We start from the raw sequence: 72,089 nt of genomic DNA, 5'->3' as shown, positions 1-72,089 counted from the left end.
TATTATCTCCTCTTAGTGATTTTTTAACGTGCATTTGTAGGTTCCACTTAGCCACTTTATTAAAAAGGGGGACCTTTCTATGACATTAAAACCAGTTGCAATATGTTGATACCAAAAATTATTTTATGCTGCAACACAACCAAACTACTATATGTAGTTTTTACTTATTTTTCATATGTTTTATTACACATAGGTTCTAGTCTGACAAAACACTTGGGTGCAATTAGAAACCCATGAAATCTAACTTCATAATCATTATAAATTAGTGGCTTTGGCTTGAAGAAAAACAAAATTTTGATCTACAAACATTAGCTACTATAAGATAGCATATTATGAGTAAGAGTCTTTCTTTAGAGGAAGAGATTTCTATGCTAAATCAGTTCATAGTGAGAAAAACTAAATAGCCTTCTTGGCCTATTGGTTTTTCATTGAGATTTGATTGAATCTCTTCATGAGTTTGAACCTATTGTCTTGTGCATTCCTTTGCTTTGATATTGTTTATTTTGTATTTGTTTTTATCAACTTGATAAGAGGCATTCACTTTGTATCTATGTATAGATTGAAATATTTATTGTATTTGAGGTGTTTAAGAAAACAACACCAATGTAGGTTTTTTGTTGGCACATGTAAGCCAACTGTTCAACTTTGGTTGGCACATTGAAGTTTAAGCTGTTTAGATATTGCAAACACATTGAAGCCTTACTAGTTGTAAGGTTTTACTAGCACACAAAAGCCTAATTGGTTTTAATGAAACTCTTAAGAAGTTTCTTGAGAAGAGGGCACAGGCCGAGGTTTGACTAAACCTCTATAAAAATCCCTATATTCTTTATTTTCTTGTAATCTTTTGTTTTACTTGTTTAATTTCATTTATTTCATTGCTTTGTTATCCATGGCATTTGTATAACACACACAACCTTTCATTAATCTTGCATTTATCATCTTAAGAAGACTTTAATTGGGGGAAATAGTTTTAAAACCCAATTCACCCCCTCTTGACATAGGCTAATTAGGCAACAATATCTATTCATCATATTACACAAAAATAAGTGCAATAAACAAGAATTACTTTTATTAGTGATGAAAATGGAATTCAAAAATTAAAGCAAACTTGAAACAAAATTGCTTTTTTTTGTCTAAATGGTGAGTTAGTGGTCTAACCATTTTGACCAAATGGGTCAATCAATGATGTCATAATTCAATAAAAAGTTTAAAAATGAAAATACAAATATAAACATGAAATTTATAGAAAATTTGGGTGCATCTCTAATAATGGACTAAAAAATTTAAAATTTAAAATTGACTAAGAGATGAAACCAAGTTTTCATCAAGGTGGTAGGTCAGGATTCAATCGTTTAGGTTAAATGGGTTAATCCATGATGTTAGAAATAGATAATAAAATTAAAAATAGATAAAAATATAAAATTTTGTAGAAAATGCAGAGTCTGTAAAAATCGTTTTGCACTTACCTCTAATATTATATATTCATCATACTAAGCAAAAGAGTGTGATAAACATGAATTGTTTTTATTAATGGTGGAAATGAAAATACAAAATTTAAAATCAACCCAATGATGAAACAATTTTCGTCCCAATTTTAAGCCAATAGTTTGATCATTTAAGTCAAATGGGTCAATATATGATGCCATAATTAAATTAAAATTAAAAAATATATAACAATACAAAAAGTATTATAAAATGTAGATGTTTATAGACGTGGCAAATAATTCCTCCAAAGTTTGGTCCATCATGGCATATACACCCCTTCTGTTAGAATCTATAGGCGGCTTCAGATCTTTATCATATAATGTGGATATTTGCCTTGACTTCTCATCTGGATCACAATGAAAAAAAAAAATCTAATCACTTTACTTTCTTCTCTCTCATTTTTCATGTGCATTTTCATATTCCTAATTAATACTAGCAAATGTCCATATGGCATATGACAATTTTAGATGATGATGATGATGATAATAGTAAATAATGTGTCCAAATGTTTTTTACAAATTTTTTGTATTTTTTGTATACGTTGAATTGTTAGCCCACCACCAAATCAAAAGATTTTCTTTCTTGGATCGATTTTAAATTCCATATTTCATTTACGTTATCAGTAGAAACAATTCTTGTTTATCCCACTTAATTTTCTTTAAGATGACTATATAAAACAATAGAGATGTGTCCGAATTTTTCTACAATGTTTTTTTCTTTTGTATTTATAATTATTGACCCATTAGACTTAGATGGTTTAATTACTTGTGCTCATATGACTAAAAGTGTTGGATATTACATCTAACAGGGGTTGATGTAGAAATTATTACATCTAAAGTAAATGATCAATGATTTAACATAATTCAGAGAGGTTTTCAACATTATATTAAAATCAATATTATTTTAAATTATTACTTTTTGAACAAGTTGTGTAGCAAAGGAAATTGAATCAGTAACAAAATAGGGGTTGATGTAGAAATTAAGAAAGGAAATTGAAGAATTGCAATAGTTTCCACTAAAATAAAGACACTTGCTAGGTCCTGTACATGATGGAAAACTAACTCCTTTGTACCTTGACCACTCTATGTAGGGTTGGTTGACAAAGAATATGGCATGAATCAATAACAAAATAGGGTTCAATGTTGTGAAAATGAACCATGTATAAAGCTAACTTCTGTTCCTAGTCTTAATCAAACTTTACTTTACTAACATTTTCCTTGTTTGGAACTATGATGTGAATAATTTACACATGTATTTGAGAACAATTATAGCTATCCTTTTGGGAATCTGATCCACTACAAACAAAACGTGAAACAATATAGCTACACATCCTAATCATGGACATAAATCATCAGTGTTCTGGTACATTTACTGATTTACGGCAGAAGTTGTCACCTGTCAAACGTAGACAGCCAAATCTGTTTTTTTCCAAATTGTGCCATCCACAGCACTGCAATAATATAAGTGTTGGATACATGGTTGTATGGACTATGGATTAACTTGTCATGTGGATGAGGGAGCCTATTACAACCTGTCAGGATCCAAATCTTTTTAATAAAAAATACCTTTAAATACCTCATAAAAATCAAATTTTCAATATATATATATATATATATATAAATCCCTGTGTATTTAAGTACTGATACATAGAAGCGTATCGATATTTTGAATCATTACAGCATAGATTGTATAATGTAAATAACCACATTTTGTGTTTCGGGTTAGATTTTTTTTTTAAATGCTAAATGATTTCATTCCAATTAGGAGTGAAAGTTGGGCAGGCTGGGATGGGTTTGAGCTCAGTTCAGGTCCAATCCTAGGAATTAGGCCAAAGGTCCAAGTCTGGCCCAAGCCAAAGGGTCAGAGCTTAAGGGCTTAGTTCTGGGCTAAGCTCAGTTCCGAGGCTATGCCCAGCCTGTAGAGAAATTTGATGCATTTGAGTTGGGCTTAGGCCTAGGCCAAGCTTAGGTTAGTTAATCATTCCATACTAAAATTTGATATAAATGTATGCATGCATGCAGTTACGCATTCTTTACCTAATATGTATATATGCATGTTTGATTACAAATGTGTCTATATAGAATATAGTTGAGCTGGACATAGATTGGGATAAAGTTGGGCCGAGCTTGGGTTGAGTTCGGGATACTTAAGAGCTAAGCCCAAGCCCACCCTAAGAACCAAAAATCCAAACCTGACCCACGTAAAATTGTGGGCTGGGTTGGTTTGCGCACAGGTTGGGCCTACCCAAGCGCACCCTTAGTTTCAATATTAGAGTAACTATCTCAAATAGCTCTGCTTATTAAAGGAAAACTATAATCAAATCATTTTATTTCATGTGGCATCCAAAGTTTTAAATAGAGTAGAATAAATAGCAAAATTTGTAATAAATTACAAAGATCCCCCTTCTACCATGGGGTCAATGACTAAGACCCCCCCCCCCCGAACTTTGGCCATGAGACAAAGACCCCCTCTCTATTAACTCGGCTAATGGAAGGTGTTATTTTACCAAAATAGCTTGCACATAAGCAAAATACTATTTTCACAATGACAAAAATGGGCATCCTACCCATATTGACTGTTTTTGAATTCTTTTGAGATTTTACTTGAACCCTCCTGAAACCCAGTCCAGAATGCTACTGAAATCCATTCTAGCTCCGTCCAAGAATCGATCTCTACTAGAGTTCAAACCAATATCACACCGGAACATAGAAGAACTAAGCATAATATCAAACCATTATTAGAGAAGAATAACTGTCTCCATCGCCGGAGAAAAAGGCATAGTTTTCGCTACCGTCGAAGAAGAAGAATTATTTTTGTTGGTGCCAGGGAAGAAGGATTGTTTTTCGCCATTGTCGAAGAAGGTAACCTATTGCATAGTAGTACAAGAAGAGGTAAGAGTTTCGTTTTTGCATGTTTTCAAGTCTGTTATATACCTCGTTTTTGTATAGGTGAATATTCTCTGTTAGTATTATATTGTCTGAAGTGGGTGTTTTATCTTGAAATAATATTCTTGAGGTTTGTGCTCAGGTCTTTAATATAGTTATTAAATGTATTTGATTTCTGTATTAACACTTTTTACGATGTTTGATATTGGTATAATTTTCTTTTGTTATTCCTAGAAAACATTTTTATCGTGTTTTATCTTAGTATAATATTGATCAGTTCTTTGTTTAACACTATTTTACTGTGTTTGGTCTTAGTCAATTAACGTTTAGGTTAACACCTTTTTAATGCGTTTTATCTTAATAATCTGTATAGAGGGATATGTGCCCATATATGTTTGTTAGATTTGATTTGAGTTTTTACAAGTTTGGATCTGCTCCTCATAGAGAGTGCCTCACACTAATCAAACAATATGTCCTAGCCATATATGGGCAACATCTCCGGTACTTGTATTTATTATTCATGGGAAGATGTTCTCAATACAGGGTGGGATATGACTGTGAGGTCGGTGTGATGCACATTCTGTAAGGAGTAGATCCCAATTTATTTCTTACCACTTGTTTATTGTTAGCTTTGGGTATTTATAGTTATTTATGGTCATATATTTAATATATTAATGTTAGTAAAAGCATTTGCTTTAGGGGTTTAACATTTGTTTACTCTTAGCTTGGAATATTTAACAGTCATTCAGGCTGCATTTGGAAATGATGCAAATAACTGTTAATGCAAATATGTAGAGTGTAAAACGGTTCATATGAATTGCAAAATTGGGTTAGTTTTGCATTGACAAGTTTATCTTTTTTTATCAAACAGACTTTTAGCTATAATGGATGCAAACATGAATGTCAATAAAGCATATGCTTTTTTTTTTATCAAAAGCCCACTTGAATGCAAATTTACTTATTTTTTATTTATGTACTTTTACATCATATTATCAATGTAAATATGTATTGGTCTTTCATTTGTCAATGCATAAATGTAATGTTGCCAAACACAGGCAAAAGTGAACCAAAGTGCAAATTTACCCTAAACCGGGATTTACACTCTATTTGCATCATTTCCAAATGCAGCCTTATTGTTAAATTGCAAGTATATTAATGTTAGGTCAAGGAATTCAATATTGTTTTGTTGTTAGAACTTAAAAGTCAACGGTGGTGGATCCCAACATATACCTAAATGAATTTATCTCTAATTTGTTACCCACTTTGTCTCCTTGTCTATGTGAGCATGAGAGGGGGCTAAAGGAAAGTGTTTACAAATGAAGGGGGCTACAAAATAAAAAGAAAAAGGGGATTGTTTTGAAAATTATCAATATTACAAGGGGTTAACTAAAAAAGGGGGAAACCAATACATGAGTGTGGGGGAGAATGTTTCAGCCCCTAATATGTTACAAAGTCTAGGTTCAATAAAATTGAAATTGAAAACCATTTAACATAATTTGTTGGTCAAATGATGGAGGATTTTGCATATATGTGCTAATTTCTTTCTTAGTTTATTGAAGTGTGAATCAACATGGAATTTGATATGATTTTAGCATTGATGCTTGTGCATGGTTTTTCCCCCAAATGTCAAGTAATAGGTACAGTATTAGCATACATCATGGTGGTTACTTTTTAAATATACAACCAATGATATACAGTGGTGGTGATGTGTTTGTAAACCATAATGTTGATGGTGACCTTATGTCATTCATTGAGATACAGTTATTGATGAAAGATCTTAGTTACAATTAATCGATGAAGTATATTATAGGAAGCCCAATGTAGACTTGGATGATGGGTTGGTAGGGTTGAAAATTGATAGGGATACCCTAGAGATGTGCAAGGTCCATGAGAAGTATAGACACATTGATATATATGTTGTAGGGTGTAAGATGGATAATGTAGGGTTGTCATAGGCAATACTATCACATGTTGAAATTTGTTCATCTAGTGTTGACCCACCATCATTAGGTTTAGTTGATCATGTGGATGAACTTGATTTTGAGGTATAGGTTGATTTTGAATTTGAGTATGAGTATAAAGTAGATTATGAGAATAATAGAGAGGGTGATCCTGATTATGAGTTAGAATGTGAGGTGGAAGAAGAATTAGAAGGCTAAGTATAATGTTGGTGAGTGTTTTGAGGAAGAGGTTAAGGGTGGCAATGTCACTATGGATGAAGTTCTTGTTGACAAAGTTGATGATGTTGTTGGGTTAGACATACTATCTGATTATGAGCAACCAGAGGAGTTAGAACGTTTACACGGTTCTAATGAGGAAAGAGGACTTCAATTTGAGGTTTTTGTTGAAAGGCTATTTTTACCAAGAAGAATAAGAAAAAGAAGAATGACGTGAGAGCCAAAAAAAAATCATTGTTGGTGGTGCCCAACATTGCTATTTATATGTTAGGGTGAACAAGACAATAAAAAAGAGGAAAAGATGAAAATGCCCTTCTACGACATATAGTACAGATTTCATCACTCTCCCTCAAGTTGGGGCGTAGATGTCAATCATCCCCAACTTGTCACAAAGATCATAATATGGTAAAGAGTATAATCCTTTAGTAAGAACATCTGCAATTTGTTCATCAGACCTAATGCAGGGAGTGCACACTTATCCCTTCTCAATTTTCTCTCTAATGAAATGTTTTTCCACTTCAATATGCTTGATTCTATCATGAAAAACTGGATTGGCTGCAATGTTGATGGTAGTTTGTTATCACAATAGAGTGACATAGGATCATCAAAAGGAAATTATAATTCACTCAATAGGTTCTTGATCATCAGTAACTCTTCAACAACATGTGACATAGCCCTATATTTAGCCTCTGCACTTGACCTGGCCGCCACACTCTGTTTTTTGCTTCTCCAAGCCACAAGGTTTCCACCAACAAAGGTACAATATCCATAGGTGGATTTCTGTCATCCATTGAGTCGGCCCAATCTACATCTATATACACCTCTACTCTCATGTGTCCATGTTTCTTAAAGAGTAAACCTATCCCTGAAAAATTCTTCAGGTACCTAAGAACTCTGTATGCTGCCTCTAGGTGTGCCTCCTTGGGTGCATGCATGAACTGACTGGGGACACCCACAGTATATGCTATATCGGGCCTGGTCATTGATAGGTAGAGAAGCTTACCTAACAGCCTTTGGTACTGCCTTGGATCTTTCAAGAATTCACCATTGCAATCCCCAAGTTTGTGACTTACATCTATAGGTGTGTGGTTTAGCTCCTAGCTTCCCTTTATCCTTTAGGAGATCTAGGGTGTACTTCCTTTGGGAAATGAAGATGCCTTGCTGAGAGCGAACAACCCCAATACCAAGGAAGTAACGCAAGTGTCCCAGGTCCTTCTTTACCTCAAATTGTGTAGTAAGAAATTTTTTAACCTCTGAATCTCTGAGACCCAATCTCCAATGATGACAATATCATCTACATAGACAATCAAGGCTGTTGTTTTTCCTTGTTCCCACTTTACAAAAAGTGTGTGATCAAATTGGCATTACTTAAAACCCATCTGTTGAACTACTTGATGAAACTTACTAAACCAAGCTCTTGGAGATTACTTTAGACCATACAAAGATTTCTTCAATTTGTAGACTTTCTATTGACTTCCCTTAGCACAAAAATCAGGGGTTGAATCATGTACACTTCCTCTTCCAAATCACCATTCAGAAAGACATTCTTTATATCAAATTAGTAAAGCTCCCATTCAAGATTTGCAACTAAAGACATGAGAACCAAGATAGATTTCATTTTTGCAACCAGAGCAAAATTCTCGGCATAATCAACTTCAAGCACCTGTGTGAAACCTTTCGCAACTAGTCGAACCTTGTACCTTTCTACATATCCATATGCCTTATGTTTTATAGGAAAGACCTATTTGCACACTACAGGTTCCTTTCCCTTAGGAAGATCTACCAGTTCCCACGCTCCATTCTTGTGTAGAGCATTGATCTCTTCTTTCATTGCATTTGTCCACTCAGGAACAAGTAAGGCCTCCGCAACACAATTGGAAAGGGGAATACTATTAAAGGAAGATAGAAAAGCACGAAAGGAAAATAAGACATTCTCATAAGATAAAAAAAAAAGAGATATAGGGTGGTGTGTGGTGCATGATTTGACACCCTTTCTTTTTGCAATAGGGAGGTTCAGATCACAACTTGATGTGTCAATATTAATAGGTTCAGGAACATCAACTGGAACAATAGTACATGGGTGGGGTGAAGGATCCAGCCCCTGATATTCTAATGGCATAGGTGGCATGATTTCTAGTGGCTTTGTGGCTATTGAACTCTGTTGGCCTTGATTTTTATAGCCCATTCTCTGAAAGACACAAAATGAAGGAAGCCCAGGAATAGAGGGCAACAAAACTTGAGTTTGACTCTGTTTCACCTCAACTCTACTCTCCCCCTAAGGAGAAACAGGGAAATAGGGAACATCTTCAAAGAAAGAGACATCCATAGGGACATAGTACTTTTTAGACACAGGGTCAAAACAACGATAGCCTTTCTGAGCAAGGGGATAACCAAGAAAAATACACATAATAGCTATGGGATCAAGCTTATCATGAATAGGAGAGAGATCAAGAACAAAACACTTACATCCAAAGACCCGCATAGGGATAGGAAATAAAGGAGCTTTAGGAAAAAGGAGATAATGAGGGGACCTATATTCCAATACCCGAGATGGTGTTCTATTTATGACATAGGCAACATAGTTAGAACAGCATCCACCCAAAATCATTTAGGAACATTCATTTGTAACATTAATCCTCGAGTAACTTCAAGAAGATGTTGATTTTTTCTTTTTGTAACCCCATTTTGTTGTGGGGTTCTGGCACAAGAGCTCCTGTGTTGAGAGCCGAAAGAGGCAAAGAAATCTGTGAGGTCTCCATGGAAATATTCCTTGGCATTATCTTATTAGAAGATTTGGATCTCATATTAAAATTGGGTGTAAAGCATGCATTAGAAGTCTTTTACAATTTTAGGAACTTCCTCCCATGAGTGCAAAGGATAAATCCAAGTGTAATGAGAGAAGTCATCAACAAATGAAATAAAATACTTGTAACCATTCTCGATTGGAATATTAACAGGTCCCCACACATCTGAATACACAATTTGAAAATGAAATTATGATCTTTTATTACATAAAGGGAATGAGGTTCTACAATGTTTATTCAGTGGGCACACTTGACACTAAAAATCACTAACAAACAAAGACTTAAACTACTCTCGAAACAAAAACTTCAAAGACTTAAAAGAGACATGGCCCAAACTGTGGTGCCACAGAATAATCTGACTCTTATTCAACGAACTCAAAGACTTTGAAACTATAAGACCAATTTTGTTCTCTAAGACGTAGAGACCATCCACCATGTCCCCTCTACCAATCGTCCTCCCAATAGCCAAATCCTGAAAAACACAAGAATGTGGAAGAAATGTTACTAAGCAATCGAAAGCATGAGTAATACTACTAATGGATAACAAATTAATAGGTAATTTTGGAACATGTAGGATATTAAATAAGGAGATGCCAAAAGGCAAAGATATAGATCCTTAACCAGCAATGGAGGAGAATGATCCATCTGCTAGCCTCATTTTATCTCTACCAAAGAGAAGATAATATGTTTAAAACAATGTTGACTTACCAGTCATGTGGTTGGATGCACCGGAATCATTGATCCATGGGGATTCTGAGTTATTAGTAGACACATGGAAAACTGAGGCAGAATTACTTGAGGAGGAGGCAAAAGAAGTAGAAGGTGTGGGTCCAGAATCAACATTGTGGAGAGCCCTAACATATTGCTCTAGGTGGTCACGAAAGGAATTGATAATATCTTCCTTTGAGTCAGAACAAGGGGGGAAGCCCTGAGAAGTACTCTGATGTTCATGAGATGCTAAGTGAGCCAAAGTAAACTTCTTCTGATATGGCTTCTTGCTTGGATCTTGTGCTGATTTCTTTTACCCAATTCCTATGCCCATTTCGGTTTCCCATTCAATTCCCAGTAGGTTTCACGAGTGTGCCTAGGTTTATGGCAATGGGTACACCACATTTTGTCTTTATCATCTATCTATTTTGGTTTTCCCCTTTTCTCGGTTTCCCGGTGTTGCCCCTTACAACAAGGGCAATGGTCTCCCCCTTAGGAGGATTCATGGCAGACTTCCTACTCTCTTCAAACTAAAAAAGTGCATAAACCTCTTAGACAAATGGAAAATCCTTGCTACCCAAAATCTGAGCACAAATAAGCCCATACACAGGAATCAAACCCACAAGGAAAGCGAACACCCTTTGTTGTGAAATGAACTTTTTATATGCTTTAGAATCATTTTTGCTTTCCCACTCAATGTTTTGGTAATAGTCAAGTTCTTAACAAACTGAAGTGAGGGCAGAATAATATGTTGATAGGTTCCTTTCGCCCGGTTTACATGTCGAAGATTCCACTTGTAGCTGGTAAATTCTAGCATAATGTCTCTGCTCTAAGTAAATTGCTTGTGCTTGGTCCCATATTTCTTTTGCTATCTTGACCCACATAAAATTTTGTTTGACAGATGGTAGCATGAATGTCAAAAGCCAGGACATAATTTTGCAATTTTCTTGGTCCCACTTATCGTATTCTGCAGGACCAGCCCTAGGTTCTTTTATTTTCCCATTAATATATCATACATTACCCCTGGCCATGATATACAGCCACATCTCCTTAGACCAGGCAGGTAATTCCTACCATCCAACAAGGTGATAGTCATTGGGAAATTCATGGAGTCATGACCATTGCTCATTCCACTGCAATTCATGGTGGTTCTCGAAGTTGCAGACTCTTCAACATTCATGGTTTCAGTCTATACGCACCACAAGAGAAGACACAGCCCTCACTCTAAGTAAATAACAATCAAATAACCAACTTTTGTTGCGATACTAGTCACCTGAACACTCTCACAGGTGTAACAGATCCTCCAAGGCTAATATTAGCCACAAACATCAGTAAACAACTGTTGTACCAGTCAGCCGAACCAGGTCACTCATGACCTATAGATTTCTTCACAAAGAAAAAAGGGTTTTTTGGATCATCCGTCCCACAAAGGGATTAAACCCACCTTATATCATTTAGTCAAGGCAAAAGAACCTTAACATGTTCTTGGTATCAGCACCAAGAAAAAGGAAGAGAATGATGAATTCATTGATAAGGATAAGGAACTTCTTTAAGACCTAAAGTCTTAAGATTTCACGAGGCTGCCAAATAGCAAATATCAACATTTTTATGTACCTAAGCCTTCCTCAATGTTGTCCTAGGAATGTCATTGACTCACCACACAGTCATATTAGGGAGTTCGCCTTGGTCAGGACAAAGTCCGTTTGAATAGCTTTTACAGCCTTGCATTGGAAATATCTCTATACTTGTGTACTTTATTTCATGGGAAGATATTCCTGATACAAGGTTGCAAGAGGTTGTTGGCACAATATGAGTAGGGGCTTGCCCTGACCCAAGCCAATCTCCATATTAGGTTTGGGGTTGTACTAGGCCTGATTAAATGATGGCCAGCCCTAGGTATCTCAATCCTACCTATGCTAGGCCAAACCCAAACATAGAGCTACACTCTACCACAAAGCATTAGACCACACATCAGGAACATCTTCAATATACAAGTAGGAAGATGTTCCCGATGCACGACTATGTTGTCTTGTGGGTAGGGTGTGGGCAGCATCTTGTGGGTAGCAGATCCGAGCATGTAAGTTGATAACCTTCAGAATATGGAGGCACAGGATCAAATCTGCATAACTGCATGTTATCTGGAAAAAAAAAAAAAAAAAAAAAAAACTCCAATGCAAATTTCTAATTTACACTGCAAAGTTATAAACATTCAAAAGAACCACAGCCCACACTCTATGCACCAACGCCCGCCCAAGCCTACGTATTCTGACCCTGGGCTGATCGGCCATTCTCCCAAAAAAAAAAAAAAAGAAAGTCTCTACATCTAGTACCAAAACTGCTTCTAACTAGCTAGCTAGATTTATCGCCATGCATCTCAAATATTTTCATTAGTCATATGTTGTCATTGATGGGGTTGTAGTGTTGTACCATGGAGACAGCAATCATATTTGAATTGTGCAGCTACAATATTGTTGAAAACCATGGACTCTTCCCTTCTTTTTGAGATATTTCCTCGTCATCATCTCAAATAAGATCATATTCCTTAATCATCATCATCATTGTCATCATCATCATCATCATCCAGCGCATCCCAACTATATGGGTCAGCTACATGAAGCCTTGTTTCACCATATGGTTCTGTTTAAACAGGATCATCATCATCATCACCTCTATTCTTTGGTGAATTAAATGTTTTTTAAGTTTTTTGTCTAATTTGTATTGGCCTATATAACCAAATCTAAGGGGTACATTGGGTGAGACAGTGAGAGTAGATAGATTTTAGAAAGAACAGAACAGAATTAAAATATTATTGTTGGAAAATCATGTCCAATTAACCTATCCTTCTAAGATATAAAATTTGATAGATAGATAGATTTCTATGATAAGAAAGAATATATAAACTTAAATGGATATATTATATATATGTGAGTAATATGAATTATCAAGAATACAAGGTAGAAAAAATACAGGATGCATAATTTTCAATATATGTTTTTATGATACTTAAGTACAATTATATTCAAAATATGCATATTTTAGTAGATTATACATGCTTTTAGATACATAAGTACAATTATATTCCCGTATGCCATATACATATTTACTATGGTTTAGACTTGTTAGTAATGATTGATCATTATGTCATGGTGCCTCCTGTAGCCTAAAGGTGTCAATGGACCCAACCAGTCCAAAATCAATTTGGATGGATCAACAAGACATTGTATTCGACCAATCTAGTCCAAAATATTCATTAGATTGGATTGGATCTGGTCCGCCCATAATAAATTTATATTGGATTAGGTTGAATTAAACTAATATCTAATCCATTGATATAAGATAAGAATATAGGTGCCAATGGACCAGATTTGGGTTGAAACCAATTTGAACATATTGGATGGTCCAGACATTGAATTGGACTGATCCAAAATATTCATTGGATTGGATTGGACCTGATCCATTTGTAATGGACTCACATTGGGCTGGATCGAATTGGACCAAATCCAGTCCAATTGACACCCCTACGTGTAGCCTAGCTAGTACCTCTTCCACTTTGCAGATCCTCTATTATCTAAATGTTCTCTAAATGAACACCATTTTGTTGCAGATATAAATAATTGAATAGAAATACTAATCATATATTCTAGACAAAAGAGTTCCCTAAACATTCCAAATTATACAAATTTGAGCAAATTTAGGCTGCATTTGGCATTCCTTATTTTAAGGATTTATCTCTTTTTTGTTGTTAAAAACTCTGTGTTTATAAAAAAAAGGAGATAAGCCCTTATAATAAGGAATGCCAAATGCAGCCTTAATTTTTTTTTCCTTTTTTTCTGTAAAGCAAATAAACATTATCATTAACTGACACCAAAAAAGGAAGGATAGATCAACAGAGAAACTCCAAAGGACTGTCGGACCAACTTTGAGTCTAAATATTTAGCTATCTGGGCAGTCACATGGGCCGCCCAGTTCTACCTCTTACTTAAACATGTAGGTTTCATTCATTTTTCAGTAAGTTATTGTCCAGTAGTGCATTTATGCGAGTTAAGTGTTTTTCGGGTAATATTTTTTTAGATAAATTCATTAACCCGTGCTTTTTTAATCATGAAAAATTATTTAGATAAGTTACATAATTTATCAATTGTTACCCATATATTCTATACTTATAAGGGGCAACTTTATAATCGGTTCCCGGTTTTTCTGGTCTGACCGTCCAGTCTGATCTGGTTTTGAAAATACTGTTCTCTAGTAAAAAACACTGGAGCCATACCAGCTCGTAGCTTCTCTTCAAAAACCCTTGCAAACAAGAAATACGCCACCTTTATTGACTGTGAATTTGAATGTGGTAGCAAAGCAACTAACAAGGTGGAAACCTTGGATCCAAAATGGAATCATTTCCTATTTCCTAACATAGGAAGGAAAACTCAAACCAGCTACATTATGAAATCCATGATGCACACATTAGGGTTTGGATTTCCTTCTCACATAATGCTCCTCACACCCACCTCACAGCATGTTACAGCCGCACATCAGAAACATCTTCTGTACTTGTGTATTTTCGTTCATGGAGATTGGAGAGATGTTCCTCCCAATGCATGACTGCAAGTGCTGCAAAGTGTGTGATGAGCATTCTGTGAGGATGAAATCCAGATTCCACACCGTATTTTCTACGATGCGGACAGCAATCTTGTCACCTTCGTTATTCCAACAGACTTCAAATATGTGTTCATTAGTTGCATTGTATGTGTTCATCACCATCCAATAGCATAAATATTTGGCATGCTCCCTCAAATCATTGCACATATTTGTCCTGCTTCATGCTCCATATTTAATATTTTTGCAGTAGAATCATCAGAGCAAAGAAGGCAACAATGAACTAATTGGATCCCATTTGATAGCGCATTAACTTCACCTTGATGCCAAGAAAAAGGTTTTAATAGTCCAGCTCTCTAGACTCTAATCTTGCAAACGTAAATCATGTTATCTCTTGAGCACGTAGCAAAGCTATTGTTATTGCTCCAATCAACATCATGGACTGAAGCAGAATGAAATTCGAATAGTTGTTTCCGTTTCCCTGTTTTCAAATCCCAAACAATGGAAGTATTGTCTGCACTTCCACTAAGAACTCAATCACCCTTTTTGTTCCACTTCAGAGAGAAGATGGGTCCCTTCTGTTTGTTTAGTGTTCTTTAGTTCTTTATCTCTATTCCATATTCTTGTTTTCCCATGATAAGAACCAGTTGCAAGGGATATCCCCACCCCAATCCAATCAAGTGCGATGACACCATTGGGTTACCCATTGGCTCTACACTTCTTCAAAACTAAACAAGAGCGAACAAGTGAGTGAACCCAACAGATCACAGATGAGCTTATGGTAACACAAAGCTTTCTCTTTTTATTTTATTTTTATTTTGTAACATAAAGCTTTCTTCGATGGTTTTTGAACAGATTTAATGGGGACGAAAGAACCAGTCCATTCCAAGAGAACTCAATGATGTCTTCAATTCTTCCTGATCCAGTAAAATAATCAAGGAAAAATTGTGTGGATTATTATTAATAGTATCAATGCTAATGCTGCAATGCACATTTAGATTAAGAAATATGATTGACCATTTGATGATCCCACCCACCAAAGATGCTCATCATGAGGCCAACAGCTCTATTGGATACCCTCCAAATTCGCAATGGGTGATTAACGCAGTAACCAGAAAGGACTGAAGTATCCATAATCTAATACCTTGAACAGAAATGGTATCAAAAAGTCTCATCCCCCATTTTAGGCCCCCTTCGTTTACCGGTAAATAAGGGAGGGGGGAATTGGTGAATGGGTATTTCTTTTTCATTGACCACCTTTCCAACATTCTTTTTGCATCAAGAGCCCCACAGTAAAAGAGAGTCTCACTTACCCAAATAAAACTTACCCTCTCCCAAGTGCATAAATTACTTTCCCACACGCGAGGAGAATACTATAAACATGATAGGATAAGTTTGTCTATTTTGACATTAACTTTTTATGCATATAATTATATTTCTTACCTGAATCAAAAGAACATAGATGAATAAACTTAACCGATAACATAACATTTACCTGGGTAAGTTACAAAACTCTAAACAAATAAGACCTTTTAACTATGGCATAATGTATTGGGCATGAATTGCACCGTGAAATCAGTGGAACAAAGAATAATGAAAATTGAGCCACTGAAATACATCACATTTGAATCTTCAATGTTCTTAAAACTTTAATGGTAAATACACCTTGTGAAACTTAAAACTACACCTTATAAAACATAAATCAATGAAAACTAAATAATCATGTGAGGCCTTTTAACATAATTAAACTTTGATTTAATGTACAACAAATATTCAAAATGCACCATGGATGGACCATTTTAATTGATTTTCCCACTTTTTTTTCTTTTCTTTTTTCCAATTTGTAAATAATACTATTACCACCTAATTTAACAGTAATGTAAACACATCTAATGAACTTGGAACTACAATTTGGGGAATGATAATGCAGATAATATCTACACACGCGTTTCCAACACTCGTGAGTATTATGAGGACCCCAAATGACTTACTAATTACTGTACTTTTCAGTACATAATGACAATATTCTACATCAACAGCTTAAGTACATTAAGCAATAACTAGTGAATATGTTTTGTGACGTCTTCCCTCTCTCATCACTTTAAATTTTGATACTCCGCCCTTTCGTCTCACCTATATATTAATAAAAAGGGAAAAAAAAACTTCAAGGAAACAAGTCATCAAGGCTGAAGCCCTCCATGTACCATGCATATAAAAAGCTTTAACAATTATCTATGCAAATGAAAATGACTGGTTTTTCCCCTCAACATTTATCACTTGCATTGCATATAAAATGCTTCAACTGTTTCCAATGTGATAATCAACATTTTATTGCGTTTTGCTATCCTCTTCCTCTACCTCATATTCCTCATCATCGTCATCATCGTCATCCTTATCAATGTCCTCATCACCAAACAAGCTGCTTCTTGAAAACATGCCCAGTTCACCCTTTCCATCATCCTCACTCATCAAGTCAAGGCCAAATTTAACATCCCTGTGCTTTACTAAGAGCCAGCGTAGTAGCCTATCTTCCTTGTTCAGGTAATGCAACTCTTTATTGAAGTTGGGAGTTACCATCATTGTCATCTGCATCAGCTGACCCTGTTTGTAGCAAAACCGAAATGGTGTTTATTATACAATTAGAAACAACTCTTGATTTTTTTCTTCAGTCTAATTGGAAAAAAGGATTATCAAGCTTCCAAATCCATGAGATTGTGCAACTCCAACATGAGTGCATCTTTGTTACTTTGTATCATGTCAAAATCATAATTCCAACACAGCGTTATCAATGAAATAAAAGCAGAAAACAAGATGAGGCATATGTTCTCCAAAAGATTATAATAAATAATGATTTGCATAAGGTAAAAATAATATCACTTTCTTCTTCTAAGTCCAGTCATCATTATCTAAGCCTTGTCCCAACTATATAGGGTCAGTTACACGAATCCTGTTTTGTCATTATGTTCTCTTTAGTGAACATATCCATTGTTGAATTAGGAGCACTTAAAATCATTTCTTACTACTTCAACCCATGTCCTTTTTTTTTTTTTGATCAATAACAAAACTTTCATTAATCAAACAGAATAGTTAATTATACAAAGGGGGAGATAAACTCTCTCCCCAGCAGAGGCATGAACCCCCACAATGAGAAAACCAGAATCACAATTGAGCCCAAAATATAGATTCCCTGTCCACCCCTAGCTTAGCTAACCCATCAGCAAACAAATTAGCAGATCTCTTCGCCCAACTGAACTTTAATTCCATGTCCTTAACCAGCCATCTGAATTTTATTCTTTCGTTGTTGTAGTTCCATAATCCAGCCTTGTCTTCTTGCAGCCACCCTACCACCACCTCTGAATCCCCTTCAATTGCAAGCCTTCTAATGTTCATATCCTTTGCTCTTTGGGCACCTTCCAAGACTGCAAAGATCTCAGCCCTGAGAGTCATCACTCCTGATTGGGCCTGAGAACAGAGCTAAAACAGTCCCATTCTCTTCCCTAAATACACCCCCTATGCCTGACTGCCCAGGATTCCCTCTACTGCTACCATCAAAGTTCAACTTTATAAATCCATTGGGGGGAGGGGTCCAAGACAGGCTTAGACCCATTTTGACCTGGGCACTGCTAGCAATCTCTCTCCAATGGTCCAATTCCTTAGCAGATCATCCACAGTAAAATCTGTGAATAGGTCCGATGATTTCCGCCACTGAACTACCCTGATGTGAATCAGCTCTATCAAATTTTCAACACTTCTCCCTCTTTCAGAGAAAAGTCTTGAATTCCTTTCTTCCCAAACACATATCCTTTTCAGTCTGCCCCTATCCCTTCTAGCTCCTTCAACTTGCAAAGGATCATTCCTTCTAGCCCCTTAGGCCCTATTCCTTCTAAGTCCAGTAGTCATCGTTTTTTTCTTTTTCTTTTTTATTTTGATCAGCAGTCCAGTCAGTCATCATTATCATAAATCATCCTATTTCCTATACGGGACTGCCTAAGAAGTGCATTTCTTTTGCAAGATGTATTTTATTTTCTAAAAGTAATTCTGTTAGGCTTCCAGACCACCCTTTTCCATAGTTATATCAGGAGCTTAATTTCCTGACAAGGTGACATTAATATCTCAGTACGAGATGCTTTTGGATTTTAGGCTACATTTGGTTGCAGTGCAATTTTATTTGCACTAATACAAATGCATGAGAGTGCAAATTTAAAAAAAAAAAAAAAAAGGAAAATTCTCATTTAATTCTGTTTCAGGTTTTACTTTATTCTGCTTCATGTCTTAATTTACTTCATTTATATTGCAATCAAACAAAATAAGCTAAAATTTGAAACAGAAATAGATCAAAACTTACATTCAAATCATTTGCACTTCTATGATTTTGCATCAGTGCAAATTTATTTGCATTGCAACCATACACAGCATTAGGAAGATATGTTGAACTGCAGATATTTCTTAGATCTAGAATGTAAGTCACCGAGTGTTATGTCGTAATCCATATAAAAAGACTAATGTATTTTACCCGGTGGAAGTGGGTTATAGGTGGAGCATTTAGATAGAGATTTTTATTGTCATTTTCACTTGTCTTCATTTAAAGCATTTCTCCTTGTGCTATTAGAAATAGAAAGAACTACTTCGATACACAAACATGCATTTCGAGAGAACACATGCATTCCTTTCTTCCCAAGCTGTCCAACACACACAACTTAATTCTGACTCACGTAGCCCTCTCCTAAATCCCAAGTCCCAATCAAACCCAAACATAGAAATAGAGGAAACAAGGAAAGAAGTAATAGGCTCATCCCTACAGCTGGAAATGGCAAAAAGAGAAGAGGGAATTGCTCCTTCAAAGGAGAACTACCCAACCAAACATGTCCCCAAAATTTGACAAGATTTCCGGAGCAAGGGTTATACCTGACAAATGACAAGAAGGATGGTAAAATTGCATGGATGGATTTCTAGGGAGAGGAACTAGTAGTCCTAGCCAAAATCTGAGAATCCCAGCCATCGGCCGCAAGTCCATAATGGTTTAAAATGCCCCTAATTTCCCTAATATTTCCACGACATGTTTCCATTTCCATGAGTAGCGACCTGAAATTTTACTGAAATCAACATATTCTCCTATGAACACTACCAGCACTATGTGGAATACAAGAGGTAGTTTCCATGACATACATATTCCCTAGTAAACACAACCAGTATGGACTACAAGAAATAGTATTATAACAATGTTATATACCGCCTAACTTACATTATTACCACTTTGAGCTAGCTAAATATTCATTTCAAGCATGAAGTTAAATATTAGTTTTTCTTTGTGTAATAAATTATTTGGTTCACCTATTACAACCATTTACATTTTCTTTGAGCTTAAATTTTGTTTTAACTCATTTTATCATGAAGCTTTGAATCAAGGTTTATAGGGCAACTTCTTTACATATTATTTTCTCTATAACCTTAGTTTTTTTATGGGAAACGATAACTTTCATTAATTCTTTAGAAAACTTAGTACAAACTGTCACCTTCAAAAACAAGGTGACCCCTCATCAAAATTACAAACAGAGCCAAAAAAAGGTTCTCCCTACTAACTCCTTGCTTTGCTAAAGTATCAGCCATTGCATTGGCTGATCTCCTAGTCCATAGGAGAATATGTTGAGCCCTCATCAAAATTACAAACAGGCCCAAAAAAAGGTTGAGCCATTTCACATCTCAAAACCTAAGCACCTTCAACAATCTTCCTCTCTTCCATATTTATACCCAAAATATAGCCTTTATCAAAATTGATTTTCAAATTAAACATCCTCTTAAAAACTTGTACCAACATTTTCATATTCCTTACCCATCCAAGATTTCCACCTTCACATAACAAAATAGCATTAATAGCAAATTGCAAGTGGGTAATTGGCACCACATTCCTACTTACACTCCAACTCCTCACCAATTTCTATCATTAGCCCTAGTCACAAGTCTCCCAAACACATTAGGAATCAATACAAAAAGAAAGTGGATTCTCTTGTCTTAAACCTTTTAGCACTAGAAAGTGACCCACCACCGATCCAATAAATAAAATTGAATAATAGTAAGTCCTAATGCACCCTAAGATCCATTTACACCATTTGCCACCAAAGCCAAAATTTCTCATTGCCTCAAGCAAGAAACCCCAATCCACCAAATCATAAGCTTTTTTTTTTTTATAATTACCAAATAATAAGCCTTTTCCAGATCAAGTTTGCAAATAAAGCCCTTCTTTCTAGCCCTCATCTCCTCAACACTTTCATTGGCAATTAAGATTTGGTCAATGATTTGTCTGACTGTCCTTTACAAAGCCCCTTGGAAAGGTGAAATTATGGAAGGGAGTACCACTCTAATCCTTCGGGAAAGAACCTTGGCAATGATTTTGAATAAACTATTAACCAAGCTAATCGGCCTAAAGTCCTTTGGGTGTAAAGCAGCAGCTTTTCTAAAAATCAATGCAATAAATGTTGAGTTCAGCCCCGGGTTAATCACCTCCCTTTCATATAACTCTTCAAATACCTTCCATAGATCATCTTTCAATACTTCCCAGCAATCCTAATAGAAAGCCATAGTGAAACCACCAGGGGAGAAAGGGATTGTTTCAGCCCTGTTCTCAGGCCCAATTGGAGTGGGTGATTCTCTCAAAGCCGAGATCTATGCAGTTATGGAAGGAGTCCAGAGAGCTAAGGAGATGAATATAAGAAAACTTATAAATTGAAGGGGACTTGGAGGTGGTAGTAGGGTGGTTGAATAAAGACAACAGTGGGTTTGTGGAATTACAGCAATGAGAGGAGAAAATTTAGGTGGCTGGTTCAAGAGATGGAAGTCAAGATCAGTTGGGCGAAAAGATAGAAGATAAGAAGGTTTATCTTCTCCTCAATTCAAGGGGTGGAGAGGGATTCTATGCTGTGGGCTCAGTTGTAACTCTTTTTTTCTTGGGGAATCAAGCCTCAGCTAGAAGATAAGAAAGTTTATCTTCCCCTTTGTAATTATTTTTCTGATTAATTAATGAAATGTGTTATTGATAAAAAAAAAAAAAAACATCCAGTCTAGGATCTTTAGATCTGATAATCTAGACCATTGCCTCCTTAATTTCACTTACCAAACCTTCTTTCAATCCAAGCCCTAGAATCCTCTGATAATCTAGACCACTCCAGACCCTCAATTCAAACTTTCTCATTCAATGGTCTCCTGAAAATATATTTAAAATAATCCATAAAAACTCAGTCAATCTTATTCTATTGAGAGAGAGTTTTACCATCCGCCACTACTTCGGAAAAAAAAAAGTTTTTCCTTCTTCTCCCATATACATGGAAAAATTTGGTATTCCTATCTCCTTCCTTCAACCACGTAACTTGAGATTTCTACCTCCAACTAATCTCCTCTTTATGTAAAATATCCTCCAATTGTTTTCTCAGAGACCATAGCTCTTCTTTACCTCTTTCTTCAAAAGCACCCATAGGTTCTTTCAAATCTAGATTCTCAATTTTGCTATAACCTCTTGCTTTTTCTCTTCCAATCTTCCAAAATATTGGATGTTCCATTCTTTAATTTTGAATTTAAGCTTCTTCAGTTTCCAATGGAACTTCTTTTTTTTTTTTTTTTGATAAATGTCCAATGCAACTTCATAACTTCCTAATATACCCTTGGATTGATACCATCCCACCATTCCTTTACCTTCTCTACAAATCCACTACTGCAAAGCCACATATTCTCAAATCTAAATGGAGCTGACCCTCTTCCACCCTCACTTTCTTTAAATATTGTACTAGCCAATGATCTGAAGTGACTCTTTGTAAGGCTTTGGATACTAAGCTCCCCCAATGTTCCTCCCAATCCATAGTAAACAAAAATCTATCCAATTTGGAAAAGATTAGGTTAGCCTGCAAGTTTGACTAGGTAAATTTATTTATTGTATGCTGAGAGCAATTTCTTGAGATCGAACCTATCAATGAATTGATTAAATTTCCTCATGCTCATGCTTATTCTCTGCCTTAGATTATTTGATTCATCTATGAATCTGATGACATTAAAGTCTCCTCCCAAACACCAAGGACCATCCCAAAGACTCCTAATATCTTCCAATTCCACCCAAAGTTCATTTCTTTCCCTATATCTATTAGGGACAAATATTAGTCAAGACCCACTTAAAATTATCTTCTACCTGTCAAAATTTAATTGACTATAAAATTGCCACAAGTTCTTCAACTCTAATCAAAGAATCATTGTCTCAAATGGTCATAATACCTCCTGAGGCACCCCAATCTGGGGGACACTGCCCAACTAAGGCCTCTAGATCTCCAAATGCCTTTAGCCCACCTATTATGAAATTGGCCAATTTAGATTCTTCAATTAAAATTACATCTGGCTTTTCTCTCCTAAAGACCTCTTTAATAAAATTGAACTTTGATGGAAGCAGCATGGGTAATCCAGGATTATCCGAAGTGGGGGGTGCGTTGAGAAATGAGAAGGGAGAGATTTTGTTGCTCTACTCAGGTCCCTTGGGAATTGGGAACTCCATCAGGGCAGAACTTAGCTGTTGTACAAGGGGTGCAATTTGCAAACCAACTGGGGGTACAACACCTAATAATCAAGGGGGATTCCAAAGTGGTGGTGGGTTGGTTGAAAAATTCTGAAGAGGCTATGTGGCGATACAAGAATGAAATGAAGAAATTTAGTTGGTTGACAAGGAATATGTTGGTCACTGTATAGTGGGTGGGGAGATCAGCAAATACTTTGTCAGATGTGTTAGCTAAGCAAGGGGTAAATAGGGAAGAATTATTTTGGGCTCAGTTGTGATTCTTGTTTTTCTTTCCTAGTTTATTTGTAAGATTCAAGGAGGGGCTGCAGCTCGTGCCTCTCGTTGGGATGATGTATGAACTCACTCTAAAGTTACTTTTGAATCAAGAAACTTATTATTATTCATCAAAAAAAAAATAATGGCTCTTTTCCTAGCCCTCCCCAAACCTCTAACACTCCAACTTACAATCTTCACATCACCACCTCTATTCATTTAACCCCCTTTTTCTCCTTCACCTACTTATTCCCCCTAACCCTTCCCCTTTTCTCACTAAACTTCTTATCCCCTTCTTCATCTCTCTTTAATCTTTCAACCTCACTCATCTTCCTTTTCCTAACTTTCCCTTCAGCCTACACCCTAGTTTATTTATAAAGCCAGCCACTGAACCACTTGTTTCATCACCAAATTCTTCCTGTCTTGAAACATTAGGGACACCTCCCAAGTTATCTTCAGGGGCCAGTAGCTTTTCCTTCCCCCTTCTCATTTCAAAATCTCTTCCATTTCCCAACTCTTTCCTCTTGAGATCCTCCAAAATGTTTTCAATCATCTCCTAAACTCTTCTTGCCCTTTCTTCCTCTTCAGTATTTCCAGTCCTAACATCTCCACCTTCTTCATCCCCTACATTCTTAACCTTAGCTTGCAGCATGATGGCCTCCCGTGGACCTGTAGGACAAGGGTTTTTTTTTTTTTTTTTGAGAAAAAGTTAACCAGATTTCATTAAATAGAACAAAGAGTACATGAGCAGATGAAATGAACAAAGGAAAGAGAACTTAAACAGCAGAAACGCAAAATTACAAGGGGGGAAGCCTGTTGCTGTATAAATTTTCTAAGTTTGCTCCAGTTTTAGCTAATCCATCTGCAATATGATTCAACTCCCTCAGTATCCACAACAGATTTACCCTATAGGACAAGGTTTAGATGAGGGAAAGATGTTAGTATCCAAAACAGAATTGACAATGATGCTTGACTCTGTCAAGGGGCAAGGAATAGTTAGATTAGGAAAACTCGGAGCCTCTCCATGAACATTGCTAATCACCCCACACAGAGCTACAGCCCGGAAACCTCCCATAGATACATAACTCCTCTGACCACTTCCACTGTTTGTTGCTCACCCCTCCCTAGAATCTCCCTGCTTGGCCTCAAGTAATCCTCCACTACCTCCTTATGAACACCCTGCTTTGCATTAGACTTTGGTTCGAACGTCCCTTTGTTAGAGTTTAGGCTTTCCACTCCATCAGCCTTTTTGTACTCCACTTTGTTTACAACTCTACCAGTTGTCATCAAACAAAGACAGCAATACTTTCTTCACCTCTTCCTCAACAAAATGCCAGTTTGTGTTTAGGTGACTGTTTTGTTCATCGGCTACAGCTTCCTCCTTCCCCATGTTACCAACCAAAGACTCTATCTCAAAGTTTGAGTCTTGATCATCAAACAGGCCACAATCCACCCAACCATCATCTGCCTCATCAATGTCTTCTAAATGGATTCTTGCATACCTGGGATTTGGACAGTCCATCACTATTTCATCTGGACTCTTCTAATCTACCTTTGGCCTTGGAACCCATTACAAAGCCGAGTTCAATTGTGTACTTGCCGCTTCTCTAACAAGCACATCAAATGGGGATGATGATAGACCCAACATACGTCCCTAGTCGGAGGCACGTTAATTCTCTTCACATTGCTACTAGGGATGGCAATTTCTTCCCTAGCCAGTGGGGCGGGTTTTTTTGCTTAAATGGCAGGTTTTGGGGCGGGTATGGGCTTCGGGATTCTACAACCCATACGGGTACGAGCAGGGTACAGTATTAGGCTAAGTGCGACCGTCCCTGATTCGCATATTGTTGGAAAGCATATTAACTTTATGTACTAGGTGTTGAATTTAATAATGTTTAGAATTTTATGTGAAGGATAATTGCTAGTTTATGTGTTTTTTACATGTCTTAATCAAATAATTAGAAATATTGATGTTTATTTGTGTTACTTTACATATATATTGCTTATATATGACAAGAAATAATAGGAAATTAGGTGCGGGTTTTAAACCCAACTCGCCCCTACCCTTGAATGCAGGGAGGGTTTTGCACTTTCATGTGCAGGGAGGGTTTGGATTCTCAAAATCCAACCCGCTACGGGTTTTGAGGTGGGAACAGGTTGGGAGGTTTTGGGAGGCGGGTAGGGTCTAGAATTTACAAAATCCTCCCCGAACCTGCCCTGTTGCCATCCCTAATTGCTACTCGCATATGATTCGATGGGTCTTAACTCGTCATAATTAGGTAGCGAGTTGCTAACACGATCAGCTTCCCTACAATTTGGTTCAGCACATCCCGCTGAGTTCATCACACCTTTACTTCACCTTGGACTACACATCTGATCAGAATTGATTCCAAAACTTTCAATCTCCGCATAAGAGGGACTACCAACACCCCTCCTCTTTAATTCAACATTATTTATAAATTTTTCCTTCCCCATTATCTTCTCATTTTGACCCCCAGCTGCCAATTGTTCATCTTCCCGAAACATCCCCTCTTTTTCTCTTTCCTCTCTATCCTTCTTCCATATAGGTAAACACCCACCACGCCTTCACCTTCTTCAACTTCACACCTCTCTTTCCAAAACAATACTTCACATTGTATTGCTAACCAAACCTTACTCCGGACCCCACCATGGAGAACTCCAATTGAGCAAGGAACAGCTTCTAGTTTCACTCTAGCCACTTCAACCACCACTGCTCGAAGATCTGTTGTATCAGTCGCCAGTAGAACTCCCACAGCTTTAACAATTTTGTCCAAAATTTCCAACCGCCACAGGTTAAATGGGAGACCAAGGAGTTTGATTTTAAATGCTCCATCTTCCAGCTCTCTGCTATTACATGATGGAGACCAATTTTTGATAAAGTCCAACTCAAAGTCAGTGTCAACAGATGTCAAGTTCACCACTTTCTCCCCAACATCAAGAATGGCCCTCATTTTATCAAATGGAAGATTGTGCACACCTGTCGAAACTTTCAAGAACAATCTCTGTCAACTTTTAAAATTAATTTTTTTCTCCCAATCTCCTCTTTCATCTTCCAAGAACAATCTCTGTGCCTTTTTCAGGCTCATCACCTCAACAATTTGGTTAGGCACCGCTCTTGAACTATCAACTGGATCTTCCTTATCTTCTCTTTCACTCAGATCCTCTGTTACTTTATCACTAGTTGTATTGCTTGCACGCTTTCGAACTCATTCACCTTACCAGACTTGGCCTCTTTCTTCATCAAGAACTTATGCAACTTCTCTGAAACTGGCTTCCACCCCCTACCCTGCTTACCTTCAGGGAAACAGACTGATTGCTTTTTTTTTTTTTTTGATAATAGAAAATTAATTCATTAATCAAAGGATAGAACTGTTACAAATAAGCCCAGAGAAAGGCTCAAGGTGCAGCCTCATCCTTATGAATTACAATCAGAACTACATGAAAATACAAGTAGCCACTAGAAGAGAGATTACACACAATTACAAAGCTGCCCAGAACAGAGAATCCCTATTAACCCCTTGTTTTGCAAGAGAATCAGCCATCTCACTAGCCGATTGCTTTTTGTTGTTGCCAAAATATGAACCATCCCTTTTGATTATACTTCAATTCTGCTTGGTACTTCCTTCTTGGCATCTCTAGCCCACACTTCCATCCAGCATTCTTAATGGAATAGAGTGCTCCATCCACAAATCCTTTAAGCCACAGAGTAGCTTCACCCAACAAGAACACAGTTGCTCTTCCCTCTTCCCTAATCTTCAATGACAATTACCCTCTGCTTTTCCCTTCCTCCATGGCTAACTTCTTTGCTTCTATCACCAAGTCCTCATGCCACCTTGTCACTGGAATGAAGATTTCTTCTCCCCCCTCTCTCACCATCTTTCCTCATCTACTGTTCTAAGTTCAGGCGATTATTTTAAATTTCTTTAAACAGGATTAAATGCCAACCTGAAGACAGAAGCTCCCATGGTACTAAAAGCCTCCTTTGCCTGTTGGCCTCACTCAGATGTGTTTTATATGTTACTTTTGATTTTATCTTTGTACTTTAACTTTGAATATATTTTATATGTTATATTTATGTATTTTAATTTGATCTAATAGGCTTTTTAAAACATTTATTTAAAATTTAAGTATGCAATTTTAATTAATACTATTTTTTAATATACTCTTGATTTATTTTGAATGTTTTTAGATTTTGCAATTTTTTTGCATTTTTTGAATTTAAAAAAAAAATTGTGCTTTGCTTCAAAATGCATGTGCCACACCTTGCACCTTGTGCCTCAGGCACAAAAAGCCGTTTGTGCTTTTTTGCACCTTGCACTTTTAAAACACTGATAGAATGTCTTTTTCGCACACACAAAAATAATCAGCTTGGCTTTGAACACCAACTATCGAATTGCCTACATAAACCTCTGAAACTATCCTCTCTAATTGCTCAAGCCCATAGATTTTCTTCCTTAGCTTACATGCTTTTCCTTCTTGACCTGGAAGTCTAAAACAAAGAAGGATTTTGAAAGAAATCTAACTGCCAAGTGCAATATACAACTACATTTTCACTTACAAACAGCATGAGGAAATATATAAGTCAGAAGAAATTGAAGAGGATCAGAACTAATAAAGATAGGAACAGAATTGCCTTGATCAGAAATTTAGAAAAGTACAGTTATCCAAGAACATTATCAATTCTGATCTATTTCCTCTTTAAATACACCTGAAGCCCTTTTTTCAAAGAAGTTGCAAACACATCGCTGTTTCTATAGAAATTTACAAAAATAACTCTTTATGTCACGTATAAGGACTCCAAATAAAAGAACTCTAGAACCTGAATTCTCTAATGTCCTTGTGAATAGCAAGCCATGAAGAGATCAGCCCAATCAGCATCCTCTCTTCACTTATTAAAATAAATATCCTCTCTTGCCATATGATCCAAACATTCGCTAAGGGAGAGGGAGACAACTTACATAAGACCTTCCCACTCTTAGCTCTGTCATGTGTCGACCTTCTATAGCTTCCTGGAGTGTTTGCAGCAAGATCCAATTAACCCCAAAATTGTCTATAACAAAAGATCAAACCTGTTTTCTGAAACTGCAATGCAGGAATAGGTGACTATTAGTATCATTTAGCTTTTTATAATAGCGTAAAACAAAGGGTCCTGAACTGTCATTCCTCTGTCCATGAGTTTGTCTTTTAGAGAGGACTTGCTGAATTCGTACCTGTTTGCTTGGGAAGCTGGGGCTCTCTGCTCTCAGAATATGATAATCTTTTAGGAAAAGATTTAAGGGCCATTTAGTAACAGCTAAGTGGCTGAACTGAATGATTTAACGTTTTGTCTTTTAGTAGATAAAATAATTTAATAATAAAATATTTGAGGGCATAATAATCAACCTAACTTCAACTTCAATAATCTCTTCATTTTTTTTTTGAGAAAACGTTAAATTTATTCGAAATCAGAAAGGTACATGAGGAGATGTACACAGAAATCAGACACTCAAAAAGTTACATAGGCAGAAAATTATCACTGAATAAGTAATCCCTGTAAGTGCCAGATTTAGCTAGACTGTCAGCTTCAGAGTTTAGCTCCCTCGGAACCCAGCCCATGTGAGCATTCAAGGAGGAGAGGATGTCTCTCACTTCAGCCAAGTAGTGAGCTAAGGCCCAAGGCCCACTGTCAGGATTAGTGAGCCAATTATGGTGTTGGCTGAATCTCCTTTAATGGTAAGATTTAATAAACCCAGGTCTCTTGCAATCCTGATGCCGGTTAATGCTGCCATGACTCAGCCTTTATTGAGGAAGCTATCCCAATTGACCCACTAAAAGCCCAACTGATACCACCATCTCTTCTTCGAATTACGCCTCCAATACCCACTGCACCTGAGTTTCCGAAAGCACTCCCATCAAAGTACAAAGTTGTCTCCCCTTCCTCGGCAAATCTGAAACCGCGGGAAGAGTTGAGTGTATGTGATTAGAGTGAAGAAAATTTATGGAATTTCTTTGGAGGTCAGAAAATGTGACCCCTCTGAAATAATTTGAGCTGGAAGTCCACAGGAAGCATCTGTAATAGAATAGAGAAATAAGCACCTCACAGTTTTTTGTTCTGTCGGTAAACACCCGATTATTTCTCTCTTCCCAAATGCTCCAAAATATAGCATGTGCAGCAGATTGCCTAACCATTGTCCTAAGCATTCAACCACATGTTCTGGGAAAACCCAACTGTATTCAAATAATGTTATGAAATTTTCCAAAACTTACTAGTTTCCTCACAGTGAAGCAAGATGCGGTTGGCAGATTCCCTGGCTTTAAGGCAGAAACAACAGACATGAGGGAATAGATAAGACCTTCCATGATTCTTTTTCTGAAGGAGATCATATGTGTTGATTTTCTTTAAGCTGCCCTCCCACACAAAAAAAAAAAAAAAAAAAACTGACCCTGGAAGGGATATGAGCACACCAAATTCTCTTGTAGGGGTACTGATCAGTGGTTTGTTCTTCCCTAACTAAAGCCTTGAAGCAAGAATTGGTTGAAAACTTACCAGATGAGTGAAGGGTCCACATACAAAGGTCAGGGGAAATTTGGGAGAGGTATACCTCTCTCAGGGTGTGCAAGAAGTTAGTGACTTCACTAAGTTCCAGGTCCCTTAGTGGTCTCCTAAGAGTTAGGTTCCAATTGAAATAGGGGGAGTAAAACCTAGGATATGGAAGCTTCTTGGTTTGAGGTAAGTCTGAAAAGGCAAGGGAAGGAGTTGGCCAAGGTTGAGTTACCCCACCAAAGATCAGTCCAGAACTTAATTCTATCGCCCTTGCCCACCTTATACCTGATAAAAGAGACGAAAAAAGTCAATGTTATACCTTTCCAAGGGTGGGTGTCTTTGACCCGATTCAAGTGAAGCTTGCTATCCCAACCGTTGGCGTTCTTCCTGTATTTTCTAGTGATTACAGTAGTCCATAGCGCACTTGGTTCTAGGGGGAATCGCCACAACCATTTACTAAGAAGAGCTGTGTTTCTTTCTTTCAAGTGGCCTACTCCCAACCCACCACCCTCCTTTGATTTGCAGGCCTGAGACCACCTCACAAGGTGAGAACCCCTTTCCCCACCTCCTTCCCAAATAAAATTTCTCTGAAACTTTTCTAACTGAATAGCTGCCTTGTTTGGCAAGCGGAAAATAAAAAGGTAGTAGTGGGTAGGTTTGCCAGAGAGGCTCTAATGAGAGTGAGTCTCCCCCCTTTGGACAAGTAGTTCCTTTTCCATGAGGTTAACTTCTCACATTTTTCTAGTATTGGTTCCCAAAAACTTTGATTTCTCAGATTCCCTCCAAGAGGCATCCCCATATAGGAGAAGGGGAGATTCTCTGCTTTGCATCCCAAGATTTCTGTGAAAGTATTCAAGGAATGTGCACCAACTAGATTTAGGCCAACGATACTGCTCTTAGAGAAGTTGACTTGCAGTCCAGAAATCCATTCAAAGCAGATGATGACCCTTTTCAGATTTGAAACAATTTCTTCATCAACCTCTAGGAAAAGGATAGTGTCGTCGGCGAACTGGAGATGTGAAACCTGAGTTGCTTCCCGTCCGACTTCAAAACCTCTTCAATTAAATTTCACTAAAAGACAAAACAATAAGCCATTCAATTTAGCCAGTTCAGCAGTTATCAAACATCCCCTTAGTTTTGAATGCCTTTGATGAATCTCATATCCATGGTCTAGTATCCTGATAGCTGATCCTCAGTTGATTTTGCTCCAATTTCAGCATAAGAGTTGCCAATGCATCCACTTCCCAGTTCCCAGTCATTCAGGTCTCTATGGAGGTTTAGACACCAATTCGTACCTTCTGCTGAATCATGTAGCAGTCAACCTTGTACAGCTTCTCATTGTACAGGACCTTATACTTTTGATACTAATACAATTACTTTAACTTTCCAAAAAAAAAAAAAACTAATTATTTAGGTGGCTGGTTATCACACCATGGATCACTCCAGAGTTTTACTCTGGATCCATTACCAATCTAGAACTTGATTCCTCTGGAAAACTAAATGAGCATTTTTTAATCCCCTTCATGGAGCACATTCCTAAGAAGCTCTGATTTCATTTGGCTCCCATCCTGTATGACTGCTTGCAATCCCTATAAGCATTTTTCAATCACTTCATTTGGTTCCCATCCTTCTGCATTTCTCCTATATTTTTATTCCCAAACCTTCTACTCAATTGAAAAAGTTAGTTTCCTTTTTATGGCATTCCTTTTATAAGAATCCCCTTTAAAACTGCCACTGTACAGTGCAGATTTATCTGGTACAGCATCCCACATAAACCTTAATACCAACAAAAAGTTAGAAAGACTAAAAGTTCCCATCAGCCCTGTACTACTCCCATGGACTTTTCTAACAATTCTTGTGGGCTGAATGCTGGGCCTTAAATGCTAGTTAGAAAAGAATAAAACATGCAGAAAATATGGGTCCAAACAAGTAAAGTCAATTATCCATCTATTAATCAAAATGAATAATTATCAATAATGCAACATGCACAAAAAAAGATAAAATAATTTTTAATAAATGTGTCCACAAATACTTATAAAAAAAATGTGTCCACAAATCATTATTTTTTCAGCCTTTGCCAAGTCAGACACCTGGAGTCAAGGACACATGCTTGATTCTATTCCCCTGTCTGAGTCCATGAAACACTGATAGCAACTGGCTTAGCTCTATTTTGGGGAGTTATTGCCTCCTAATGTATGGAATACAGCAATACATGGGCTATATTGCATGTCCTTTATAGAGTAATACAATTATGCTTTACCTTTACAAAAAAAGAAGAAAAAAGTACTCTAATTCAAATATTCAATAAAATTAATTAGAACTAATTAACCAAAAATTCAACTAAATCATCTAATACTATTCCAACACGCAATGCAATGAATCCCTGTATATCAAATTCTTTTTACTGACATATGTGGTACTGCACATTACCATAGTATAACATAAGGTAATGAAGAGAAACATGAGAAGTAGAGATGAAATAGAAGACAATAAAAATAACAAGAAACAAGGAATCATAAATATAAACTCAGATAAAAAATTGCAGTTACAGAAGATGCACCTGATAGTATCTTCCATCAAGCTTTTTAATACCATAACCCAACTGGACTGTACCAAATGATTTTATATCAGTCAGAACACCATTCCTTCTGTGGGCATGTTTTCCTACCCGAGCAACCAAGTCCATCAGAGCTTCCTTTGTTACATGGGGCTTCAACAAGAGCATACAATCATAAAGAGGCATGTTCTTTGTCTTTTTTTTTTCCTTTTGCTTTATTGAAATGGTTTTCCTGTGATTGAACATAAATGAGTACAAAAATACAAACAAATCTATGGTGTTCTTAACAATTAAATATTTATTTTTGTATAAAATAAAATTACAGATAACAACTGAATTGCAAAGTAAATTTTACTAAAGCAGTTTTGGGGATGAATGAAACCCCTTAGAAATGGAATAAAATAACCAATTGGAATTAGAGATAGTCTAATTAAAAGATGCTGTAAAGAAAAATATAGTAGCATTATCAAATTACAGAAAGAAACAAAGCATGCTACAAAAAAAAAAAAAATCATTTCAGATACAGACTTCGGTACCTGAATTGCAGGCTTGCAGGCTATGACTACATATTTTCAAAAGAAAGATTGTGATGGACATGCACAACATAAAATTAAAATAAACTGAAAGTCCTAATGAACCGGGAAAAAAATAAGAACTGTTAATCAAAGAACCATAAATAATTCAACAAGAAAAAGTATACAATGAAAACTGTAAAAGGCAACGTGTTTGTATGCTAAATAAACAAGGAGAAGAGAGAAGATGCTTCACATTCTAGCAGGTTTACACAATTTCTGAGTTTTAATCTTTGGTAAAAAAGGAACAAGTGGAATTATGTAAAACAAGGAAATTGAGAAGAAATAAGATGCTAGTGTGAACCAAAACATAAATAGAGATCTTAAAAGAACAAAATTCCAGGAGGAAAGGCAGTTAAGCTCAAATGATTCAATAAAATGCCGTGACAACCAAATAACCAATCTAATAAAACAAAAACCCCTTGAAACTAGATATCAAATACATCAAAAACTAAGCAACACATATATTATCACCGAAAAAACCCGGAGACGACATTATATTTTTAAAAAGAGAAAATCAAAATCAAAGTCCAACAAATCTACACATATCTAATTAATCGATTCTGTTAAAAAAAGGCAGATTCATTCAGACAAATCGAGACAGGTAAAAACATAAAAACAACCATAAGTCCTACTACACTACTAGTACAGCACAACGCACTGCAAGCAGAAACCATCATCGTCTTGATTTATACAGAAAGTAATAGCGAAAACTATACCATAAACCAGTTTAGAAACTGAAAAGAAAGAACCAATCTGATAAAACAAACTAGCAGGAGAACCTCCACATTTCGTGATATACAACGAAAAGGAAAGGACTACAAGAAACCCAGAACAAATTATTCCCTATTACACTGTAAGAAAACTAAAATTGATATTTTCTTTGAATACCTAAGGTGAAGAATTTTAGTTCGCAGGCAGCCCTCCAATCTCCGCCCTACTCCTCCCAGGCAACAATGAGAGAGCTGGGTCAGGCCGGTGGCTACAACAAATGTTTTCAAAAGCGAGTATAACGACCGGAGGCTGAACCGCTATTTCTCCGGCTCCAGATGTTGGTTCGGTGGTTCGACCGCTTAGTTGTCCCTAAGAACCCTAAGTCCTAGAAAAACAAGGTTACAGAAGGGAGAAAGGATGGGAAGAAGAGGAGCTGTTCAGCTACAAGTCTCGGTTCAGAGTGAACAATAGGAAGAAGACGCTGCTCTCTCTCTCGTTTTGCTTATTGGAAAGAATTAGACCAGACAATCAGAAAAAGCGAAAAACCTTTCAGGCCCTAAACCCTATTTTTCAATTCAGGTAAGATTTTAATGCGACAGTGAAATTGAGTGAGAGGAGAGAAATGGAGATCCATGGTGGCTTACCTTTAATCGCTGTTGTGCCGCTGCCGCTGTCGCTGCTAGTGCTACCACATGAGAGAGAGAGAGAGAGAGAGAGAGAGCTTCGCAGGCTAATCCTGGGTCGGGCCGGGATTACGGATGAAGTCGGGCGGGCTCGTCCGGGTTTTATTCAACGCAGGCCCAACCCTAACAATTGGGCTTACTGAGGGCCCATTTGGCGCGGTCTTTCGGTTGTTTATAGCCGGGAAGACCGATTTTCGGTCTATTCCCGTAAAAACGGTGCGTCAAAAAGACGCGAGAAGCCCACTCGAGCTGATGATTTCGGGAAACTTCGACCTTATTTTTCAACACAGGTAAGATTTTATTGCGACAATGAAATTGAGTGAGAGGAGATAGATCCATGGTGGCTTACCTTTAATCGTCGTTGGGCCGCTGCCGCTGCTACCACATGAGAGAGAGAGAAAACTTCGCAGGCTAATCCTAGGTTGGGCCGGAATTACGGATGAAGTCAAGCGGGCTCATCCGGGTTTTAGTCAACGTAGGTCCAATCCTAACAATTGGGCTTATTGAGGGCCCATTTGACACGTTTTTTTGTGTGATCTTTTGACTGTTTACAAGCCGGGAAGACCGATTTTCGGTCTATTCCTGTTTGGCTTGTGGAAGATCTAACTGCCAAAAGACAGTGCATCAAAAAGACGCGAGAAGCCCATTTTGGGCTAATTTCGGGAAGCTCCGTCTTTCACGTTTTAATCTCACATAGAAAGACGCAGGCAAATGCATGGAAAGATGCGTGTCTGCCAAACTGTCTTCAGGCAGCCCAGATCTTATGTCAAAAGCTCAATGTGTCTTTTGACTATTAGAGCTATAAGAAGATCTTCTCAAAAAGACACGCCAAACGGGCCCTGAGTTATTATTTTATGAAGCTACACAAACCAGGGGTAGGGATGCTAATTTTCTCCCTCCCCATCAACTACTGATCAGGCGGGGATAGGGTGGGGATGGAATTAATATGAATATCTGATTGGGACGGGGAGTGAAACCCACATCACGCCCCAACCCCGATTATATATATTAAATATATGTGTATAGTTATATTAAATATATAATATTATTTATAATATTTTTTATAGCATTCTATATATATTTATCAAAGTATATTTAAAATACTATTTGTATTTTAATTTTTCTTTTATTTTAAATAAATACCTTTCTAAAAAACAAACTTTTAATTAAAAAAATTAAGGAATTCAGGTCCCCGATGGGGAAGCCCTCTATGTCAAGGATCGGGGATGTATTTAAAACTTGATGTCAGGATGGATGGGGTCGCTTCAAGGTTAGTTCGAGGTCAGTTCCAATTGGTTCCAGGTAGAACCTACCCATTTGCTCACCCCTAATTGGAACCACTAGTTCTATTAGTGGATTAGATATAGTTTTATCATTAATAAATAGGGGAAATTCCTAATTAGTACCATGTACTTTGGGCCTAGTGCCACTTTGGTCTCCGAACTTTAAAATGCAACAATTCAGTACCTGAACCTTTAAAACGTGTCAATCTAGTACCTACCATTACCCAATCCGTTGACCAGCCATTAAGTGACATTTGAAAAGGCACAAATGCCCTTTGAATGCCATCTATTTTTTCTTTATCAAGCATCCACATGTTGATAAAAATGAACAGTCTTAAATTCTTGCTTCATCCATTCAAAAAAGTTGGGGTTATGTCTCAGTGGGCATTTTGGTGATGCCAAGGTCCCCAATTTTCTTGAACAAAAGAGGCGAGGATTTGGGACTATTCATTTTTGTCAACATTTGGATGATTCATAAGAAAATTACATGACACTTGAAAGGTACTTGTGTCTTTTCAAATGACACTTAACGGGTTGGTTAATGGCAATAATAGATTGGCACGTTTTGAAAGTTTAGGTACTAAATTGTCGTGTTTTAAAATTTGGGGACCAAAGTGACATTAGACCCAAAGTACAACGTATTAATCTAGAATTTTCCCTAATAAAACAAAAGGAAACCACCAATTGCCACTTTATCAACAAATTCATTTATACTTCATTTTTATTTACAAGTTAATTTGACATGTTTCCTCATCTACGGGGAATTCATAATCTTAATATTTTAGTTTGGTAAAAATAACATGAAAAAAAAAATCCAGTACTTTACCACCATGACATGTGATCTACTAACCATTTCGATGTCCACAATTCCACCAGAGTCTTGTTTTAGTATAGGTACTAGGGTATTGGATGAGAATAAAAACTACATGAACAATGAAAGTCTAGAGTTATACATATATTTGAAGGATTGGCTAGTTGAAAATGATAGACTAGGGAGTGCATGATACTTCAACTGATGGTGGTTCACTAGATGGAGATTATGCAAATCAAGACGTAGGAGATGAAGGAGGTGGAACTTGAAGTTGAAAAAAAATTGAAGCCAATATTTTTCATATATTCCATATTTGTACAATATTTTTTAAATTATTGTAAATTTGTTTTTTCAATTTTATTTAAAAGTTATTTGCAATTTTCAATGCCATTATAAAATTTTATTATATTATATTATTTTATTCTAATTCCAATATATATTTTTTAATTTAACTTTATTACTTCACATATGATCAATTGTATGCATTAAATTCAAATAAAATAAACATTTTATTTTTTTAATTTATTGTTTATTTCTTATTTTGTTAATTGTTTTGATTAATTTTTATTTTTTTCAAATTATTTATCATTTTTACCTACCAAAAATAAAAAAAAAAAAGTGAAAATACTTAAAAAACTCAAAAGAAAAAAATTAGGCTAATAGCCCATTAAGCTTGACATAGCACAGGTCCATCTAGGCTCATGCTGCAAGCAATGTCAAGCTTCCCCTTTGAGGGGTTCATAGACTTCAAGGCTATCACTGCCTAGGCCCGGGACCAGATATACTCCTCAGACAGGGGAACGCGACGCGTGTCATAATACACGTGCATTAAGCGAGACGCGTGCGGAACCCATTTCACGCCGTGAAATGCACCTCCGTTAATTCCTCTCTTGCCCAAAAGCGTTTCTTCTCCCATACTCCTCCATTCTACTTCGAACTGAAACTCTTGGCGCCAGACACCTTTCGTGACCCACTCACCGGAGATTAATCTAGTGGAGTTCCGCCGGCCATACCGGCAGGAGGTAAATACTTTGTAAGTTTTTCTCATTTCTTATATATATTTGTTTTTTCTCATTCGTTTTCTAACATTCAAAGATCTGAACCCGCCGGAGTGGGAGCCCCCTGATGCCGTTTCAAACCCTTGACACCCCGGGAATTCGAAAGCCCTCAAAAATTCTAAACTCTCCAGTCATAAGCAATTAAAATTCATAATGGTAAATGGTAGTTTGGAAGGAAACATAACTGCCATGCTAGGAACTGTTGGTGTGTTTCAACACTTTGATTGTAGGAGGATAAGGCTGACAATTTGTGTTGATGCAGCATGGAGCAATCTACGTCAGATGAAGTTCGGGAGTAGGATTATAAAGAGAGAAGCCAAAGGTCTGAGTTCTTTCGGTAGTTGGTCCTATCAACCATTTTCTAAAACCCTCTGCAACTTGAGCGGGTTATCAGAAAAAGTACCAAAGAAATGCAGTGATATCTTCGAAACACCTTGTTTATTGCTCATGTATGCATTTAGGTAGCTGCTATGTTTGGAAGAGGGATTTTGGTAATAACCAAAGACCACCAGTATTTATTTGTATATCTGCAGTAGCAGGAGTCATAGTGTTGTGTAGCAAATACTCAGTAGATATATATTCTCATCAGCACTGATGCTCCTTTAAATCTTTGCTTTCCATTGCTGTTACATGATCTCTGCAGATATGGCTTCTAGGTTTAAGGCTGCATTTGGCATTCCCTGTTTTAAGGATTCCTTTTTGCGGTTAAAATGCCCCCAACGCCAAAAAGAGGTAAGTCCTTGAAATAAGGAAAGGCAAATGAAGCCTAAGACTTAAAAATTTTTACCATTGCTGAAACCAACTGCCTCTTCTTCCGCTCCCTCCGCTACCTCTGCTCCACCATTGGATCAGAAGTCGGTACTGGTGGTGCAGCAGCAACAATATAATCTTGTCTTCTTTTCTTTCTCTTGTAAACGAAGCCGTTGTCGTTGCACAGCTTCCACTCCTCCTCCCAGGCTGTTCCAGCCATGGCCAAGCGCCTCAAGTGAAAACTCAAATTCCGGGGGTGTCAAGGGTTTGAAATGGCGTCAGGAGGCTCCCACTCCTGCGGGTTCAGATCTGTGAATGTTAGAAAATGAATGAGAAAAAACAAAAAATATATAAATGAGAAAAACTTACAAAGAACTTACCTCCTACTGGTATGATCGGCGTCGGCCGGCGGAAATCGACCGAGTTAATCTCCGGTGAGTGGGTTATGAAAGGGGCCGTGGCCAAAGATTTCAGTTCGAAGTAGAGTGGAGTATGGGAGAAGAAACACCTTGAGGCAAGAGAGAAATTAACGGAGGTGCATTTCACGGTGTGTAATGGGTTCCGCACGCGTTTCGCTTAATACACGCGTCGCGTTCCAATTTTGTGGGACGTTTTTGGGGGGCAAGTATGTGGGGGGCAGATGCTAACCCCCCAAACATCAGACGGTTGAGAGCTCTTACGTTGCGTGACTTGATGATCTACTCCCCGTGACAAATAACCGTCGGATTTGTTACACGTTTTACGGGGCGGGGCCTACACCCATCTATCATCTCCCACCGTTTTACGGCGTACGCATTCATGGGTACGACGAACACAGTGGGGCAAAAGCTACATGACCCATAGATTGGAATCTTTTCTAGTCACTACTACGAATCCCAAACTTCCACTATTCTACATTAGACGTGTAGCCGCTGTACACGTAACACATCTCTCGTAAAGCAAATCCCACAACCCTGAACTCGTCACACAATGGACAGGTGTACATCCAGGATCTCATCAATACAACAGCCAGCAAAACAAATCTCTGATCTTCCCCCGCATGGCTTAGCGACCCTGCCTCCCTACCCCATGTGACAACCTCCTTCGGAGCCGTACAATTTGTTGCATGTGGCAGGTGGATCCCAGTCTGACGGCCCTCAAGAGGCTCCTGACATGATGGTGGGTCCCACGTTCACAAGAAAACAAAACGGAAATCATGTAGTTTGTACGTTAAAGCAAGTGCCGAAAACGGCGCTGAAACATAGAGAACAACACTCGAAGCAATTTAACGTGAGACACAGACAGCGCCCGCAAATAACTGGGAGAGAGGAGGAGGATTCTGGAATCTCGATTCTCGACTCAACTTGTTTTTCTTTTCTTTTTCGACTCGCGACCAATCTCCTTCTGTCAAATCAAACACCGAGGACAAAAATCAAAAAAGTAGAAATGAAAATTTGAAAACGTAGAAATTAAAAATCAGAAAAGGATGATGGACTATGGAGAGAAGAATCTCTTGTCTTTCTCACGTTCGCTGGCTGTCTCGCCGTTGCTTTGCTCGAGAATTCACGCTTTCTCTGTAGCTCTTTTCTAGCTCCATCTGTCACTCTTTTTTTTTTTTTTTTTTTCTATTGGTTAATTAATTCGAAAGAGAAAGTTTGGGTTTTGACTTGAGGCGCTCTCCATCCGTTCATTTAAATCGGATCGGAGGGAGGGGGAATCTCTTCTCTCCGTCAGATTTCGCGTGGAGCTGAAAGAAAAAGCGAACCATTCGCCGCCGGAACAAGGAGCTTGACGGCGATGGGTTCGAAAGGCGTGAGGAGGAGGACGGGCTTGTTCTCCAGGGGGAAGAATGAGGGAAAGCCGAAGTTGGATGATTCAGAAGAGAACGATCAGGAGATGAAGAAGGAGAAGAAATTCGAGCGTCGGCTGGTGAAATACGAGGCTTTGCCCGATTATCTGCAAGACAATGAGTTCATATTGGATCACTACAGGTGCGAGTGGCCGATCAAAGACACGTTCCTCAGCATTTTCTCATGGCACAACGAAACCCTCAATGTCTGGACGTAAGTCTCTCTCTCTCTCTCTCTCTCTCTCGCTCGCTCGCTCGCTAACTCACTTTCTTGCTAAAAAAATTGATCTTTTGATGAACTTTAACCAGGCATTTGGGAGGATTTTTTATATTTGTTGGATTGAGCCTAATGGAGGTTCCAGAGGTTCGAAGATTGGTGTCTGGTTTCTCAAGGTTAGTAATCCGTATGCTATTTGCAGGGGACTGAGTCGTCATTTTTCCAGTTGCTTATTTCAAAATTTCACTGTTCTTTCTGAGTTTATTTGTTCTCTGGTTGATTGCTGATCAGAATTTCGGCGCCGGTGATGACGGCAAAGAACGTCTCCGACAGCGTTTTACCGGTAAGTACAGCTCCAAAACGGTGCCTTTTTTATTTCTTGACTTTCGGCATTGGGTAGCAAAAAGTAAAGAGAAGCCGTATGAACTGTGAATTAATCGATATTATGTCCGATAACCAGACCAGAACTAGATTCGGAAAGGGGGATGGGTCTGTTGAACCATTTCAATCCATATCGTTGACTAGGTGGGCGACCCGGTAACCGGCGACCCGGAACATGACAAGTCCAAGGTTTTAACGGTTTTGACTGGCGATTCGTTGGGCAACCCAACTCAACATGAGTCGGGTTGCACGTAGTTCAGTGAGTCAACACGAGTCCGCTGGGTCGCTTGTCGGATCAGTACAACTCAGGAGCTTTCTTGGTCTTGTATGTTCCAGCTTGTCTTTCACGTAGGTGTACGAAAGGATCTAAATAAATATAAATATCAAAACCCCTTAAATATTTAATAACTGAAGGAAAGAACTGTACTTAAGTACTTGATCTTGTATTGAATACTTGTGCTGCTGAACAATTTATATCTATTAATAAAAGCATCTGGAGACGACTGAAGAGCTTGAATGCGAATGGTCAGACCTACAGTCTGTGATGGAATCATGGAAATGAGGGGTCGTTTGATAACGGCTGAAATGGCTGAATTGAATGACTTGTTGTTTCGAAGTAATTAAATAGTGAAACTTTCAAAGGTATAGCAATAAATCCAACTTCAACTTCATTCATGGGAGGTTGCAATTGAGAGGGCTGAGCTGAAGATTCAATCAAGGTGGTTGAGCTGTTTTTAAAGCACTCTTGATAAGAGGGTGAAGTTGTCACTTGGAATTGAACCAGATCCGAATTTTAGACCCAAAGTCGAACCAATTGGTTATCAGGACAATCGGGTATGGCCTGATTGACAACCGACCGATCGGTATCAAATCCTACAACTAGAAATGGGCGAAATGGCCAAATTGGTTTGGGTCCATCGGATTGGATCCGACCCATTGACAGCCCTACTTCCATTTTATGAAAAATGAGGAGAAACCCCAATTGGTTGTTAGCGATTTGAAGGGATGTTTGTTTCTCTTTGAATAGTTTATTTGGAGCACTTCAAAGCATGTTCAGTATTCAGCTCAAGTGTCCAACCCTCCCAAACAAGCCCTTATTCAAAGCAATTAATCATTCGGTTCAGAGTTCAGACATTTCAGTTGTTAGGAATATGACCCTATGACTTCATTGAAAAACCAGCACAGCTAGTCTTCTTGTGGTAAGTAGGGCAGAGCAGGGTGCACATGAGGTCTGCTCAGGCGTTAATCATACCGCAAAGAGCATGGGGTTTTGTAAATTTGGTTCTATGCTTCCATTTTTGGAGGGATGCCGAGTGACCATCTCCCTTCATGAACAAGGTTTTAAAAGGCTAAAGGAGCAGTTGAGGCATAATGGCCTAAAAAGGTGTGGTGCAAGCCTCAAGGCGTTGTGAGGTGTAAGTCTCAAAAATTAAGAAAAAAATTAGTTGAAGTTTATAAATAATAAAAATAACATATTATATACCAAATTACGGTACAGATATCTATAAGTTTATAAGCAATACATTCTAACTTTTAAGCTAGCGTTAAATAAAATAATTGCCAATCAGCTAACAATTATAAAAGTTTTATATTTGATCAAAAAAAGTTTTACATTTCATGTTTCAAAATGGAAAGTTCTAAAATTATTCAAATGGTCAATTAGAAGAAAGGGAACAACTTAGTTGATTTTATGTTTGCAAAAAAAAAGTCTACCAAAAAAAAGATCTATGCAAAAAAAAAATGAAGAAAATAAAACCATTGGGAAAAAATGAGAATAATAACAAACTTGGGATGCTAGATTTAGACTAATAAGAAAACAAATCCTCCCCTTGATTCATACAAGAGAAACTAAGAACTTGATTGGCCCTCTTTTGCATAGAACTCCCATGAAACAATAAGAAAAAAATAATGGAACTTGATTTGATCTATTGGTTTTTCATTTTTACTCCTTTTATTTTGTTCATAATTATTAAAATGCTTCTTCTATATATTTTGAACCATAAAACTGCATAAAATATATTAGTTTCCATTAAATCACTAATAATCTTTAACCCTTTAGCCTTACCCCTTTTATGCCTCAAGCTATGCCATGCCTTTAGCCTTTGTGAGAATGAGGTTTAAGCCTCATTCTCACAAAGGCTTGAGCCTCACATAAAAATCGTCAAATTCATATAATTATGGAGAGCAGATCTTTGTTGTCTTGTTTTTCTCAAGCTTTAGTGCTCTTTGCATCTCAAAGTTGTAATCGATTAGCTCACAAAATTGCTACCTATGCTAATCAGCATCATGTTTCCAAACCTTAGATATCACCTCCTTCATTTGTAAGGTCGATACTCCATTTTGAGATGTAATATTGTTGAAAGTTGAATGAATGTGCTTTTAGGCTTAAAAAAAAAACGTCAAATTCTTAAGGCTTAAACCTTGAAGCAATACCTATATGCCCTCACCTTATGGTTCAAAGACTTGAGCCTTTTAACACAGTGTTGATGAAACAATTATTTTCAAAACAAGGTAGTGGTGTACTGTGCATAGGGATGTGAGGAAGGTGGATAGGAGAGATCCATTCCGAAGTGCCTCGCTATTTTTATAAAGAAACAATTCTTTCTCTTTTTCACACTGGATGATAAAAGTTACTCCTTGTTTCTATTTGTTTTTTGGTACTTTCCCACATTAGCTTTGAAGTGACTAGGCACCTTTGAATTTGAGAATTTCCTCTTTTATAAAACGAGGGAAAGTCAAATAGCTCAATTAAGGTTTAAATACATAAAAAAATACATAATGCCAAGTATGGTTGTATGAATGTGCCATAAGGACAGTTCCCTTATGGTAATTTGACTTCAAAAAAATTATTTATATTTGCATACATGTCACACTTGAACCCACTTTTGCTATTCTATGATTATAAGTTAATATGCATAATGCTTCCAAAATCAAATAATATATTTAATAGGTGAATGGTAAACTTAAATTAATATATTAACAGTTCCCTTGGTTCAGAAGGTGCCACCACTACTACCATTACCATTAGCCCATTCCAAATGCAAGCAGGCAGCTCAATTGTTTTTGTTTAAATGTTTCAGCAGGACTTGTCAAGAACACCAGTACTCCACATGGAGGACGGAGGCAATGGCGCAGCAATTCCCAGGTGGCCGTGGTTCGTGTTCCTGGTAGGGGCCATGGGGTGTCTAGTGTGCAGCTCACTGTCGCACCTCCTGGCCTGCCACTCCCGTCGTCTCAACCTCTTCTTCTGGCGCCTCGACTATGCAGGCATCTCGCTCATGATCGTCTCCTCCTTCTTCCCACCCATCTACTACGCCTTCTCCTGCCACTCCCACGCACGAGACTTCTACCTCACCTCCATTGCCATCCTCGGCGTCCTTGCCATCATCACCCTGCTCGCACCTGCCCTGTCCGCCCCACGGTTCCGGCCCATCCGAGCCACCCTTTTCCTCACCATGGGCTTCTATGGGGTGATGCCAGCGGCGCATGCCGTCGCCATCCACTGGGGCGACCCCCACATCTTTGTGGCGCTTGCGTACGAGGTAGCCATGGGCGTGGCCTATGCAACCGGGGCGGCTTTCTATGTTACCCGGATACCAGAGCGCTGGAAACCTGGCGCATTTGATATTGCCGGCCACAGCCATCAGATCTTCCATGTGTTCGTGGTTGCTGGAGCGCTTGCCCACTATGCCGCCACTTCCGTGATTATGGATTTTAGGGAGGGCTCCACAGCTTGTGAGCCCGACCGCTCTGCACTTGGCTGGGCTATAATGTAGTAGTACTATTTGCAATTTGCATTGTTAAGGTGGTTCCTCTGAAGAGGCTGTTTCAGGGGTAGGAGGCGTAGTTTTGTTATGCCAATACCAATATATAGCTGTTGTAAAAGTTGCAAGGAATTTTGGGGATATGGTATGATAATTCTCCACAAGTTTTTTTTTTTTTTTTTTTTTTCACCCGCAAAATCTTGATCATCACATGCTACCTGCAACTGAACAACCCCCAAAAGATGTATTATTTATTTATGTTTTTCAGATTCACATAGAGCCAAAGAGTTCATCCTTCCGGAGGGAGTGGGTTGGATTGGTTTATGTTGGAATTGTTTAGCTGCGTGACTGACTTTGATCGACCCAAAAGTGCTGGTCGGGTGAGGTCCTGCAAACCCATTTTGACATGTTGAGCCATCATCAGATTTGGCTGTGGCTGGCTTAACTTTATTATCATCTTTTATTGGGATGTCGTTTACTCAACTTAGTCTTAATCACAGCCATGTTTTTTATTTTTCCAAATTGCAAAGCCCTTGATTTTTCTTACCACTCCAGCTAAGTTTTCTATGATCGTATAGTTTGGAATTTCAACATCTTTAAGGCTAAATCACAGCTACAACAAGGACCCAAGACGGTCTGTGGCCTCCCTTAAGGTTTCTTAGTCTTGTTTGGAACACCGGAGCCCGTAACTCATGAGTTAGCTCCCTTACAACTCTATAGCTGTGCTTGATTCATGAATTAAGCTTATGACAGTATGGGATCAATTCTATATTCTGTTGCCCAATGACAACATGATCAAATGCAATTCAAATAATGACCAATCAAGGCAATGCCATAACGATACGACCTGTATCGGTGCATCCAGATATCCATGGATACACATGTTTTAAAAGCTTTTAACTTTTAAAACTTTGGGATGATAGATCCCAATCATCCCATCCCTCTAATACCTATAAAATATAAAAATTAAAAAATGAATATCAGTAATGCATATGTACCAATATCCAAATATCCAACTTTGGGTGTTGAGCGTAACCATATTTAGTTTGATCCTTGAGCAAACTACAACCAGAAAATTTGCTGGACTTGTTCCAATAATAAGACGGAAGCTGGCAGCAGCGGAGGTTTGGCTTTGTGTTGGTTCAATCCCCATTGATAGGCCCAACTTTTATTAGTAACTCGAGTTGGGACGGACCTGACTTTCATATGATCATCTATTACTTAACCGTCTTTACATGTGAATGAGCCTAACTTGGAGTTGTAGTTACACGCTGCAAGTCTGGCCGGGTTAGGTCGGGTTGAGGCCAATCTTAGCCCAACCCTAAGTTCTAAACCCCCAACCCTAACCCTAACCCAACCCGACTTATCCTAACCCTAACCCTAACTATATTCCTTCAACCTTAACCCAACCCAACCCAATCCAAAGTCAACTTCGGGTTGACCCAACTCAACTTTCTTCCCATCCCTCAAAATCTCCTAGAACTTCTTAGCCTTAGATCTTAACTCAAATTTCATTAATATATTAATCCTATGTTTTATTATTATTTGTTTGTTGATGTTTTTATTGGTTCTTTAAGTACAAAATTCAGAAAAAAAGTGTTTGAAATGACTATAGTTTATTATGATGACTTATAATAGATCTTTTATGAACAGCAAGCTATGGGTGGCAAACAATAGAGAGGAGACAAAGAATAAAATATTCAGGAAACATAAAATATGTTATCAAGGTTTTAGTATTTCCAATTAGGATTAAGTGAAGTGGTTATCTTAAATGAAATAAATGATAGTATGTGGTGGTGGTTATACAACTATCATGCATCTAAACAAAGTAGAGTCGGGTTCGAATTGGGTTGGGTTGCTCGAGAGGTCAACCCTAACCCAATCCAAAGTAAAGTCAGGTTCATAAATTTCAACCCTAACACTAACCCGGGCATCAACCCGACCCGGTTTGGTCCTTACACCCAACAGAGCCATCGGTGAACACATAAAATTAGTAGTACCCCGCTTTTCCTTTGCAGCCTGCTGATATATTGAAAGAAAGGTGGACATCTTCATCTAATAAAATGGCTACCTCTTAGCAAGCAGATCAAATTGGTCTCCACCTCATGGATCATCTTCAGCCAACAAAAAAAATCTGTTAAAACATAATATCTAGGCATCCAGCAGAAGTGTTGTTCCTTTAATTTGACAGGACTAATTGACAGAGAGGTATTACTACAAATAATATTCCTGCATACGAAATTTCATTGAAAGGATTTTTACACAGTAATTCAATGCCCAAGGCAAGAAAATCTCAAGTTCACGGTAGGATAACAGCAATGTACAGTTCCCCCTAACTAGAAAAGTACTGGAAAATTAAATCCTCTTAAGGTTGTTATTGTCTCGGCTGCTAAGTAGAAGAGAGTAGCCCAAGTCACTGAACTAATTACTAAAGAGCTCCTTCAAATGCTCTTCAGTATATTCCTTTCATGTACCAGCATATGCCTAGATCTTCCTACTGGGTTTCATTGTTTCTAAAGACCAATTGTAACAAACACTCAGCACATTGCCTTGCTTACCAGAAATTTGAAGGCAAAGAAAACCAATTTGACTCTTTCTATTCCTTATCATACAGATTGCCGCAATAATTCACTTGTCACTTCTTTTCTCTCTCTTTCTCTCTCTCTCTTTCACGTGAACCATTAATCTGTAGACAAGTGAGCTTGCATCTGTCTCTCCAGAAATGTTAATATCTTTCTAACTCATAACCTCAACAACCTCAGCTTCACTATCGCTATAATCTCCCCAACACTTGGTTGGCTTTTCTTCAACCTTTATGTTGGTGCAAGTTTCTTTTGCCACCACAAGTTCATCAGAAGTCACTACTATGGATCTGGGATTTTCTTCCACTTTAAGACCAGTTTTTTCACACTCTACAGATTCATCTTCTAGTTTGTTTTGGTTATTTGAATCTTCTTCCTTCATTTCCATCAAAGATGTTTCAGCATTCTGTTCTGCATGAACTTCAGTTTTGGCTTCACCAACTTCAACAGTCACATGTGTTGGAGATTCCAGTGGACTGTTTGGAGAACCTGGATAACCATTTGGTGCTGGAAATCCATTTGGTGGCAGCAGAACACTATGTGGCGAAACTGGGTAACCATTTGGTGAGACTGGAACTCCATGCATGGGAGCTGGAAAACCATTTGGAGTCACTGTGAAGCCATTGAGTACCCATGGCTGACCTGGTATAAACTCAGCTGCATTTGGGTTCATTATTCTAGGAGGGCTAAAGTGATTTCCATCTCCAGCATGTTCACCATTCTGAAAACCAGCCTTGGCACGTGGAACTCGATTACCAGATCGGTTATACCCCCCTGATAGACGAGGGCCATAAGGAATCCGTGCTGTTGCTGATTGATGAAGAGACTTACGAACAGGGTTAGCATTCAGCATTGGAGGAATATTCACTGGTGGAGGTAAAATTCCTCCATGGTCTTTGAAACTTGTCGTGGGAACTGAGCCAAATACAGGGATTATGGATGGATTAAATGGAGGTGCAGAGGCAGAAAGTTTCTTGCTTGTTTCTTTCCCAGCTTCTGCTTCTTCATGCTTTTCCCCTTCTTCTGACAAAAGTTTCTCATTCTCATTCCCATTGGTTAATTTTTGTGGATTTTCACCTACCTCTGCCACCTTTTCTCCTGAATTCGTGGCCTGGTTGCCTGTTGGCAGGGATCTATAATTATCATCTGTTGAAACAGATTGAGGTTCTGAGTTGGACAAAGTAGTTGGGGTCTCCCTAAGAGTACCTCCTGCTTCTAGCAGTTCACATTCAGATGAAAGAGTATTTGAATCTTTCAAGGACTCAGAATTTCCAATCTCCATGGGTGCAGCTACCTCAGCTTCTACATTTTCTTCTTCAACAGGACTACACTTCATTTCTTGTAAGGGTTCAGATATAACATTACTTAGTTCAACATCTTTTTCAGTAGCAGTTCTCTTTATTTCCTCGGTGGAAGCCAATGGTTGATCATCTCCTTCAATCGGATTCTGGACCTTTTTTTCTTCTTCATGCTTTATTGTTGTCTCCTCAGTATGAGTTGGCTCTGTTGTTGACAATTCGCTGTTTGCCTGAGGGTTATGCTCATCATGGCTTTCTTTTGGTAGTTGCTCTGCTACAGCTTTCACTATTGTACCAGGTGGAGCCAGTGCAACTTCTTTATAAGACAAGAGCTTCCCAGCACTGGCTGCAGCTGTCAGAGATGCAGACCTTGTATGTTGGCCAGCTGGAGCGGGGCTACCTGGGGTTGATTTTGAGTTAGCATATTTCTCTGATTCTGTTACAGAAGTAGCAGAACCGTTGTGCTTCGAACTGAAGCTTGAGCTCTTCACAAATTTCTTTGGAACAGGACCAGCAACAGTGGCAGCAGTAGCCTCATTTGGTGATGTTCTAGGGGATTGGAAATTGGCAGGCCTTCCTCTGTATCTTCCAGAATCTGATACATTCATGGAATTTGTATTCAATTTTGCTAGGCTTGGCCTCCTTGAACCAGAAGACTTACGGCCTGCAAGTGAACGACCCTTAGGAACAGCTTCCTGCCATCCTTCATCAGTGGTATCATCCTGTACCAGATCATCCTGTTGCTTCACTATGGTCCCGTTTACTAGACTAACGGCAGGTTTCTCATCTTTTGATTCCAGATTTTGAGTTTCATGCTTGTTCTCTTTATCACTAGAGGTCTCTGTCACAGGGTAAGTTGTTGATAAAGTTTCATCCTTTTGATACTCGTCTGTGATTGTTTCCCACTGGTTTTGACATGGCCTCCCCTTGATCTGTCATGACAAGGAAAAAATGGACATTTTAATCAAAATACTTTAGTTGCCAGAATAAAACCAAAAGGGAAACAATATAACCAGTTAAAAGTTATTACCTTCATACGAGCTTGCTTCTTTTGGTTGTCTCTTCCCTTCAGATCTGCATCTGGGTTTATGTAATCCAAAAGGTCTGATACACTGATGCAAAAAATGCCACAAATGATCATCAAATCTTGGAGAGGAATATTCTAACAGTTCAATGATCACTTTTTGTTCACAAGGAACTTGTACCAACATGAGAAGAAAACTATCAAAGCTGATTTTAACATGCTTCCCTGAGCAGTGATGGCCCTTCAGGTTTAAAACCTATATCATATTAGTTATTTTAATCTAAAGTGGTATATCAAATCAAGTTGTGGAAGTCTATTTTTGGAGTATTAAGATAAACAACAAACACCACAAGAAGGGAACACTAAAAGCACGACTATTATAAAATTAACTAAAAAAATTGGGGTAAAAGAGATTATCCATGCATTGCTACAGATTGTTGAATGATCATATCAGTCATGGAAGAATGTATAGTCTAAAAAGTGATTAGTCAAACAAGAAAATTGTTAAACTAGGCCCTAAAATTTGGCCCATCATTTTTAATGGTTAGGAACTAAAATGCATAAATAATCAATAAATGGAACAATTTTTGGGTTATGGCCTATTGAGAAAGTGACTTTTGCTCAAAATACCAATTGGCATGCTGTGTATTAAGTAAACAAAAAAATTCCCACCAATACTATTGTATTACCTGAAGGGCAACAAATGACACCAATACTATTGTATTTCCAGCAGGGAAATAAAGTACTATCCTTTAACATGCATTACCTTAGATGGCCTTTACTGGCAATAGAAGCATCTGGCTTTGGAGTACCATTCCGTGCAGCTTCTTGCTGCTCAACTGCCTTTGACTCAAAGTATTCAAGCCATGCAGCAGCATCCTGAAACCACATAGTTAAGTTTATATATAAGTCTGCAGGGATAATATCATCATTGGCAACTAGGTTCTATCACAAACATTGAGAATGAACTCACCTGTGTACGGAGATCTTCCGATCCAAGCTTTGCCTGCAGTATATGTAGAGTTGTCTGTTCATGCTGAACACTTAATGAGTATGCTTCCATCAACGAAAGAGCAATTGCGATGGCATGATAACTGGCAGCAGTCTGTGAATAGAAATCAAAAGAACATATTAAACATGTCCCTGAGAAACAAGCCATCTAGATAAATTGCTTGAAAAGAGAGAGACCTGAATATGATCAGCTCCAAGAAGTCTTTGGTTACACTTGAGAGCCTCATGAAGGTACCGAAGGGCCACATGGATGTTCCCCAAGCCTTCTTCCATCATTGCCACATTAATATAAGTGGCAGCGGTATTTGGATGGGATGGCCCACAGGTTAAATGCAAAAGATACAATGCTCGATTGACATATCTGAAACCAAGGAAAAGAAACAAGTATATACAATTCATCATCTCATCAACCCAATAAACATCACATGCAATTCCATATAAAACCTATGATAGATACAATGGACATGGATCATAATACATGTCCACTGTGTCAAGTATGTTTTAACATGAGCCAGACAAAAGGTTTGACAAATGATGTTTCTACCTCTACTACAAAAATGTGCATAAGAACATGTTATATTGTACAAACAAGATCATTTTTTATGTTTTTACAGAAAAAAGCTCTTTTCTTTTGTCCCACTTTCTCTGCAAGAAAATAAACCTTGTTACGCAGCAGGTTAATGGCTTTTCAGGACTAAGCTGCTACTGCAGCTTTATGTACTTAAATAGGTATTACTAATCTCTGTGTGCATGTTTTTTCACATATAATTATGAAGCAGAGTGATGCAAAACGAAAAAAAAAAAAGAATGAAAAGAAAAAGGAAGAAAAAATGTACAAAAGAAATACAGCTTATATGAAGATATTACTCCAAACTTTTCCTTTTATGCATATTCCCCAGGATTATCAAGTGAACAATTGTAGAGAGGGAACTAGCAAAAGAGAAACTTACTTCAAGGCCAATTCTGTGTGCTGAAGCCGATAGTAGAAAACAGCAAGATCCCCATAGCTTTTCATTGTATCTGGGTGATCAAGACCAAGTTCCCTCTCATTGATATCCAAAGCCTTTTGCTGATAGATGGTCGCCTGTTTACAGTGCATAAAGTCAAAATCATTGAATAAAATGAAGTGCATGCCAAATGTCAATTATATTATCCAATTTCATAAAGCATTCTTGAAGAACATCTTATCCTGGACAGAAAATTTTAAAAAATAATGATATCTTCTAAGAATTAAAAAAGACATCTATGCAAACAAGATTATCAAATCTATGTTATAGCCAGCATGGATCAAATTTGTATTGGTTAAGTATATACCTGGTTAAAATCACCAGTATGGTAGAGAACCACAGCCAAAAGGCTATATGCCCCTGCTGTCATTCGATGATAAGGGCCACAGACAGCCACCAGCTTTGAAAGTGCCTTCGTTCAACACCAAAGTTAGAGTTTAGCTTACAGAAAACCATCAATTGCTATAAATAGGCAGAAAATTTGAAGAATATGAGAGAGCTTTCAATACCTTAGTTCCACAGTTGACAGCGTCTTCCAGTTTCCCTTTATCCAAAGAAGTTTTGGATGATTCCAATAGTGTACGCCCATCTGCAGACGAGCATGCGACATGCTGTGGTACAGAACCACCAGTGTTAAAGCTTCCAGAAATTATTCATTAATGTCAAGTCCCAGTTTATAATATCAGCAGTTCTATATATTACCTTATAAACAGGGACCATGCTAATAATATCTGATTTTCTAAAAGGATATGTAGTGTCCATATCGTAATCCCTAGGAACAAGCTCAAGTCCGACCTGTTACAAGATGAGAAAACTCGATAAAAACAGGGAGAAAGTGAAATGACTAAACTAGATTATTTATGGAAACTAATAGATAAATACTACACCTTGTGGCAAAGTCCACGAAGAATGGCATACTTTCTCAAATCTTGACAATTTTCACGTTTCCATTGCCAGCCAAATCTCTTCAGGAGGAATGTTTCTATCCACTTCTGTTTTAGGTCGTCATCATCAATTATGTCTGCATCAGCATTTCCATGAGGAGTTCCCAGCAATATATTTAAACATGAGGCCACCAACCCACCCAAGTCACTGATGTCATCAACTGCTGCAATAACTGCCTGCAGTATGTGCTTATAAGCTCGAACAACCATCTCATGCACACAAAGAGACTGCACATGAGGGAGCTTATCTGCAAGTTCAACCTGGTGTGATGGAGAGAAAAACAGCAAATCAAATGTAAGAGATTTAAGCATAATAGTGGCTTTTCTTCTATTAGGATACTTGAGAATGAATCAAAGACATGCTCAGAAGTCAGAACCAATAATTTCCAAATAGAAAGACATGAAAGTATGAAGTAACTTGCTATTTTATTTTTGAACAAGGATGAGTTCGTAGAGAATTTAGCAACGGAAAAACAGAACAATGATGAGCAGGGGAAAACTAGAAACCACCATCAAGAGATTGTTTTCATGCCAGAGAGGGGGGCCATTGTTTCACTACATGTAAACAAATATGGTCCAGAAATAAACAGGCATTTGATTATTAAGAAACTTATTTACATTGGTGACAAGAATAATGAATGGTCTTAAAGAGCCTAACAACATGAAAAAACAATAATGCTTAAATCGCAGAAATAATTTCTTATTTGGTAAGTGTGTATATTTAAAGTCTCACCATTGTTTTGGGGACCCTTAAAAAATTTATTTATTGCATTGGCTTTGCTTCAGTTCAAACTCATGTGTCTCGCAAGACATTCTCTTGGAACCAAGACGAAAGAAGCAGGAAAAAAAAGCATTTTAGTTGCATGCATTAACAATGGCTCATCCAAGTACTTCTGGTATAGAGAAAGCATGATATTGGAACCATAACTACAAGGTTAACAAATTAACTAACATTTTATCTGATTTCCAACTTTAAAAGTATTTAGAATTGGATTTTAGAAACAGAAAATAACTAAGCACCAATTTCTCCAATGGAACAAATTAACTAATATTTTATCTGAATTCCACTTTAAAAGTATTTTGGAATTGGATTTTAGAAATAGAAAATAACTAAGCACCAATTTCTCCAATGAAACACAACTCCCATGAATGGTGAGCCTAAGAGTTCCAAGCTCTTGAAAATTTTAAGTAGTAACTAATTCAAATTTGAGCTTTTCAAATAGAGGTTCACTAAGACCACTTGCAAGGCTGTTACATCAACCTATTCAAAGTTGACCTTTAGAAGGCTGTGATATCAACAGAGCTTCAACTACTAGCGTACTCAAAGAAAATGTTGATAGATAAATTAAGTGCTTACCACACGTCCCAGTGAACACATTTGTAAACCCCTGGTATGCATAAAATCAGTTAATGTCCTCCCATCAACTGGAGAAAGTTCCAGGGAGCCAAAATCAGCTACCTGATAAAAGTAGAAGCAGCATTATTCATTAGGTTTCAGAAAATACCAGAAAAAAGGAAACATTAAATATCAAGTTGCAGCAAATCTTACCAGTTTGGGAAGTGCAGTATCATCATAGTACTTGTGAGCCATCTCAATCAATTCATCAGGTGACTGCCAGCACTCAAAAGGATCAAATACAATAATATTACAACACCAAGCAGCAGTGAAGGATCATGAAATTTCTTGTTCCCTATTAAGCTTATGAAATCCTACTCTCCAATAATTCATAATACTATATACCATCCTCCCAAGGAATGAGCTAGCCATAAAGCCATATGAAGTTTAAGAAGAAACAACACTACTGAACATCAGTGAGCATATGCCCCCAGTTTCTAGGGAAGTGGCAGAACAAACCTTAAGGTGAAGACCAGTTTCTGATTCTCTTAGGCGTAGAAATGCTGGTTCAGGAAGCAGCTTTCTCAACATCATTTCCTTTTCCAAGTCTGGCTTTTCTGATTCCTTCTGATCTGCGGTACCTAATTTCTTGCTCAAGTCAAATCCATTACAAGTACCTCCCTCCTTTCCCTGCTCAGTCTTTCTGCTCTTATCATCTGCCTTCTTCTTAATTTCCCTTAGCAATCCACCCTGTTTCCCAAGACCCTTGACAGCTGGCTCTACCTTAGCTTCTTCAGTTTTCTTTTGCTCAGTCTTCCCAGAAGCTTGATTTTGCAAATGCTGCACCCAACACGCACCGAGCTCCCATCTGATAGACCTCCTCTGCTTAGCATCTTCTCCTTGCAATTTTGACAGACTGTCCCTTAGTACTTTCCTTACCAAGCACCTAGCAGACCGTAAATCCCCAAAATCTGCATTCTGTGAGCGTTGAACTACACTTGATGATTGTGGTGAGGAGGACTTGTGTAACAGCATTCTCAAGCTGGAAAGAAAGCAGGAATTAGACAATGACAAACTACTTAACAGTATTCAGTGCACTTGGGGTTGTCTAGCCATCCAACTACTAAGCAAACCATGTGAAACTGACTTGAATTTAACCAAGTCAGCCTTGTAGAGGTCCCCTATTCAGCTCTCATAACTTAAGGTGTCTAAGCACTTACCTATTGACATTTAATGCATTAGCACCACCATCAGGTTGATCCTCGATGTCAATGTCCTGGGGAATAGAACTTCCCTCCCAGTTTATCTCAACTGGAACTTTAACAACTGCCGTGTATCCACAATATCTAACTACCACAACACCTAGAGTAGCAGTATCCTGCAAAACCACTAGGCTAATTCAGGTTTTAACAATAACTTCTTCAACAAGTTAAAATAAGAACCACTATACAAAGAGTAAACCATCAAATGGTGACAAATATAAAAAAAATTAAATATTTTTCTTACATGAACTGTTGCACTCTCATCTGCAGTGATTCCTTTAAGTAAGTTTCGCTGTGCAAGCATCTGGGGTGACATTCCCGGAGACTGACTTCCATCATTTTTACATTCCAACTTTGTGCTTGCATCAGGTACATCTCTTGTTACTGTAATCCTTAAATCCCCAACTTGTTCTTCATGTGAAGCAGTTTGGCAATTCAGAGAACCTTTACTACTTTCAGTAAGGCGCTGGATAGCTGCAACAGCTTTAAAGACTGAAACATCGACAAATAGACTGTGAAGTAGGAAGGCTTTTCGATCTCGGATTTGTCTCTCTTCTGCCGTCTTACAAGGCATGGCAGCCAATATTGAGAATTCTCTTGCCCATTGCCTGTTATCATGCTTCCCATCTCTTCCTTGACCACCCCCATTTCCTCCCCAACTTTCATCCTCTGTAGGAAGAGGGGGGAAAATGGATGGGTTATCGGCAACAATGGGAGGAACAACCCATGTGTTTGCACGAAACCCATAAGGTAGGTTTCCAAACTGCAAAGAAGGAATGGAATTATGGACTCATCGACTTCATAACACATCATAATCATATGGTAAAATTACTCACCTTATTGTGCTCTGTGAAAGCTTTCATTAGAGATTTGTAAGCCTGCAACAAAAATTAAGTTAAAATACAGTTAGAGAGTTTAATGGAAAAAGAAGAAGAGACCGAGAAACACAGACCAAGTATCCGTCTGGAGTAAAAAAAAAGGACAAAACTTACCCCATCAAAAGCCCGGCTTATCTGCTGCAACAAACTAACCAAAGAGTGACTAAGGAAAAGATGTTTCCCAGCAGGATAAAACCCTTTACGGGAAGCGACAATCGTCACTGGCTTCCCATTGCAGACTCGTACCTGCACATACAGCCATTTTTAACCTAATAAACATAACAGTACAACCTTACCTACCATCATTGCCAGAGCACTGAAGAAAAGTAACTTCCACAAATTCTTACCATAACCCAAAAAACAAAGATAGAAAACTCACATCGATTTGGAAGAAATCGTCTTCGGTTTTCTCCTCAAGGAACGGACGGGACGACCTCCTAATGTCTGCAATTGAACCCACAGTCAACCAAACTACAACCCAAATCGAATTTCCTAAGATCAATTCGTTAAACAAAAAGGGAGTTATGGAACAAGTGACAACACAAACTGAACAAAACCCAAATTCATTGAAAACACTGAGTGCAATATGAGAAAATTCACAGACACATGCCACAGAATCAAGCAAACAGTACCCCAATTCTTCCTTTTCTTTAAAACCGTAAAAGCGAAAAGAAAAAGAAACTCACACTGGACCGGCGGAGTAAGGTGCGAAAATGAGAAGAAGTCGTAGAACTGGCCCAGCTTTGTTGGCGGGCACATCGAGACCACGTCCCCCTTCTCCGCCATCTCCTTCCCGGAGTCAACGGTAGTTATGGTTTCCGTCTTCCCATCTTTGCTAGCTTTGACGCCTTGCCCAGCTTTATGATTTCCATTAATGGCAGGATTCGATTGCTTGCTTCCTGTTTTTTGCTTCGAATTAGATTCACCTCCATTTTCTGCAAGCGAGTCAACCAAGGCTTCGCCATCGTTCGAACCATGTTCTTTCGAACTGGGTTCTTTCGGTCCACCATTTTTGGGAGAAGACGTGGAAGAACCGAAGGACGTCGTGCAGGCGACAATGTCTAGAAGTCGACGAATATGAGTAACTGCAAGTTCCTCTGTGTAGTCCTCTGCGAAAGCGGGAGATCTTCGGCTTTGAGTTCAATAGTGATACTATACATCGTGTCACTTCGATAAAAAAGCTCCATGCGCTACAGATCGTTGGATTGGTTGAGATGACCAGTGCTCTCACATTATGACATCCCAATCCAACGACCTGAAACTTAATAAAATTCAGACTTCAAATTAGGAATTTGGAACCCGTATTACCTTCGACGATAGAGAGCACGCAAGGTTTGAGGGAGACGATTTCCACCGAATCTTTCAGCCTAGGGCCTCGGACCTGTTTGAGAGCGGGAGGTCGTTAGTCGTTAATCGTTGCACGTTGCATTTAACTATTAAGCCCTTTTCGCAATCATGCTCCGCTGGCGTAGCATGATTTTGACAGAAGAGAATTGGACTTGGGCACAGTTGGCCCAACCCAAGTCCTGAAATCAGTCTTTGGGCCTGGGCGAAAATTCAGCCCAGCTCATACTTTTGGCTTTGAACAGGGTTCAGGCAAACCCAACCTTGTAACAAAATGCTAGAAGTTCTATTCTCATTTTTTCAAGACCCCTTTATACCTTATATATATATATATTAGCGAGAGAGAGAGAGAGAGAGAGAGAGAGAGAGAGAGAGAGTTTCATACAGTGTTTTAGCCCTCGAGCCAGGCCTGGGCCAATCCGAGCCCAGCATGAACTCAGCCTCGGGTCTATGTTTTGGCCCATCCCAGCCTTATTTGGTTGGGTGTTTCAGTAGACACCGAGTTCATACCACATTAAATGCCGATATATGAGTCCGCTGTTTGGATGGAAAAGCAACAAAGTATTTGATATGCAGCAAAGTATTTCAATACAATGGTGTTTGTGGAGATTTTGTTTGCAGGCCGATTTGTTGCATGTGTTCTAACTTTTTCTTTTTCTTTTTTAAGTTAAAAACGATCCCAATAGGCTCCGTTTGGAAGAATGCAACTATAAATATGGACGGTTTACATTTATAGGCTCCATTTGTATTGCACTAATCATATTTGTATTTGCATTCTTCCCAAATGAGCCTTATTAACAATTTATTTATTTTGATGATAATTTGAAAGCTATATGAAATGATATCATGCCCTTTTTTTCTTCTAAGAATTTAAAGCAAAATTTTTTATCTCTCAAAATCTAAAAATGTTTTTAGTTGTTAAAATAATTAAATAATAATATTTTTAAGGATATAATGGTCAACCCAACTTCAGTTTCAGCCGTTAAGGAGCTCACAACCATATCTTATTCACTAAAAAACAAAGTGATAAAATTTTCATTTCAGCATCTTCAGCTATTAACAAACAGCCCCTTATACCCCTAATGAAATAGGTGATGAAGGGAGGATGGAGAAAAAATTCCAAACTTAAAATGGCTTATATCCATAACCATTCTTAGTATAGGATAAAATTTGAAAGTGCGAAAAAAAATACACCAAATGCCTATGCTTCATCATGTGGCAAATTAGTAGGTGGAATGTCTAAACTTGGAATCTTATCTACATTCTCAAAAGACATTATTTTGTTCTTTTTTCTTTTTTAGCATTTGGTGATACGCCCGAATCCCCCATAGGGGCCTTTGAGTAATGCAGGATCACACTAATTAGCACCACGGCCCCCTACCCCAAGGAGATCACATCTTCGCCCAGCAGCACATCCCCACTGTGTATTGAAAACATCTTCATATGATGGTACTAGAACCGATGATGTCAAATTGTCATCATCGAGAAATGTTCCAATACATGATGGAGATGTGCTGTGGGGCGGAGATGTGAACTCTCCCGCAGGTTGGTGGTAGGAAAATCAAATTTATGTCTTTACTAAAATAAATGAGATAACATACCAACTAAGTTGCCACCTCTCAGTTAACATTCTATAAACATTATGGGTAGAAGAACATGGCGGTCCAGAGTCTAATTATGTGTCAATAGCCCAATAACTAAGATAACATGGTCAGTCGATGTTCCTCCAAAAGAAAAGACATGTGATATAATACAAAGAAAAATAATAAATAAATAAAAAGCTAGTTAATAAATAAAACAAAAAAAAAGCCTAATTACAAATACATTTTAAATTCAATTTGAGTGTTTATTAAAGATTCCAATCCAATGGTATTCAATTATTGTCCCTTTTTTTACCACCCGGGGCCCATGATGGAGTGGCGCATTTTAGCAAGGATGGCATTAAAGAGACTGATGCTGAGTGATGAAGGTAGAGCAAAAGAAATGCTGAAAGCGTTGCACAAACCATGATACAAAAGAAGCGAGCATACCTCGTGGGAGAAGGAGTAGTTGGTCAAGTGACAAGTCTCGACGTGGACTGCTAAAAGCTTCCGGACGTCCAGGATTTTGTCCGTCGAGATTCCCTGAAACAGAGAATGAGATTATGAGAGGAATGGACCAATCAGAGAATTGCCATCGCCATCTCCTTATCCTGCACCCACCCCCTCCACATTTCACTTAAATTCATCTTATCGTACGCCTACCCGGTGCATTAATTCAGGAAATGGGTGGGGGGCGGGGGGAACACACCGTGCATGTGGAGAACTGTTTTCGAGTTCTAGAAGAACCAACGACAATGGGTGTGCGTAATGCGCACCCCCACACCAGTACCCAACCAAAGTGAAGTTCGAGACAGAGAGCTTCGGTCTTACCTTGAGCGTTATCTGAGAGTAGTCCGGCGTCTCAACGGTGATATCCAGAACCGTCGGCAAAACTGCGGGGTGGGAAGCAAGAAATGGAATGATGAATCAATGGATTTCAACAGAATATCGGTATATGGAATATAAAGAAGGCATAAAAAAGTTGGAGAAACAGAGTAGTTGCGGAGTAGATTCAATTACCTTTCTCTTCCTTTTTCTTCTTCTCGCCTTTGGCTTTGTGGGGTTTCGATTTTCCCGTTTTTGGAGCCATTGGGCATCAAACCAACTCAATTAATGGGAAAAGCGATGGTTCTTCCAAGACAAGAGATATTCTGGATTGGGAGCTTCCCTGTTAAATCTTTTCAAGCTCTTTTCAATCGAAACCCAGAGTCGCCCGCTCTTATCCTTATCTTCCCTTCAATCTTCACGCTTCAGTGGTTGATCCAAAACCGTTCGAAACAACTAATTATCAAGTCCAATCTCTGCATACAAAAGGGGGATATGACTATATGAGTGTTTCGTGCATTCCAACCAAATTGGTTCAATAGAAAAAGAATTTCTCAGAACAAAATTTGGCTAAGTGGCTTCGAACCTCTAAAAGACGAGCAGAGATTAATCAAGAAATTGGAAAGAACCCACTTAAATCAATTCCTTATCCTACAAGAGAAGCAGTGAAACCGGACTAGAACAAAAATGTGAAATGGGTATCAGAAACAAGAAAGAAATTGAGTATCAGAAAGAAGTATAATAGCTCCTCAACTGTAACATCAACTATCAAGCAGAAGTGAGGGAAAAAATGAGAATCCGAATGCCTGGTCTTCGACTTTATTGTATCTTTGAACTAGTGCGGGCAATTTGAAGAATTTCTGGAGCACTTCTTATTGAAAAGCGGTAGAAAGAGAAGGGGAAAGAGGATTGAAGAGAAAAGTGAGGTGAAGAGAGTGTGGTCGGGTTTAGAGGGAGTAGAGAGAGAAAGAGAGAGAATGCGTGTGAGCAAGAGAGAGAGGGTTTTAAGGTAAGGTGATGGTGGTGTGAGTTGAGATGGATGGATGGATGGATAGATGGATAGGATAAGGTCCCAAGCGACTCCGTCCTTCTACACACGCAGAATGTGAGGCCAGCGATTCCAGGCCTCTCGTTTCCCCCCGTAATAGATCACTCTTTCTCTCTCTCACACACTCTCTCTCTCTCCTCTTTCTGTCTCTCTCTATACCCTTTTAAACGGAAAGGGAATTCGGTCAGTTGTGGGAGGATGGAATGTCTTCGAACAGGCCACGTGGAGGGTGATTAGTGTGATTGTTTACGTGTTGTTTTTGGGGTTCATTTCTTGTGGACCAGATAATGTGATAAATGAGACATGATTGTGGTTGCTTGAGGGGATTCTCTTTGGGCTACAGAGATTTCCTTTTGTCAATTTGACTTTGTGGGTGCCACAAAATGGGACCACCCATAATATACAGATTAGGGGTTCAACTAGAGGTGATTTGGACTCCGTCCAAATCAAAATCCATTTGGATGGATTGGACGGATTAATAACACTGAATTTGGATGAACTGGACGGACCCATATGATATATTGGATTAAACTTTATCTGTTCATAATGAATTATATTGGATTGAGTCAATATCTAATCCATTGATAGAAGATAAAAACATAAATGTGAATGGACCAGGTTTGAGTTGAAACCAATCTAAATTAATAGGAATTTGAACAGATTGAACAGTCTCTGGACCAGTTTAAAATATTCATTGGACTGGATTGGACCAGGTCCATTTGTAATGGACTTACATTAGACCGAACCGAATTGGACCAAATCCAATTCAATTGACACTCTTAGGTGACCAACCAAAAATATATATTTTGGTGACGTTATGGGCAGATTTGGAATTGCAACATTTTTTTTAATCCAAAATTGGATTTAATAAAATGATTCTAATATTATATATATTAAAGGTAAATTATAGGTACCCTGTACCTTTTGGGCTTGTGATACTTAAAAGAGTTTGAACTTTTAAGTGACATTTAATACTTAAATGACATTTTAAATATATAGTTAAATTTAATTTCATTAGATTGGTTTTACAGTGAGAGTGAAAATTATTAAGATGCCCATAATTAGATAATCCTTTTTATTATTCTTATTATGCTATCTTCGGACCCAATCGAGTGGCAACAGAAAAGAAATGCTAATTCACCGGAATAATTAATAAAGTAGCTAGAGTTTGCATCTAAATAAAGCATATGGAAAAAGTGAGAAGTGAGAACATTTGAGTTGTCTGGTCATTAGGGACGACCATTTATGATCTGACCCAACATTGTCTGTAAATTTTCAGGCCTAGATCTGCATCAAGTCCGCACACAATGTGGGTAGGGTTAGGGCCAAGCAAGTCTTAGGCCTATTTATAATCACCTCCCTGAATTTTCTGACATAGTTGCAATAGATTCTCTTAAAATCCTTTAACAAGAGGCATGAAAATGTTCAAAATATGCGTGGTTATTATTGAGGCTGGTTTTTACAATATATATATACTTTAGGCTCAGTTTGGAAGGAGTATGAATATAAATTTGTAGAGTGCAAAATCTTATATTTTGTATGTATTTGTACGAGTATAAATCCCAATTCAGGGTAAATATGCACTCTTGTTCACTTTTGCATGTATTTGACAACATTACATTTATGCATTGACAAATGACAAAAAACACATTTTCCAATGCATATTTACATTGACAATAAGATGTAAAAGCACATCAATAAAAAAGAAGTAAATTTGCAATCAAGTGGGCTTTTAATAAAAAAAATGCATATTCTTTATTGGAATTCGTATTTGCATCAATTACAACCAAAAGTCAGTTTGATAAGAAGGTAAATTTGTCAATGCAAAACTAACCCAACTTTGCAATTTATATGAACCACTTTACACTCTACATATTTGCATTTACACTTATTTGCATCGTTTCCGGTTGCAGCCTTATGAACAACAAAGTAAAAAGAAAGCTTAAAGTTGCAGCTTTACCATTGAGCAATTAATATGAAGAAATTTGGAAAATATATCAATTCCAGACAAAAGATTGGAAAGGTTTGGGGTAGTCATTGATATGAATAGAAATTTTGGATAATAAACATTTTAGTCAAAAGTAATTACATGGATACTTTGGACATTTTCATGCCTCTTGTTGGAGAATTTTAACATGAGGGTCTACTTGAAACTATTCTACAAAGTTCAGGGGAGGTGATTATAATTATTAAACTTTAGGGGAGGTTTTAGCAATTTACCCTATATAAACAATAACAATTTAAATGTGTTTTTCTATAACTATGAACATGAAGTTAAATTAAAATTTTAATTCACAGGGGCTAGTTTGGGCAAGCCTTGGTACTGTTGATACCCTATAAAACTTGGCCCAGGCCCAACCCAACCCATGATCATCCCTAGCTTTTGTACTTGTACACATGCACAACCCACCAAATTTTTTTTGTCGCCACTTTTTGTGTCCAAAGGTAGAAGAAGATAACAAAAAGAATCTAGATATTAACATTTTTGTAATTTTATTCTTATCTTAATGCCAATTTTAATGGAATTGGACTTAAGTGTTTATTTTTGAAATTTTAGGGTATTAAATTATTGCAATTGAAAGTTTAGGCCCTCAAGTGTCACTACTCACAAAGTATAAGGTATCTATCTGTAATTTACCCTAAATTAAATTAAAAGTGGTTCTAAACTTATAATATTACATGTTATTAATAAAATGGGCTAGAACAAGTATCATATGATATTATTGGTTTTTAGGGTCATTTAAGATGATTTAGAGAGAGAGAGATAATTTCAACCATTTTAAAGAAGTAACCAATCACATTTAAGATGCCACATAGTTTATTTACTTTTCATTGGTTCCCATTTTATGAGATGTATTAATTATATTAAAAACTTTGACATTAAAAATGTCACATGTGATGCTTCACCAAATCATTGATTCCCTTTACTTCTCAATTTGTATTAATTATATTAAAAACTTTAACATTAAAAATGTCACATGTGATGCTTCACCTAATCATTGATTCCCTTTACTTCTCGATTTGGTTTCTACATTGTAAGTTTGGCTTAAATCTTAATAGGTGATGTGAGGTCTCCACGAACAAATTTCCATCCAAAAAAAATTTAAAAAAAGAGAGGTGTTCTTTTGCATATTGAGAATATCAATAATTAGAACCTTGGCTAGAAGTAACTTTGATATTGTAAATCATGAATGAAATGTCATAAAAATTTCTTCCATGATACTTGAATTATTAATTTTTATATATTATATCCATCTTACCACTATTCTTGGGTTATCTATTGTCTAATAAAATAAAATAAAAACCCAAAAAAAAATTAGAAGGGATTAGGGAGAGGGAGTTACTTTTTTATTAATTTGTATCAATTTTAACTAATAAAATATTTTTTTCTAAGTCTGTTAAATTCTTATTTTTTATTATGTTAAAATTTGTAATAATATTTTAAGTTTTAAATTTTATAAATTTTGTAAAATTAATTTTACTAATTTAGAGTATGTTAATAAAACCATGTTATTTAACTTTTTTAATTTATAAGTTACTTAATAAGTTAATCATTTAAAGTAAGTTGTTGGCTTTTAATTTTACCTTATTTTTATTGTCTACTTACTTTCTATTTTTAATATTTTCTCGATAAATATTACTTTTATATGTTAAAAGATTATGTTATTTTTAGTGAAAATTTCTTTTATTTTATCAATTAATTAAAAATAAGTTTATATATATATATATATTTGTTATTTTCTAATTTTTTAGAAAATTTTCCTTATTTTATCAATTTTCTGTCTATTAACAAAATTTTAATAATTTTTTTTATATTATCTTTCCTTAGTTTTCTGGTTTTTCTGTTATTTTCTAATTAACAAAATTATTTTTAGTGAAAATTTCCCTTATTTGCTCTTTTTATTTTTAAAATTATATAATCTGGGTCAAATCAATCAAATGATATTGGTCTAGCTTGGTATGGAGTGGTAATTGAAGCTAGTGGGTGGATGGTTTTTAGATATTTAAATTACCCGTCCCTCATTTTTTTTTTTTGAAAATTGCACAACCGGGTTAAACCGATCAAACCATATTGGTCTAGTTTGGTTGAATTCGTAGTTGAAGCTAGTAGGTTGGACGGTTTTCGAGCATTCAATTAAATTGATTAATGAACTTCATCTTCTTGATGCATTGAAATTTTTATGCCCCTAGTTCATTTCTTCTTATGCTTCTTCTCCTAGGAGGAAACAACCTAATTCATTTGATCTACCGCTCAATGTTTAAAAAAATTAAATTCGTTGCAATGGAGCTATAAGATAAAGGAGATAATTTATGTTCACAGAAAATTAGTAAGGAGAGATAGTTTATGAGAAATTTTAGGAGAGAAGATGGTTTGGGTGTTTGGAGAGAGAGAGGAGGAGGAGGAGGAAAAGGAAAAGGGGAGGGAGAAAGGAGAGCAAGGGGTGATATCGACAACCTTGCGTGCCCTAAGATTTTGTTTTGTTCTCAAACCCAACAAAATGAAAGAAGCAAGGGTTTATTTAGAAAAAAAAAAAGCCTCTCCCATTCAAAGATAACAATCAATGTGCAAAAATGAGTATTTTTCATGAATCGGGTTTTCCTCCTCACAGAATTGGTCCTCAAATCACTTACAGCTATACAATGAGAACATCTCCCATGAATAAAAACATACAAGTACAGAGATGTTCCGAAGTGCGATTGCAAGGGCTGTGAGGACCAGTTCAAGCATTGAATTCCGAACTGGTTTTTCATTTTGTTATTCTAGCATATCTGAACTCCACTTGGCAATCGTATACTTGCTGTGTATTTGTCAGAACTATCCTATTAAAGGGCTCTTGGTTCTCTTATTGGCTTAGCAGATCTATCTTATCACTAGGTTTCTTGCATGGTCTATACAATGTCCCTATCATATCTTCACTTGATCATTAGAGGAAGCAAATCCTTTCAAAATGAGATCAGTGGACTGTTGTGAGTTCCTGGGCATTCAGTTAGTCATCTTCCTTGAAAGTGCAGATCCTGTGGCTCCTGAACCAAAATGTGAGCCCCAGTGTGAACAGAGATGAGATATGATAGGGACTTTGTATAGACCATGCAAAAGCCTTATTTGGACTGAATTTCTTTCTTGTCCTAAAATGAATAGTATGGTATTCCACACCCCCAAGGAAATAAAACATACAATCATGCCCAGTTTTTATTAACTTTGTGCATTAGTTAATAAAAAAAGATTAAAGATGATCACAAAAAAAGTAAATTTGAGTTAATTTTAATTAATTTCTTAATTGGGCAGCTGATGCTAATTTGAGGCCCTGTTTGGTTTGCGGGAATAAGGATTTGGAATTAGAATCAGAATAGGTTATTCCAATTCCAATTATTTGGTTTGGTGGAATCAGAATCCTATTCTTATTCTTACTGGAATGGCATTCCTCCATTTGAGGGAGTAGTCATTTCCTGTTCCATCCTTGGGAATGAAATTTTATCCCTACTGATTTTAATTTATATTTCCATTCCTATCTAAATCAAATAGATTATGGGAATGATCTATTTCGATTTCAATTCTGAAAGATTTTGATTCCAATTCCAATTCCAACTATGAACCAAACGAACCCTGAATTATATTGAGATGTTTCACTTTATTTAAGGCAACAACATTATCAATTAATTGTATATAGTGGATTCGTTTCAACAACAAAGATAAAAACAAGATCATTCTAGGATGTCAGACATGGGCCCTCTTCTGTTCTCTTAGGTTTCTAGTAGCTACTCCAATTTATATGTTGAAATTTTGGATTTAAATCCTATATCTTTCCACGTGTCTCTTTATCATCCACTAATTATAATTTGTTTTTTTTTTTTTGAAAAATTATACTTTGGTTGTGTCGCAATAAAATAATAAGAAGTGATTTAAGAAGTGTTTGTCAATGCCAATGGCTTTATTTTTTAAAACAAAAACCACTGCACATCTACAAAAAGGTATTATTCTTGCTGATATTAGTGTAAGTGTACGTCTCGAAGTAAAGATGAAAGAGTAACAAATAAAACCTGTAATGCTAGTAAATATGTGATTTCACTTCTATGATTTGTTGCTTTATAGTATATATGGCAGCTGCTTTTATCTTAGAAAGCAAATTTGCTTTGACAAACACCCCCTTGAGCGCTTATAATTTAACAATGAATACATCATCGAGCAGAATGGATTGGAAAAATAGGATTCATATAATTGACCCCGTATAGATGTAGGGATGGAAATTTCTACCTATCCATGGGTATTTGCCCCGAGGGGCAAGTGTTTTTTTGCTTGAAGGATAGATTTTAGGGTGGAGATGGGTTTGGGATTCTACAATCCATACTGATATGGGTAGGATATAGCATTAGGCTAAATCTGACCCTCCTTAACCTGTATATTGTTAGAATTTGGAAAGCATATGAATTTTATGCATTAGGTGTTGAATTTAATAATAATTTGAATTTTATGTGAATCATAATTGATTGTTTATGTATTTTTTACATGTCTTTGTCATATAATTGGAAATTTTGTTGTTTGCTCATGTTGTTTTACTTATTTATAACAAAAAATAATAGGAAATTAGATGTATGTTTTAAACCCAATCTGTCCTAACCTTGAATGTGGGGAGGGTATGATTGGGGAGAGTTTTGCATTTTCATCATGGTTTTTAAAATTGAACCAGTCAGGGGTTCGGTTACAGTTTAAATGGTCTGACCATTCGACCTGAATGACTGGTCCATTCTGACAAAAAAAATTAAAAAAAAGATAAAAAAATAAAAAAATGGTCAAAACCGTTCGAACGATTAACCGGCCTGTTCTACGGTTTACTGACCAAAATCAACAGATTTGAAGAAAAATAGAATCAGTCCGGTTTTTCTGGTCCAACCTTCCGGTCCAATCCAATTTTGAAAACCATGATTTTCATGTGTGAGAAGGGTTTGGATTCTCAAAATCCAACCACTATGGGTTGTTTCATACTTGTTTTATTTCCATCCAATGTGATTTTCTTTGACGTAAAGACATAAAATATAAAACTTTTACTGTAAAAGGGGTGAAAATATAGTTCAAATACTTCAGTGTGATAATTTTTCTGATCATTTTATACTGAAATAAACAGAGTCGAGGATTGGTAATTTACATAAGATGGAAACATAGAAGAAAAAAAAAAAAAAAAAAAACTTCTAATGGACATTAATTGGTTGCAACCAACTTGAGACATGACCATGTGGAACTCATTGTCTACATTTAGATGGAAAGTAGGAGTTCTACATCTACTACAACTCTTATGTAGTTACAAAATAAAACAATTTAAGGAGTAAGATGTTAATTTTTTTGTTTTGGTCTGAATATGCAGCACCTGACAAATTATATGGGGACCAAAACCAGTGACCACAACTATGTTTGCTGTAATTTCAGTCTAAAAACGCCCCATGCATCTACCAGGCTGGCAGGTTGGCTTTCAAACCTGCGCACAAAGAGCTGGCAGGAAGCTCAGCGCCCATATGAGGCTTAATTACCCAGAAAGCTTACATGCAATCAATGGTGAAAAAGCTCAAACTGACTAGTTTTTATCCACTTACAAGTACATGCTTCTTCGTTAAAAGATTTGTTTTAGTGTCTTTTGAAAGTAGTTTGGAGTGCTTAATTTTTGGATTAAATAGGCTTATGAAAAAGCCATTTTTTGAAGGAAAAAAAAACCTCTCTTAGATGAATAAAAAAACAACGCTCTTTTAATGCTTGTCTGGTTATTAGTTTTTTCATTTAAAATAATTTTCTTCCAATGAATAACAAGGGAGATATTCTCAATGCGCACGGCTGGAATAAAAAATCTTGGTGGGTTTTCATTAGTCAAAGTTATTTGGTATCATCTCTTTCCAATTACATAATTTTTTTCTAATACATAGAAGATGAATTAATTGTTCTTTTGATGTTAATTAAAAAGGTATGATACCAAAAGAAATTTGAAAAATCAAAACCCTTTTAAGATCATGGAGATTTGAATCACCATAAACCCAGTTTAATCCATCGATGTCGAGTCAAAGTCAAATCACCCAAGTCACCAAGCTGTAATTCAGGGCAAGTTATGATAATAAACCAGTTGATAGTTTGGATGAATCTCGTGTTTTCAAAACTAGATGGAGATTCCCCTTTCTTCCATATAAATTTGTTTTCATCTCAGTTCGTTATATTCAAGGATAGAGTGTGTCAGGAATTTCTGAAACCAACTCCAAATGAGAGAAATACCATCTTCCACTGACGAATGGGCCTATCCATACCCAATTGACGAATAACAATACGTAGGTGTGATGAAGGGACATCATTTGAATGCTAACAAACATTATCTGTTAATTAATTATGAACAACCACTTAAATTAAATATGCAACCATACAAAGAGTCTTTTTGAACAAACTTGTTCCTTTTACATGTTGATTCTCTAGAATCTATAAAATGGGTTTATGTCAAACCATTACATGCTCAGGTCACAACATAGAACACTCGTCTCTCTCAATTTAAATTGTTACTATCTCAAAGAAGGTTTCCTTGGAGATTCTTATACTTTATCGGTTATACTTTTTCACTAGAGGCTTTGTTATATTTTGAGAACAAATTTATTTGCAACCTAACAATAAATTCAATCACCTAAATGAGGGGAAAATATTGTTTTAAAGACAATTTCTTTAGATATGTTTCGGAGGTTCTCCTTCAGGATTTTTAAAAGTACATTCCAACAATTTTAAAGTGTTAGTTTGCAATGGAGATAAAAGCTAGCATGACTTCAATCGAGATAACGAACTAAGATATGGTCCAATTTGATCAATTTGATGAAGCAAACTTCAATATCTGGCAAGACGAGTTAATCTTCTTCTTAACTATACTAAAGCTTTATTGCTTTCTAGATTCTAGATCCAAATATGCAATCTCTCCCAACCAATAAACAAAGACATAGAAGAACATAAGAATGAAAGAGTAAAACGAGAGGAAGACTCACTTCTATGTAGAAGCTATATTCTGAATGCACATTTTGATTCTCTATAACTTATACAAAGAACTCACATCACCTACGAAGATTTAAAAGGTTTTGGAATTCAAGTACAAGGTACAAAAAGCAAATACAAATAAATATTTCATCATAGAGTATTTTGACTTCACTATGAACAACCATAAGCTCATACTACAACAAGTTCATGAATTGTAGGTAATAGTTAACAATATTTAGTCTCTTAACATCATTCTTCCTAAGTCCTTCCAACTAGGAGTGGTCATCGTCAAACTTCCACCCTCTTGGAAATATTACAAGAAGAAGCTTTTACATAAAGTAGAATAATTTACCTTTGAGAAAATTCAACAATACCTTTGTATCGAAGAGTTTTGAATTAGAGACAATATGGATAAAAGCTTGGCTCATATATTGAACTCCAATGTGAACTTTGTGGAAAATGTATCAAAGAAAATTGTCCCTATGTTGTAGGTGATGAAAGAGGGAACTTCAAGAAGTGTAACAACAAGAAAAGGAGATCCTACTATGTTTATTGAAAGAAAGGAAATTAAAGGCAAAAACAAGTTGCAAATTACATAGAAAACTGACTACTGGCCATGGTCATTGAAGTAAATATGATAAAATCATCTTCAAGATGGTGATTCAATTCAAGCACTAAATCCCATGTCTACAAGGAGAAGTCAATATTCAAAGCGAATGAAGAAGTGATTGATGATTAAGAGGTTAATTAAGGGAGGTAAAAGATATTTCCCAACTTTATTGATGACTTTTCATGATATACTTATGTCTACCTTATAGAAAATAAGGATGGAGCCTTTGATATATTCAAACTGTATAAAATTGAAGTTGAAAATCAATTAGAAAAGAAAATTAAAATATTTAGAAATGATAAAGGTGTTGAATATAGAGGAATGATAAAATTCTTATATAAATGATTAATTGCATGTCAATGAATTCTAATGCGCTTTTGAATATGTGAGTAAAAACACTCATTATATTACTACTTGTTCTTTACATAATATAATTTAGAGTAAATAATAAATGTCCATATGAAACATGAAATGGAAGAAAACCCAATTTATCATATTACAAAATTACAAACCCTAAAATAATAAAGTTAAGCCTTAAAGAAAAGAAAAGTATGTTTGTTGGATATGTAGAACATAATAAATAAGCTTCTAAACTTAGAATATAATATAATGAGTGAAATTAAAGATATTGAATTCTTTGAAAATAAATTATATTTTTAATTCACTAGGAATGATAGAGATTAAATTTTGCCTTTATCATTTTTTTAATAATAATTTGTATTATTAATAGATTAATAATATATTAATATTTATGAAATCAGTAATAATAATAAGCATATTATTATTATTATTATTAACTAATAATATATTCTTATTATGTGTGTATTGATTTTGAAATCAGTAATATTAAAGTATTATTATTATTATTGCTACTATTATTATTATTATTTTTTATTATTTTTATCTTTATTAAGTAATTAATTTGTTCTAAATACAATTTTTAGTTAATTCATAAAATAATATTTGCTTTTATAATTCTTTAATTTTAACAATATTTAATAATAGAAAGTTTTATAATTTAGCATTCAATAAATGAAGTATTTATTGGAGAATAATAATAAAATTATTTATAATAATAGTATTATTTATAATTGCTTTTAATTATAATAATATAATATTATTAATTATAATTACTTATAATAATATAATTAATTATTTCATATAAATGTATGAATTATAATTTCTGATAATAATTATAATATAAATAATTTACATTAATTTTTTTTCAAAATAATTAATATGAGTTAATATAAATATAAAATGATTATTTCTGAATTATTAATTACCATTATGAAAATATTTATTAATTATCATTAATTAATCATCATTTTGACTTAATAATGAGCAAAATTGCGAGTAATAAATTATCAGTAATTATTATAAGAAATCATTTTCATTAATTAATTATTATCAATGAGTAATTATTATTAGTAATTAATATTTGTAATTAATTAATTAGAAGTAGTTAATAGCTAGAATTAATTAATTAATTTAGTAGTTAACATTAATTAATAACACAGTTTCGTTTTTTTTAGGAAATGATTGAAAGTGGGAGCTTCCCACTTCTCACAACTCTGCATAGTGGTAGGCTCCACTCTCCATGTTAGTGGGCTCTTTTCTTGAACTACCACTAATTAGAATTTGACACATGTCTAGTGGGCTCTGTTCTTAAACTACCACTAATCAAAATTTGACATGTATTCATTTTGTTTAAATCTTTGGAATGACAGGTGTCTGAACGTAAAT

General features: G+C 36.8%; 3 protein-coding genes and 2 long non-coding RNA genes across 11 annotated transcripts; 2 read left to right on the top strand and 3 right to left on the bottom strand.

The window, feature by feature from the left end:
* Positions 1–16,616: 16,616 nt before the first annotated feature.
* LOC148843543 (uncharacterized) lies at positions 16,617–34,843 on the bottom strand. Of its 6 annotated transcripts, none has more exons than XM_088957342.1 (4): positions 34,481–34,805; positions 32,554–32,782; positions 28,429–28,479; positions 16,617–17,250 (listed from the first exon to the last, which is right to left on the bottom strand). In XM_088957342.1, exons 2-4 carry the CDS (start codon positions 32,734–32,736, stop codon positions 16,978–16,980), a joined length of 507 nt encoding a protein of 168 aa, XP_088813468.1. In that variant the 5' UTR covers positions 32,737–32,782; positions 34,481–34,805; the 3' UTR covers positions 16,617–16,977. The 6 variants fall into 6 exon arrangements, with proteins under 6 accessions (XP_088813468.1, XP_088813466.1, XP_088813467.1 ...); XM_088957340.1 differs by having other exon boundaries at positions 34,014–34,551; XM_088957341.1 differs by lacking the exon at positions 34,481–34,805 and adding an exon at positions 33,842–33,989.
* A 2,662-nt stretch (positions 34,844–37,505) lies between these two features.
* LOC148843542 (uncharacterized) lies at positions 37,506–38,278 on the top strand. 2 transcript variants are annotated; one of them, XR_016103167.1, is made up of 2 exons: positions 37,506–37,635; positions 37,934–38,278. It is a non-coding gene; the product is annotated as an uncharacterized LOC148843542 (long non-coding RNA). The 2 variants fall into 2 exon arrangements; XR_016103166.1 differs by having other exon boundaries at positions 37,520–37,646.
* On the bottom strand, positions 38,098–38,940 carry LOC148843541 (uncharacterized). Its single transcript, XR_016103165.1, has 3 exons — positions 38,802–38,940; positions 38,459–38,716; positions 38,098–38,351 (listed from the first exon to the last, which is right to left on the bottom strand). It is a non-coding gene; the product is annotated as an uncharacterized LOC148843541 (long non-coding RNA).
* HHP2 (heptahelical transmembrane protein2) lies at positions 38,582–44,775 on the top strand. The gene is made up of 4 exons (XM_088957339.1): positions 38,582–40,463; positions 40,559–40,642; positions 40,758–40,809; positions 43,928–44,775. Exons 1-4 carry the CDS (start codon positions 40,198–40,200, stop codon positions 44,621–44,623), a joined length of 1,098 nt encoding a protein of 365 aa, XP_088813465.1. The 5' UTR covers positions 38,582–40,197; the 3' UTR covers positions 44,624–44,775.
* Positions 44,776–46,822: 2,047 nt separating this feature from the next.
* On the bottom strand, positions 46,823–60,681 carry LOC148843539 (Tetratricopeptide repeat (TPR)-like superfamily protein). The gene is made up of 24 exons (XM_088959063.1): positions 60,289–60,681; positions 59,898–60,178; positions 59,709–59,770; positions 59,328–59,420; positions 57,262–57,334; positions 56,640–57,062; positions 56,333–56,397; positions 56,068–56,199; positions 55,912–55,953; positions 55,320–55,838; positions 55,034–55,191; positions 54,333–54,855; positions 54,027–54,089; positions 53,835–53,936; positions 52,421–52,738; positions 52,236–52,328; positions 52,043–52,144; positions 51,841–51,945; positions 51,477–51,610; positions 50,704–50,887; positions 50,489–50,620; positions 50,282–50,394; positions 49,522–49,603; positions 46,823–49,423 (listed from the first exon to the last, which is right to left on the bottom strand). Exons 2-24 carry the CDS (start codon positions 59,965–59,967, stop codon positions 47,348–47,350), a joined length of 5,664 nt encoding a protein of 1,887 aa, XP_088815189.1. The 5' UTR covers positions 59,968–60,178; positions 60,289–60,681; the 3' UTR covers positions 46,823–47,347.
* Between the last annotated feature and the right edge of the window lie 11,408 nt (positions 60,682–72,089).

This window comes from Nelumbo lutea, chromosome 8, assembly GCF_056320005.1.
Source record: "Nelumbo lutea isolate HS-2025 chromosome 8, American lotus-T2T, whole genome shotgun sequence".
NCBI classification, from domain to species: domain Eukaryota; kingdom Viridiplantae; phylum Streptophyta; class Magnoliopsida; order Proteales; family Nelumbonaceae; genus Nelumbo; species Nelumbo lutea.
The sequence above is the reverse complement of the archived record's forward strand: the minus strand, read 5'-3'. Positions and strand labels throughout refer to the sequence as shown.

Excerpts from the sequence above, each read along its gene's own strand:
- LOC148843543 (XM_088957342.1), bottom strand. The coding sequence starts at position 32,736 with ATGCCTCTTTATGATTGTATGCTCTTGTTGAAGCCCCATGTAACAAAG. Across the intron at positions 28,480-32,553 it reads TTGATGGAAGATACTATCAG|GAAGCTATAGAAGGTCGACA; the intron begins GTGCATCTTCTG and ends CAAACACTCCAG. Across the intron at positions 17,251-28,428 it reads TAAGAGTGGGAAGGTCTTAT|GGTCAGCTGATGCAGATGAC; the intron begins GTAAGTTGTCTC and ends TGCTACAAACAG.
- HHP2 (XM_088957339.1), top strand. The coding sequence starts at position 40,198 with ATGGGTTCGAAAGGCGTGAGGAGGAGGACGGGCTTGTTCTCCAGGGGG. Across the intron at positions 40,643-40,757 it reads TTGGTGTCTGGTTTCTCAAG|AATTTCGGCGCCGGTGATGA; the intron begins GTTAGTAATCCG and ends ATTGCTGATCAG. Across the intron at positions 40,810-43,927 it reads TCTCCGACAGCGTTTTACCG|CAGGACTTGTCAAGAACACC; the intron begins GTAAGTACAGCT and ends TAAATGTTTCAG.
- LOC148843539 (XM_088959063.1), bottom strand. The coding sequence starts at position 59,967 with ATGGCTCCAAAAACGGGAAAATCGAAACCCCACAAAGCCAAAGGCGAG. Across the intron at positions 50,395-50,488 it reads CGGAAGATCTCCGTACACAG|GATGCTGCTGCATGGCTTGA; the intron begins GTGAGTTCATTC and ends ATGTGGTTTCAG. Across the intron at positions 49,604-50,281 it reads GCCAGTAAAGGCCATCTAAG|TGTATCAGACCTTTTGGATT; the intron begins GTAATGCATGTT and ends TTTTTGCATCAG.